The sequence below is a fragment of the Hylobates moloch genome, unplaced genomic scaffold, assembly GCF_009828535.3.
Source record: "Hylobates moloch isolate HMO894 unplaced genomic scaffold, HMol_V3 SCAFFOLD_4, whole genome shotgun sequence".
NCBI lineage: Eukaryota > Metazoa > Chordata > Mammalia > Primates > Hylobatidae > Hylobates > Hylobates moloch.
The window spans coordinates 83,421,353-83,493,441 of record NW_026652279.1 but is presented as its reverse complement, the minus strand read 5'-3'; the positions used below and the strand labels follow the sequence as shown (position 1 = coordinate 83,493,441).

General features: G+C 34.6%; 1 protein-coding gene across 1 annotated transcript; it reads right to left on the bottom strand.

Annotated features, from left to right (window-relative positions):
• Positions 1–32,641: 32,641 nt before the first annotated feature.
• On the bottom strand, positions 32,642–67,708 carry POSTN (periostin). The gene is made up of 23 exons (XM_032150424.2): positions 67,590–67,708; positions 66,161–66,259; positions 61,070–61,134; positions 59,352–59,509; positions 56,819–56,983; positions 55,777–55,923; positions 55,138–55,279; positions 53,714–53,926; positions 52,963–53,097; positions 51,371–51,519; positions 49,565–49,701; positions 48,861–48,991; positions 48,224–48,354; positions 48,015–48,117; positions 47,840–47,907; positions 46,752–46,797; positions 43,590–43,670; positions 40,374–40,463; positions 39,584–39,673; positions 38,754–38,831; positions 38,296–38,379; positions 33,849–33,890; positions 32,642–32,714 (listed from the first exon to the last, which is right to left on the bottom strand). The coding sequence occupies exons 1-23, from the start codon at positions 67,706–67,708 to the stop codon at positions 32,677–32,679; spliced, it is 2,511 nt and encodes an 836-aa protein (XP_032006315.1). The 3' UTR covers positions 32,642–32,676.
• Positions 67,709–72,089: the final 4,381 nt, after the last annotated feature.

The window sequence follows — 72,089 nt, the reverse complement described above, 5'->3', positions numbered from 1 at the left end:
TGCTTTAACTGAACTATAATAAAAATTTACAAAAGTGCATACATCATAAATGTATAGATCCGTGGCTTTTTAAGAATTAACTATACCAAAGTACTCAACACCCAAATCAAGAAACAGGCTTTATCAGCACCTCAGAAGCAACTCCCTCCTCATCCCTGACCCCTTGCAATTGACTGCCTTGTAATAATTTTATTAAAGTTTTTAACATCTACCTAAGACATCAGTCTTAGGTAGATGTCTTATGTGAACATGTGGTATTATGTTTGTGTGCAAATCACTAAATTCCCTTTGTGGTTATCCTCATACATATGGAGTGCACAAAATTTCAAATATTTAATTGAATAAGTATTTGTGAATGTATTTTGTAAGACCTAAAATACATCATACAAATACAAATGCTACTAATTATTATTTTAAACTTCTGTGACTTGGTACACAAAGCCCATTAACTATCTTTATTTATGATTTCCTTCCTCGCTCCTTTCTCTCTCCCTCCCTCCCTTACTCTCTCTCCCTTTCTCTCTCTTTCTCCCTTTTCTTCTTTCTCTCTCTCTTCTTTCCCTTCCCTCCCTCCCTCCCTCCCTCCCTTCCTTTTTCTCTTTCTCCCTTTTCTTCTTTCTCTCTCTCTTCTTTCCCTTCCCTCCCTCCCTCCCTTCCTTCCTTTCTCTCTTTCTCTTTCTTTTTTCTTTCTTTCTTTGTTTCCTTCCTTTCTCTCTTTCTTTCTTTCTCTTTCTTTCTTCTTTCTTTCTTCTTTCTTTTCTTTCTTCCCTCCTTCCTTCCTTCCTTTTTCTTTCTTTTGTAGATGACTAAAATATATTTCAAATAATCTCAGCTTATTCGTGTAGCTCACAGAACCTACCAGAATGTGTAGCTCAAGGCTCCTCACATGATGGCTTTTCTCTGTTCCAACTCAGTGACCACATTTGGCCATTTTTGTCCAAGTGGTTTACTAGCCTGGAAGGATTACAGTTTAGTTTGGATGCTCTTTTATTAAAGAATCTGTGCCTGTCAGCTTCCCAAACCGGTCAAGTCAGACCAAATCCCCACGAGACTATGCACACATGCAAATGATATTTGTAGAGGCTCTCAGAGTTAGTGGATATGAAATCCACAGCAGTCTCTCAGTTGGGTAACTAGCTTTCTGGATGGATGTCAGTTTTAACCTAGTAATTACTTCTCCATATTTCTCCCCATTTCTCTAAAGGCAGAGCATTTTCAAAACTGGATGACAGCCATACATTATTTGAAATCCTGGTTCTCAAACTTTGAATTAATAAAGGAAACAAAAGTAAATTTTACCAATTTTGAAAAAGTATTAAATTATTATATATGGTAAACATGAAAGGAAGTCAGTTATGGGACTATGGAAGATACTAATCAGTAGCTAAACAAGTTCATTTTTAAATTTCCCTCTTTAATAAAAAAGTTTAATGGACAAACTATGAGACCAGATTGTGAAAAAGAAGAGATCTTCTACAGAACTTAGGAGAATTAAAAAAGAATGAAGTAGCTCTGTATATACTGATATAAAAGATCTTCATAATGTATTACTGTTAAAAAAAGATCGGCATGAAAAATAGGTTTGATATCCTACCTTTTATGTATAGGATGAATTAATCAATTGATTGATAAATAGGCCCACATATGCATTGTATATTTGTTGAAAACAATACCGAAACTTAGAAAGAATGGGTAGGGATAGAGAGCAGATTTATGTTTTAACCATATGTTAATCTGTTCTCTGTATTCTATACCATGTTTATTCATTACCTCTACAAAATCGTATTAAAAAAAAAAAAGGAGAGTGCTCTGTACTATACAACTTAGGACTTTAAGCTCAAAACCGAATTGATAACCCCTTAGTTGCCAGAAAAGAGAGTCCCGAAACAGACTCCCAAGAGCGGGTTCTTGGATCTCGTGCAGGAAAGAATCTGAGGCGAGTCACAGAGCACAGTGAAAGAAGCAAGTTTATTAGCAACTACTCCGTTAAGGGTAGAATGTCCTCAGAAAGCAGGAGGAGGGATGTGCCGTTCTTTGTTACAAGTGTCCCTACTGATAAGAAACTATAAGGAGCTATAAGCAAACTTAAATGTGTGAATGTGCTCATTAAAGGTAGTGGCTATTAGTGTTATTGATGACCATTAATTCTTCAACCTCAGCTTGCTCATTAACATTAGTTTCAAGAAAAGTGGGCAGTAGTTTTAGGACATCTGGACATTCTGCATGGTTGTGGGAGATGTCCTGTATGGCCATGTATATTCTGTAATTATAATTGGTGGTTAGCTTGGGATATGGCTATTTTCAGACTATAAGTATTAACCTTACAGATGCCTCATGAGTACCTAGTTCCTCACTTCAGGATGGAGTCACTCTGGTCAAGTTTTATTAAAACAGAGATCTGATAAGGGGGGATTCCTTAACACCTTGATTCAAATATTTAAACCTTGTTTCCTGATGAAATTATCATCTTTCCATTTCATCACACTGTCACTCTGGGCCACAGGGCTTTCAGAAACCATTTTTACTTGTTTCTTCCCAGGTGTTTTTCTAATACATGTTAATTATTGTCTGTGACCAATCACCCATGATAGAATCAGGCATATGGAAAGGCAGTGGACCCAATTAATGAAAGAGCTTTGGACTGACAATAGTTTTTTATTTTATCCCAATTGATGTCAGAGGCTGCATACAAAAGTCAATAACCAATTACTTAACCACTTTATAATCTTTTCCATTCATATTATATTGCGCAAAGAAATGGTCAGTATTTCCATGTCCTATAGGCTTTGTTCTGCATTATTCCATGGTAAAAACTTCAGTATTGTTTGGTGTTTAGTATTCTGCTTTTTAGTCCCTATTTCAAACAATCAAACTTATTTCCACCAAACATTTTCTTTACTATTTCTAGATTGTTTGTGTATCATCTAAAAAAGATTTAATAAAATATAAACTACCTAATCCAAACAAAATAATTAAAATCAAGGTTTCTGTCTTTCCACTTGCTTACTCTTGTGAATCTTATTTTTCTATGCCAGTAAGACCTCTTTATCTGGTTTCTCATTTAGCTCTTAGCTTTTTATCAATTCCACAGAGGCTTTAATCTGCTTTTCTAGCACTATTAACTCTCAAACTCTGACATTTTCTCTTGTTTCTGCTGTCTTAATCACTCAAATTATACAATAAACCTTCGTCCCTCCTCCGGGCTGTTACGAGCTAATGAGAACATCCCAAAAGCTTTGAAACTGTTTCCAGGATAAATACATGTTCTAAACTGGAAAGGGATTACCAACAGCAGAGGGCATGTGGAGGCACCCTTAAAAGGAGGGTGGATACGGATCTTGAAGGCTGATGTGGCATATTTGATAAAATGTAATTAAATATTCAGAACACTAAAAAGTATAAATTTTTATTAGCTTGGTTTGATAATACAAATCACAGAGTCAGGCTCAAAAAATTTCAAAGCTTAAAAAATTTGGAAAGATAATTTCTACTTCTTGGTAAGATGAAACAGCTGATGTCAGAGCAATATTTCTATTAAAACACACACATCCAAAAAACCCTAAATGAATTACATAAATAATTTTCCACAGAGAACTTTATAAATAATGATCACAGGATGAACTAGTGTTTCAGAGAGTGAAGAACTATCTGTGCTCTAATGGATTTTGAACCCCACCCACCCCACCCCCACCCCAGGGGTTATTTGCTGATTTAGTGGGTAAGCTAATGGTTGAGCTTAGTCCTGACAGACAGCTTCTGTTGGGAGGGGAGGAAGCTAAAGTAGCAATTTTAGTGGTCATGTTAAACTAGAATAATAATTTGGAAACTTGAGGCTGATATTACCCAAGGGTCATTTGCTGAATCTGGGTCTCTGTGGAAGGGGAGGGAGTTGGGATTAGCCTTCTAAAAACGCAGAGTGAAATCTCTGGCAATTTTACATAGTTTAGAAAGCCAACCTTACAGGAGAGGAGGACTGCCTGAATCTCACTGCCAATTTCCCCCTCAAAATATTTGCCAGATTCTGAAGCCATATTGGTAAGAAGTTGGAAAGCTGAGCTGGAAATCTGATATTCAGAGCTTAATCTTCTGCAGAATTTGGAGACTGATGAGATAGCTACTTGCTAATTTCTTTTTCTAAAACAAAGGAGGTATATGCTAGAACAACAGTGTTGACTTGGAAGTAGATACATCCAAACTAAATCTCTAAGCCAATCTGGAGATAGTTTATCCTTGGATTTAATTGATGTAATCAGCAACTCAAATTATTGCCTAACAAAGAAAAAGAGAAATCCTCTGGTGGAATATAACATCCTGTGGAGTCTCTGAGGTTTTCTTTTTATATACAGTGTTTGTCTTGTGAAAAAATATCTATAATAATCAGATAGTTACAAAAATGTGATTACGAGTGGGAAAAAAAAAACAACAAATAAAAAAATTACAACAGTAAAGACACAGGTAATAGAGATGTTATAGTTAGCAGTCAATGACTTTGAAATAAATGTTTAAATATATTTAAGAAATATGTTTGAAATTTATTCAAGAAAACGGAGAAGTTGTATAAAATAAATGAGAGTATAAAATATCATTAGATGTTTATTGACGGAATGAATCAAATTGATACTCCCCAAGTAAAAAAATCTAAAATTATCAAGTAAATAGATGAGTTTATCAGTAGATTGTGAAATTGCCCCTGTAAACTTTATAAACTTAGGGAGGAAGGGAGGGAGATAAATGAAGATCAGCCAAGCTTATAGTACACTCACCATTAATTATTAGGTCAGCTTGCTCTTGGACCCACTTCCTCATAGTTGTTTTCCTACTGTCCCAGAAGCACGAAAACCTTGTCACAAGGTCATAGATCACCTTAACTGCCCTATAGACAACAACTTGAATATTGTGAAATGTAAAGTTTTCCATTTCAGATATTCTTTCAGGTCCTGCATACCAGTGAAACTATTGAGATAAGCTGGTCTGAAGGATGCCGTGAGAAGCTGACTCACCAAAGAATGTAGTTTCCACGTGCTGAAGATTTTATCCCCCTTTCTCTGACAGATCAATGACACTGATTTTCCAGCCCCTCACTCTACACAATCCCCTTAAAAATCTGAGCCCAGAACTCCTCAGGGACATGGAGTTGAGGATCTCCTCCCATTTCCTTGCTTAGTTGCCCTTGGATACCTAAACTCTTTCTTTGCGGTAAACTCTGCTGTCTCAGTGTATTAGTCTGTTACTACACAGCAGACATAGGAAATTGTTGGTCCTGTAACAACTGGGTGCATGAGAAGACAAGATTAGTAAAGTGGAAAAGTGAACAATAAAACATAACCAAATATAAGCACAGAGAGTTAAAAGCATGGAAACCACAGAGCAGAGCTAAAGTATCAGACATTACATTATTCTAGTATTAGAATACTGTAACATACATCTTACTGATGTGCCAGAAAAAAAAGAGAGAATAAATCATAAATAATATTGAGGAGTTAACATCCAAGAATTTCTCCAAACCATTGAAAGATATCAACCTTTATATCCAAAGCTCAGGCAACCCAGAATATTTAAAAAAGATAACCACACCTGGATATAAAGTGATTAAATCAATGAAAACCAAAGGCAGAGAAAAATCTTAAAAGCAGTCTGAAGACAAGCTGTATTTCTATTAAAGAAACAAAAATTATTAATTTCTCAAGAGAAACATTGAAAACCAGAAGATAATATACTGACATGCTAGGTTTTGAAAGAAAATAATTACCAAATTATAATTTAACATACTGTCAAGTTATCTTTCAAAACTGTAGGTGAAATAAAGCATTTTCAGACAAACAAAAATGAAGAGAGTTTATCAGCATTGAGCTTGAACTAAAGAAAATAAATGAAGGGATATTTTTAGGCAAAAAAAAAAAAAAAAAGTTCAAAACACAGAAGAGCAGGAGAGAATAAAGAACAGAATGAGAGTAAATTCCTGTAATCCCAGCACTTTGGGAGGCTGAGGCAGGCAGATCCCCTGAGGTCAGGAGTTCGAGGTCAGCCTGGCCAACATGGTGAAACCCCATCTCTACTAAAAATACAAAAATTAGTTGGGCATGGTGGCACATACCTGTAGTCCCAGCTATTTGGGAAGCTGAGAGAGGAGAATGACTTGAACCTGGGAGGCAGAGGTTGCAGTGAGCAGAGATCACACCACTGCGCTCCTGCCTGGGTGACAGAGCAAGACTCCATCTCAAAAAAAAATAAATAAATAAATAAAAAAGTAAATATGTTGGTTGATATAAATGAATATTAACTACAAAATATTACTGTTATGCCTAAATTATATGTAGAATTTAAATGGCTGACAACTATAGTGCAAGAGATCAAAGTTTGGGAAAATAAGGCTTACAGCTTCTAAGTTTTTAGCTGTATCAAAAAATTGGCAGCTTTCTTTGCCATTATCTCTGTGATTCTTCTAAATATCAATTACTGTTTTCTGACAGTCTGCCCAATGCCTTTGAAGTGACAATAGATGACCCTTAACCCCATTCCAATAGATGAATTTGCTTTCTATTAATAAAGATTATTTTGCTGCTTCCACTTGTATAGCTACAATTAAATTACAGACTATGTATAGTTTGAATATGTCCCCAAAAAGCATGCATTGGAAACTTAATCCCTAATGCAACAGTGTTAAGAGGTAGGGCCTAATGAGAAACAATTATGTCATGAGGCCAGAATGGATGGATTAAGGCCATTATTGCAAAAGGGGGAGTTCAATCTCTTTTGGCTTTCTCTCTGGCCCTAACTTTGCCCTTGCACCATGAGATGATACAGCAAGAAAGTCTTTACAAAATGCCAACACCTTTTTATTGAACTTCCCAGCTTCCAGAACTGTGAAGCAATACATTTTTTTCATTATAAATTACTCAGCCTGTGGTCTTCTGTTATAGTTGCAAAAAACAGACTAAGACAGATTACTACCAAAAAAATCTGTTTTTCTTCAGAAATGGAATATGGTAGAGATGCATTATTTATACTGCAGTAACTTATGATGTGCCATTGCATTGTAAACTCTTAGCAGGTTCTTTTTCTTTATTCTTTGTTAAAGCCAGACACTTCCTCAACTGGTATTGGCTTTCTTGATGTAGTTTCTAGACTTTTCACTTTTTGTCTTTCTTATCTGTGTATTATGAAAACATCAATGGCTATTGATACGGTCTTTCACATCTTCTCAAGGTTTGGCTTAAGTATACTACTTCATATCCTCTGAAACTTGAAAGTGGTTAATCTATAACCCTGTACAGATGGTATCAACTAATGTTTGGATTGTCTTGATCCCAAAGCAGAGATCTCAGAATGGAATGGCTTTTTTCATGATGGTTCATTTAATTTGTGGATGTTCGAAAGCAATATGGTTATTTTTTCAGATAACTGAAAAAGGGATTCAAATCTGTCTACACATGTTGTCTTTGCATACTGAAAAAAAAACAAAACACGGTTAGAAAACACTTTACAGAACTCACCCAATAGTTAGTTATAGGGAGACCAATGTGCTATTTTCTAATGCATTTTCTTCTGCTTTTTGTTTTTCACTCTTTTTTTTGCTCTTTTAGTACCAATGAAACAGAAAACTGGATTTAGTCTTGATTTTTTAATACAATTATTCCAACTGTCCATTTTGCTTCATTGTCACAGATAAAGATCAGAAAAATAGGATTTAAAAAATCCAGAGTGTTTGAATAACTTAGTTTAAAAGTGCTTGTGTTTGCCTAAATATTCCAGATGAAGATCTTACATGCCTCAAATAAGCCTGACCATAAATAATGTTAAAAAATAAATATCAAACATATAAAAGGAGAAATAAAAGCAAATCACAATCCAAAACAAGTATTTCAAAAATACACATCCAGCCAGAGGAAATTGTTTTAGGAAAATTATTTTATGAATTTAATTTTAATAATTTCAATTTTCCTTAATTTCCTTCCAGCAATGAGAAAACTATTTTCCATATGGTTACTATATTTTTTATATTCAATTACATTCTTGGAGGAAAGCTTCATTTGTTGTCATTTGTGGAATAATGCAATCTCATCATGGCGGCAGTTTAGAGTTCTGTGATTTGGATCTGACTCATTATGACACAGCTGTTTTAAAGAGTATCAAATATGATATCCCTCAATTCATTTCTCATTTATGTCTGAGCTTGGCTTAGGAATAGGCTCAGATCTGAGTATGTGATGTGAGTGTGGGCTGAGATTCAGGAAGGCTTAGATATGGAAGGGGACTGAGACAAGGGCAGAGTTGGGTAAATAAATGAGGTGGCGTCAAGATGAGATGTGGATTACAGATGAATTCATTGACACATTTCAAAAGTGGAAAGGCAGGAGAAAATGAAATTCAATTTGCTTCATTTTAAAAATTGTAGCTCTAGAATTGTATTATCCAAAAGGCATTAAAAATTCTAAATATTTTACTGTGGTTTTATTCCGTTTTTCTATAAAAAGATGGTATGTTCTCTCAAAAACCAACTATTTAGTAAGCACAGCATTATGACAAATAATTCTGAAAATGACAATCAAGTAATCAAGTTCTGTAAGTTCATGACGTATAAAGAAATCAGAATGAGAAGTTTAAATATATTCCTTGTTTTCCCTTGCCCTTACATGGTAATCTGAGTTCGAGGAATAACTTCTGAATTTATGTATAGCAGGCAGATGGTACTGTTAGTTTGGAAAGAATAGAAGAAGGTATAGATAGGTGACTGGAGAAGGAAAACACTTTACTAAGCCTACATGAATAGAATGCAGATTTTTTTAAGCCAAATCAGTTTTGAAAATGTATATATAAAACTGTGCAAAAGAATTTCTCTATTTTTTTCCTGTATTATTTAATGGTTGAAGGCTGTAGACTTTTTTTTTTTTGAGATGGAGTCTTTGTCGCCCAGGCTGGAGTGCAGTGGCGCGATCTCGGCTCACGGCAAGTTCCGCCCCCCCGGGTTCATGCCATTCTCCTGCCTCAACTTCCCAAGTAGCTGGGACTACAGGCGCCGCCACCACGCCCGGCTAATTGTTTTGTATTTTAGTAGAGGCGGGGTTTCACCGCGTTAGCCAGGATGGTCTCAATCTCGCGACCGCATGATCTGCCCGCCTCAGCCTCCCAAAGTGCTGGAATTACAGGTGTGAGCCACCGCGCCCGGCCGTAGACTTTTTTTTTCTTTAACAGTAAAAATATACCACTTCAAAACTTGCAGTGACAATTTCAGCTGGATTAGCCAAACCATATGGAATGACGTTTTTTGTTTTTAAAAAAACATGCAGTTTATTTTGAAGAAAATATGGTTATCATTAATGTTACTTTTTATTTTCTTCCAATCTCCTATCTGATTCAAGTAATGAATTTTAAATTTCTGTTTAGAAAATTTATTGAAAATGTGCCAAAATTTGACATCTGCAATTCTTAGCAGATGCTATGTTAAGAAAAACAAAGTATTATTTTAATTAGGTATGATTTCAGGCTCACAAACAAAATAATGAAGTATTTTCTTCCTTTTGCTTCCCAGGAATAGATGTTCACCCAGACCAGTAGTTCTCAAATAGGTGAGCATATTAGAATTGAAGTTCACTTGAGAAACTTCTATAAATTGTAAATCCTTCCTTTCTCTCTCCAATACTCTTTCCAAGTTTCTTCCAGGTATTTCGCTATATCTCATGTTAAGCACAATTGCCAGCCATTGCAGTATGTTCTGAAGCTACAAGGTCCATGGACTATTACACTTGCCTTCAAAGACTTCTAGTTTCTTTCAATTCTGATAAGAAAATAAATGACATGATACAATGGGATAAGTGCTATTATGTTAAAATGAACTTTATGAAGACAGCCTCTAAAACAAATTTGTGGGATAAGACAACTTATCAGAGGAAGTGAAATCTAAGTTGAGGGTTGAAAGATGACTGTAAGTTAACTAGTTATAAAAGGGGATTTTATGTGTGAGGGTGTATGTATTTAGGAGTGTGGTTTGAGTTTGAATATTGTTGCAAAGAACATTTTAAGCAAATGTGTATTCTAAGAATATGCAAAAGTATGAAGGAAAGAGTCAGGATATATTGAATACATTATTGTAGTTTGGAAAAATGGTGCATGATTAATGAAGTGAGAGAAGATATTTAGGAGATTGAGGCTGATTATAAAGAGCTGGAGGAAGGAGTTCACCCTTTATCCTGAAAAGATAAAGTGAAAACTTTAAATAACAGACATCATATTTGTGATTTTGAAAAATTATTGATAACAAAGAAGCAAGAGGCTGGAGGCAATTAGACACTAACGTAGTGTCTTAGAAAATACCTGAAAGTGAGTAGTTCATAAAGAGCAGAAAACTGTTTTCTCACCATGTTGGTCTGCAAAGTTCAAGATCAAGGTGCCAACAAATTCAGTTGTCTGGTGAGAGCTGCTCTCTGCTTCCAAGGTGCCTTGTTGCTGTGTCCTCACATGGTGGAAGGTGGAAGGGCAAGCTAGCTGAACATTGTATAAAGTCTCTTTCTTTTATAAGATCTTTAATCTCATTCCTGAGGAAGGAGCCCTCGAGGCCTAATCAACCCTTACAGTCCCCACTTCTTAATACTTTCACATTGGCAACACCTGAATTTTGGAGAAGGCACATTCAAACCATAGCATGTAGTAATCCAGGTGAGAAATTATGGTAAAAAAATATCATGCGAGTGTTAATGAAGAAAAGATTATGGAAACAAAATATTCAGTCCGTATTTGCCTCATCTGGATGTGTGGAAGATTTTAATAAGATATTTTAGATATATTTTTACTCTGTCTACCACCCAGAAAATTTTCCTGAACAGTTTATAACATGAAGTATCTTGCTTCATGTAATACTTATAATTTATATATTTTAATGAATTATTTCAATAAAAATATTCATATGTTTTTCTTTAAGAAAACACCTCTCATGATTCCTTAGCCCTCTCTAAGTACTTCCCATTTTCTGTTCCCTTCAAAGGCAAATTTCTCAAAATTTACACTGCTGTAATTGTCTTGCTTTTCCTTTACTTGTTAATCCACTCTTGGATTCTGCTCCCAATACTTCCCTTGCCAAGGCCCATAATGACATCTACATTGGAATAATCAGTGCATGTACTTCTGCCATCATTTGCTCACTCTGTTCTGGAAACATTTGCTTCCCTTGAAACCATGACCTTGGTTTTTTACCCATCTCTTTTGCTTCTCTGTCTCAATCTCTTGTCCCAGATGTTCCTCTTCTTACTAATCTCCAGCTACTGAAGTTCTTCAGGGCATGCATATCTCTTCTTTCTTCTCTCTAATTTGTCTCCTAATCTAATTTCTTTTTTTTTGAGATGGAGTCTTGCTCTGTCGCCCAGGCTGGAGTGCAGTGGCGCGATCTCAGTTCACTGCAAGCTCTGCCTCCCGGGTTCAAGCGATTCTCCTTCCTCAGCCTCCCGAGTAGCTGGGACTACAAGTGCCCGCCACCACGCCCGGCTAATTTTTTTTTTTTTTTTTTAGTAGAGATGGGGTTTCACCGTGTTAGCCAGGATGGTCTCTATCTCCTGACCTCATGATCTGCCCGCCTCGGCCTCCAAAAGTCCTGGGATTACAGGCGTGAGCCACCATGCCCAGCCTAATCTAATTAATTTTATAATTCCAAAAAACATCAGTGTGGCAATACATGAACAGATTATAGCTATTCTAGTTAAATTTTCTTATTTGAATTGTAAATTCTTGTGTTCAAAAACTTATTTGATATATCCGTTTGATTGGTTATAAAGATCTCAAGAGTTTACAGAGGCACTAATCCTATTTACAAGGGCCCCATCCCTATGATCTACTCACCGTCCAAATGTCCCACCACTTAATACTATCACATTGGGGATTGGATTTCCATATATGAATTTTAGAAGGACACGAACATTCGGATTATAGCAAGAAACAATAGTAATCTACTAAGCAGATAATAGCTTGTATACACCTCAGTTTGTGACTTAATATAGATGTAGTAGTTCTTCAGAAATTTGTCTTTGGATAAGAAGTTAAATCTTATGTTTTGGGTGACTATTGCTAAAAATAAATTCCAAGAACTTTCTAAATTAGGAGGGATAATTCCCCTTTGAATTATATACTCCATTAAAACACTTTAGAGCTGAAAAAAATAAAAGATATAGATAACGATGAGCTTTTTAGATCACCCAGGCATAAATAAAGGATACTCAGCTATAAAAATGACTAAACAAGGACTTGATGATTTTTCATAATTGATGTATGCTACTTGTATTTTCATTACTTCCTATGCTACTTGTATTTTCAGGAGTGCTCTGTTCAAAGAGAATAAATTTTGCTTTAAAAGATTTGAGAATATGACTGGGTGCAGTAGCTCACTCCTGTAATCTCAGCACTGGGAGGCCTAGGTGGGAGAATAATTCGAGCCCAGGAGTTCAAGACTAGACTGGGAAACATGGTGAAACTCTGTCTCTACAAAAATACTTGGTGACATGTGCCTTTAGTCCCAGCCACTCAGGAGGCTGAGGTGAGAGAATCACTTGAACCCTGGGAGGTTGAAGTTGCAGTGAGCTGAGATTGTGCCACAGTACTCCAGCCTGGGTAATAGAGTAAGACTCTGTCCCAGCCAAAAAAAGAAAAAAAAGATAAGAGAGTAAGAAATTAGAATAAAAGCTTTTATGACTTACATTTCCTTCCCTGGATCAAGGAAAACTATTTAAAAAAGCAGGGAAGGCAGATACAAGGGGCATTAGGTAAAGAAGCTATTGCTGCATAGGAGGGGGACACATCTACAGTGACAGATGAGAAGGCAGCTACATTTCACCTCTTGAGAGAATATCTGAACTATTATTAACCCACTTGATACCTAAGAACTGACTTTTACCTAACTGTATATGTTAAAATAGTATCACACTATTAAGCTTCCCTGTTGCCCATCCGAACCTGACTATCTCCATGAAACAATGGACTCTTCTAATTAATTCCCTATATTATCATGCACCGCCTCTGATGACATTAACGCAGAAGTCCTCAACATGTTATAGATTGTTGTGCACTGCAGTAGCTGTTTTATGTGAGACATCTGGGTCTTGGTGAGTTATGTGCATTCTTGTCACCACATTCTCTTGTCCAGAATAAATGGTCCAAAGAGTGAACACGTAACGGGTGGAAGAGCAATTGCTCTCCCTTTTTATGGCATTGACATATAAAACAATGTTTTCATCGAGGGTTTGTGAACTGAGATTATCAGTAGCCATGTTCCACACCCTAGGAACACACAGACACAAAACAAAACAAAATAAAAAAACAAAAATCTAACTAGAAAGAGATAGAGTCCCCAGTCCCACTTCCTAAATTTCTGGTGTGCAGCTCTTCCTTGACATCTGTCAGCTATTTGAGGATATTTACTTGTATATAAACTAATACTTTTTTGTCTTGCTCAATATATTATGGGTTGATTTTCTGTTGTTTGCAAGCTAATGGATCCTAATAAATACATTAACATAAAAGCTGAGAAATGCAGCTAAAAATAGTAATGTGTCATATCCAATTAGATGATGTGAGAACATAACTTTTAAATTAACTTTTTCTATCTCCTATATGTCATGACTCATAAAATTGAGAGAAATAACATACCACAATAAATTTGGAATAATTCTGAATTCTGTGTCCAAGCATTTTGGTGTACTCTGTGCATATATGTGACAAGAATCTATTATTATGCTTAAGAATAGGTATTAATTGCAGTATTGGAAGAGCAAAACTCTACAAGTTTATGAGTTATCAGTAACTTGTATTTATAGTTGGATCTGCACTAGGGAGATCAGTTTCATAATGGGGCTATCATTTTGCCAAATGCAATAACAGTTAATTAACAACACATTATTAAGAGCCAAATAATCCTTAACAAAACAAAAAAAAATCTGGTGTGAATTTAAAGCAATATGTCCATGTGAAGGGAAAACACAGTTCTGGAGTTCTCAGAGTGTGTTCAACCTAGGATTGATTATAGTTTCTCACTTTACTGGTGTAAAGAATGATCAGGAAGATTTGAAGTAGGAAGCAACGTGTGTGTACATGGAGCGGGCTGGTACAGTCAGGGACTAATAATGGTTGGCTAACATGGAGAGACTTTGAAGGAGAACTGACTAAAATATAACTTGTAAACTCTTAGGCATTTTCCTGTGACTAATAACCACCACCAGATGTGTACAGAAGACAACAGCTTGAAAAGATTCTGAGACCACTTTTTTTTTCCCTCTAAATGTGTTGTTTACAGCTTTCTTGTCTAGGAATGTTTATTACAAATGGAGAGAAATTGGATGGAGTCACAATTGGAAACACTACAACTCTGATTCAGGAGAAATATTTGAAAGGCCTTTAATAAAATTTTTAAATAAATTTATTTCAGTCATTCATTAAATGTAATCCATATGAAACGTTAGGAGCCATGGGGATACAAGGATGAGACAAAAATGTGGCATTTTATCTAAAGTCTAAAATTTTGTAGGAAAGATGACATGATAATACAGTTTCATGTTTGCTGAACAAACTAATTCTGGAGAGACAAGATTGGCTAAGATATGTGACAAAAGACAGGTTTCACCAAAGCACTCTGTGAGATCAGAAGAGGATGGGGTGGTTTGTCTGGGCACATCCACATGGGTGCCTGGGACTATGTGGGACTTGAGCAGAGTCTTCAACATAAAGAGGAAAGAAACATCGGAAATATTATACTAAGCTCATCTAGGAAATGGGGAGTAATACAATTTATGTCAGCATATACAGTATTTGTCAACTCTTAGAATTAGATTAAGTTAATATTAATTTTCCAAGGGCATTTTAAATGTCTAAATAGAAGTGTAGACATTCTTCTATAGTTAAGTGAAAGTGTTCAAAGTCACTGAGCCACGGAGTGACATTATCAGAACTGAGCTTTAGAAATAAAAGTGAATTGAATTTTTACAAATGAAGTAAGACCAAGAGACACTCTAAGTAGGAAGTCCAACTGGGAAACTTGCCATAGTCTGAAAAACAAATCATAAGGATCCAAAGGATAGTAATGGGAGCAAAGGCCAGATTCAGGGAAAACGGAAAAATAAAAGCAATACAGCAAACAGGAGGACAGGACTAGAAGGCAGGCTCTTCACTAAGACACTCTTAAAGTCTTCATGTGTATGCCCATGTGTTCCTGATACCACTGGACTTTTCATCCTTGTCTTGTGCCCATTTTCAAGGGAATTCTTCCAGCTTTTTCCCATTCAGTTTGATATTGGCTGTGGGTTTTTCATAGGTAGCTCTTATAATCTTAAAATATGTTCCTGTAATGCCTAGTTTTCTGAGGAGTTTTAACATGAAGGAATGTTGAATTTTATTGAAAGTCTTTTCTGCATCTATTGAAATAATTATGTGGTTTTTGTTTTTGTTTATGTGACAAATCACATTTAATGATTTGCATATGTTGAAGCAACCTAGTATCCCAGGAAGAAAGCCTACTTGATCATGATGCATTAGCTTTTGATGTGATGCTGGATTAGGTTTGCTAGCATTTTGTTGAAGATTTATGCATCAATGTTCATCAAGGATATTGGTCTGAAGTTTTTTTTTAATTGATGTGTATCAGGATGATGCTGGCCTCATAGAATGAGCTGGTGAAGAATTAATCCTCCTCAGTTTTTGGTATAGTTTCAGTAAGAATGGTACCAGTTATTTATTATTTTACATCTGGTAGAATTTGGCTGTGAATCTGTCTGGGCCTGGGCTTTTTTGGTTTGTAGACTTTTTTTTTTTTATACTTTAGGTTTTAGGGTACATGTGCACAATGTGCAGATTTGTTACATATGTATCCATGTGCCATGTTGTTTTGCTGCACCCATTAACTCGTCATTTAGCATTAGGTATATCTCCTAATGCTGTCCCTCCCCCTTCCCCCGACCCCACAACAGTCCCCAGAGTGTGATGTTCCCCTTCCTGTGTCCATGAGTTCTCATTGTTCAATTCCCACCTATGAGTGAGAATATGCGGTGTTTGGCTTTTTGTCCTTGCGATAGTTTACTGAGAATGATGTTTTCCAGTTTCATCCATGTCCCTACAAAGGACATGAACTCATCATTTTTTATGGCTGCATAGTATTCCATGGTGTATATGTGCCACATTTTCTTAATCCAGTCTATCGTTGTTGGACATGTGGGTTGGTTCCAAGTCTTTGCTATTGTGACTAGTGCCACAATAAACATACGTGTGCATGTGTCTTTATAGCAGCATGATTTATAGTCCTTTGGGTATATACCCAGTAATGGGATGGCTGGGTCAAATGGTATTTCTAGTTCTAGATCCCCGAGGAATTGCCACACTGACTTCCACAATGGTTGAACTAGTTTACAGTCCTACCAACTGTGTAAAAGTGTTCCTATTTCTCCACATCCTCTCCAGCACCTGTTGTTTCCTGACTTTTTAATGATGGCCATTCTAACTGGTGTGAGATGGTATCTCACCGTGGTTTTGATTTGCATTTCTCTGATGGCCAGTGATGATGAGCATTTTTTCATGTGTTTTTTGGCTGCATAAATGTCTTCTTTTGAGAAGTGTCTGTTCATGTCCTATGCCCACTTTTTGATGGGGTTGTTTGTTTTTTTCTTGTAAATTTGTTTGAGTTCATTGTAGATTCTGGATATTAGCCCTTTGTCAGATGAGTAGGTTGCAAAAATTTTCTCCCATTCTGTAGGTTGCCTGTTCACTCTGATGGTAGTTTCTTTTGCTGTGCAGAAGCTCTTTAGTTTAATTAGATCCCATTTGTCAATTTTGGCTTTTGTTGCCATTGCTTTTGGTGTTTTAGACATGAAGTCCTTGCCCATGCCTATGTCTTGAATGGTAATACCTAGGTTTTCTTGTAGGATTTTAATGGTTTTAGGTCTAACATTTAAGTCTTTAATCCATCTTGAATTAATTTTTGTATAAGGTGTAAGGAAGGGATCCAGTTTCAGCTTTCTACATATGGCTAGCCAGTTTTCCCAGCAACATTTATTAAATAGGGAATCCTTTCCCTATTTCTTGTTTTTGTCAGGTTTGTCAAAGATCAGATAGTTGTAGATAAGCGGCATCATTTCTGAGGGCTCTGTTCTGTTCCATTGATCTATGTCTCTGTTGTGGTACCAGTACCATGCTGTTTTGGTTACTGTAGCCTTGTAGTATAGTTTGAAGTCAGGTAGCATGATGCCTCCAGCTTTGTTCTTTTGGCTTAGGATTGACTTGGCGATGCGGGCTCTTTTTTGGTTCCATATGAACTTTAAAATAGTTTTTACCAATTCTATGAAGAAAGTCATTGGTAGCTTGATGGGGATGGCATTGAATCTATAAATTACCTTGGGCAGTATGGCCATTTTCACGATATTGATTCTTCCAACCCATGAGCATGGAATGTTCTTCCATTTGTTTGTATCCTCTTTGATTTCATTGAGCAGTGGTTTGTAGTTCTCCTTGAAGAGGTCCTTCACATCCCTTGTAAGTTGGATTCCTAGGTATTTTATTCTCTTTGAAGCAATTGTGAATGGGAGCTCACTCATGATTTGGCTCTCTGTTTGTCTGTGATTGGTGTACAAGAATGCTTGTGATTTTTGTACACTGATTTTGTATCCTGAGACTTTGCTGAAGTTGCTAATCAGCTTAAGGAGATTTTGGGCTGAGACGATGGGGTTTTCTAGATATACAATCATGTCATCTGCAAACAGGGAAAATTTGACTTCCTCTTTTCCTAACTGAATACCCTTTATTTCCTTCTCCTGCCTGATTGCTCTGGCCAGAACTTCCAGCACTATGTTGAATAGGAGTGGTGAGAGAGGGCATCCCTGTCTTGTGCCAGTTTTCAAAGGGAATGCTTCCAGTTTTTGCCCGTTCAGTATGATATTGGCTGTGGGTTTGTCATAGATAGCTGTTATTATTTTGAGATATGTCCAATGAATACCTAATTTATTGAGAGTTTTTAGCATGAATGGTTGTTGAATTTTGTCAAAGGCCTTTTCTGCATCTATTGAGGTAATCATGTGGTTTTTGTCTTTGGTTCTGTTTATATGCTGGATTACATTTATTGATTTGCGTATGTTGAACCATCCTTGCATCCCAGGGATGAAGCCCACTTGATCATGGTGGATAAGCTTTTTGATGTGCTGCTGGATTCGGTTTGCCAGTATTTTATTGAGGATTTTTGCATCAATGTTCATCAAGGATATTGGTCTGAAATTCTCTTTTTTGGTTATGTCTCTGCCAGGCTTTGGTATCAGGATGATGCTGGCTTCATAAAATGTGTTAGGGAGGATTCCCTCTTTTTCTATCGATTGGAATAGTTTCAGAAGGAATGGTACCAGTTCCTCCTTGTACCTCTGGTAGAATTCAGCTGTGAATCCATCAGGTCCTGGACTCTTTTTGGTTGGTAAGCTATTGATTATTGCCACAATTTCAGAACCTGTTATTGGTTTATTCAGAGATTCAACTTCTTCCTGGTTTAGTCTTGGGAGGGTGTATTTGTCAAGGAATTTATCCATTTCTTCTAGATTTTCTAGTTTATTTGCATAGAGGTGTTTGTAGTATTCTCTGATGGTAGATTGTATTTCTGTGGGATCGGTGGTGATATCCCCTTTTTCATTTTTTATTGCATCTATTTGATTCTTCTCTCTTTTCTTCTTTATTAGTCTTGCTAGCGGTCTATCAATTTTGTTGATCTTTTCAAAAAACCAGCTCCTGGATTCATTAATTTTTTGAAGGGTTTTTTGTGTCTCTATTTCCTTGAGTTCTGCTCTGATTTTAGTTATTTCTAGCCTTCTGCTAGCTTTTGAATGTGTTTGCTCTTGCTTTTCTAGTTCTTTTAGTTGTGATGTTAGGGTGTCAATTTTGGATCTTTCCTGCTTTCTCTTGTGGGCATTTAGTGCTATAAATTTCCCTCTACACGCTGCTTTAAATGTGTCCCAGAGATTCTGGTATGTTGTGTCTTTGTTTTATTACTGATTCAACTTTAGAACTCATTATTAGTCTGTTCAAGGATTCAATTTCTTCCTGATTCAGCTTTGGAAAGTTGTATGTGTCCAGGAATTTACCCATTTCTTCTAGATTTTCTAGTGTGTCTGCAAAGAGGTGTTCAAAGTAATCTCTGATAATTTTTTTTTTGTATTTCTGTGGGGTCAGTGGTAATGTCCCCCTTTTGATTTCTGATTGTGTTATTTGGATCTTCTGTCTTTTTTATTAGTCTAGCTAGCAGTCTGTATATCTTACTAATTTTTTAAAGAACCAATTCCTGCATTCATTGATCTTTTGTATGGTTTTTCACATCTCACTTTCCTTCACTTCAGCTCTAATTTTGGTTAGTTCTTGTCCTTTGCTAGTTTTGGGGTTGGTTTATTCTTGCTGCTACAGTTCTTCTAGTTGTGATGTTAGGTTGTTAACTTGGAATCTGTCCAACTTTTTGACGGGGGCATTTAGTGCTGTAAATTATCCTGTTAGTACTGCCTTACCTGTGTCCCAGAGATTCTGGTGTATTGTATCTTTGTTCTCATTAGTTTCAAATAATTTCTTGATTTCTGCCTTAATTTCATTATTTATCAAAAAACCATTCCATAGCAGGTTAATTTCCATACAATTGTATGGTTTTGAGTGATTTTCTTTGTAGTGATTTCTATTTTTATTGTGCTGTGGTCCAAGAACATGGTTGGTATGATTTTGATTCTTTGGCATTTGCAAAAGATTGTTTTATGTCCTGTTGTGTGGTCTATATTACAGTATGTGCCATGTAGCCATGAGAAGAATGTATATTCTGTTGTTTTGGGATAGAGAGTTTTGTAGATGTCTATTAGGTCTATTTGGTCAAGTGTTCAGTTCAGGTACTGGATGTTTGTTCATTTTCTGCTTCTATTATGTGTCTAATACTGTCAGTAGCATGTTGAAATCTCTCACTATTATTGTGTGGGAATGTAAGTCGCTTCATAAATCTCTAAGAATTTGCTTTATGAATCCAGGTGGTGCTATGTTTGGTGTGTATATACTCAGGATAGTTAGGTATTCTTGTTGAATTGAATCCTTTACCATTATTGGTGCAATGGTCATTGTGGTTTCAGACCATGAATTTTAAATCAGTATAACTAGGCTCAAACACATCTTTATTAATCAAAACAGGAACCATTATAATAAACACATTTTTGCCAATGAGAAATAAGTTTGTTTATTCCTATAGTGTAAAAATCTGTGCTTTGGGATTTGACAAACTTTTGCAAAGCGTTTTCTGCATCTTGCTTGTTGTGGAAGCATTTTCCCTGCAAAAAGTTTTTGGGATGCTTGAAGAAGTGGTGGTTGGTTGGTGAGAAGCAAATTTCATAGCCCAATTTGTTCAACTTTCAAAGCATTGGTTGGGCAACGTGCATTCAGATGTTATCATGGAAAAGAATCGGCTCCTTTCTGTTGACCAATGCTGGCTGCATGCAATAGAGTTTTCAGTGCACCTCATCAATTTACTGAGCATACTTCTCAGATGTAATGGTTTCAATGGGATTCATGAAAGCTGTAGAAGATCAGACTGGCAGCAGACCACCAAACAGTGACCATGACCTCTTTTTGGTGCAAGCTTGGCTTTGGGAAGTTCTTTGGAGCTTCTTATCAGTCCAACCACTGAGCTGGTCCTTGACGGTTATTGTACAAAATCCACTTTTTGTCACACATCACAATCCAATTGAGAAATGGCTCATTGTCACTGTGAAGAATAAGAGAATATGACATTTCAAAAGGACAAGTTTTTTTTTTTTTGTTCAGCTCATGAGGCATCAATAAGCAGGTACTTATGGAGCTTTTTCACCTTTCCAATTTGCTTCAAATACCAAATGACCATAGGATGGTCAATATTGAGTTCTTCAGCAACTTCTTGTGTAGTTGTAAGAGGATCAGCTTTGATGATCACTCTCAGTTCGTCATTGTCAACTTCCATATCCTTTGACAAACTTCTTGAACCATCACTGCACTGTATATTTGTTAGTTCCTGGGCCAAATGTGTTGTTGATGTTGCAAGTTTTCTCCATTGCTTTATGACCCATCTTGAACTTGAATAAGAAAATCGCTCAAATTTTCTTTTAGTCTAACATCATTTCCATAGCCTAAAATAAACATAACATAAAGAGCAAGTAACAAGTCGTTAGCAAAAAACCATAAAGCAAGAAATGCCCATTAAAATGATGTATAACATAGCCACATTTATTTAGGAATCTATCCCAGTATTAAATGGCAAATTCCAACAATGCAAAAACTGCAATTACTTCTGCACTCACCTAATATAATGCTCTTCTTTATCTTTTTAAAAAATCTTTGTTGGTTTAAAGTCCATTTTATCTAAAATGAGGATACCAGTCCCTACTTTTTCTGTTTTCTGTTTGCTTGGTAGATTTTTCTCCATCCCTTTATTCTGAGGCTATGCTGTCACTGCATGTAAGATTGGTCTCTTGGTGATATCATACCATTGGGTTTTGCTTCTTTATCCAGCATGCCACTCTGTGTCTTTTAATTGGGGGCATTTAGCCTGTTTACATACAAGGTTAATATTGATATGTGCAGATTTGATCCCATCATTGTATTGTTATCAGGTTGACTGGTTTGTGTGGTTGCTTTATGGTGTCATTGGTCTGTGTACTTATGTGTGTTTTTTTAGTGACTGGTAATCATCCTTTCTTTTCATATTTAGTGCACTTTTCAGGACCTCTTGTAAGGCAGGTTTGGTGAGCATTTGCTCAGCATTTGCTTGTCTGTAAAGGATCTTATTTCTCCTTCACTTATGGAGCTCAGTTTGGCAGGATACAAAATTCCTGGTTGGAAATTATTTTCTTAAAGAATGCTGAATATAAGCTCTGAATCTCTTTCTGGCTTGTAGTGTTTCTCCTGAAAGGCCAGCTGTTAGCCCGATGGGCTTCCCTTTGTAGGTGACCTGCCCCTTCTCTCTAGCTTCTTTTAACATTTTGTTCTCTCATTTTGACCTTGTAAAATCTGATTATTGTGTCTTGGAGATGGTTCTCGCAGGGGTTCTCTGCATTTTCTGAATTTGAATATTGGTCTGTCTAGCAAGGGTGGGGAAGTTTTCATGGACGATATCCTGAAAAATGTTTTCCAAGTTGCTTGCTTTCTCCCCATCTCTTTCAGGAATGCCAGTGAGTCACAGGTTTGCTCTCTTTATGTAATCCCATATTTCTCAGAGGTTTTGTTCATTCTTTTTTATCCTTTTTTCTTCATTTTTTTCTGACTATTTTGGACAGTCAGCCATGCCACTGCGTACTCACCACATACTCCCCAGAACTCACAGGGTATAGTGGCAAGGGCTGTGAGACAACAAGAGTGGCATCTGGCCTCTCACTCTCAGAGCTCTGTCCCAGGAAAGTGCAGAGCTGCTACTGGCCCAAGATCCTTGGTGGGATGTGGCTGGAGTCCCAGTTTAGTGGGTCTTCCCCCATGAGGAGAAGCAGGAGCCATCTGGGAGCCACATAAAAAATAGCCTGACTGCTTTTCCATGGGATGGCTAACACTGCAATGGAGATCTGCACCTCTCCCTAATCACTTCTCGAGCCTGAAAGCTATAGAAGCGGGGGCTGCAAGACAGCAGAAATGCTGGCCAGCCTCTCTTTCTGGGGGCTTCATCCCAGAGAAGTACAGAGCTGTTACCTGCTTAGAGTCCAGAGGGTTGGTGGCTGGAGACCCAGGCAGGTGGTCCTTAGCCTGTGAGATGCAGTGGAGGTGAGGCTTGCAGTCCAATGCTGCTCAGGACCCTGGATTTAGTTCCTTTCCTGGGGGCATGTGAGAGAACCTGTCCTCCTCCACAGCCAGAGCTGCTGCCGCTAATTCTGGGATGTCCAGGGAATCAAGGCTCCAGGGACTCTGCATGTACCTGAGTTGTAGCTCTGCCCAGACTCCCCATAGCTCTCTGTGTTGGTCTGGAGCCCCTGGTTGGGGGCTCACTGGGCATCTCCTGAGTTCAGTGTTGCAAAGGTCCATGGAAGAATTGTGGGTCTCCAGGGACTCTTACTTATTCATCATTTTCCCATGGTGAGGAAGCCTCCCCTGACTTTGTGATACTCTCAGGTGGGTGGTCATCCTGTCTTGCTCCTCTCCATTATTCTTAGGTCGAGTTGTTTCCTTGATGAATCTCAATGTGTCTACTGAGATGTTCCAGTTGAAGATCTAGTAATTAAAGGTATTCTTTATTCAATGAATATTGTAGTATAAACTATTAATTTCTGCCTCAGCCTTTCAAGACTCTATAAATTAATTGTTCTAATGCTTCTCCTATGCTTGGCAAGAAAATTGGTTAGAGAAATATAGTTAGAGAAATAGTAGAAGAAAATCCATTGATTTTAATTTTCTCTTTATGTTAAGTTTTTGAAGGTCTCTTTACACCAGAGCTAAGATCACGAATAAAGGAGCAACTTTGGGTCTGCAGAGATTACATAGGAATGTATGTTTCTGGCAGGTCATTTGCCATCTTTGCAAGGAGTGTACATGGATGTCATCATTACAAAGGATGTGAGAGGTAATTGCTTTATTGTATTAAGAGAAGCAAACAGAAATCATAGTTCAAATGATTGCAACTCAAGTTTTGGCAATATTAATGAACTTCAGGAAAAATTTAATTGAACTCTGTTAGAGCAAAATAAGTTAGTGACTTAATATTTTAATCAAATGATGTATTTTTCTGCCATATTAAGAAAATAGGTTTTTTTTTGTAACAAAAATGGCCTAATGAACAGTTTCTAAAGTTAACCAAATTAAGTTTAAATTACTTTTCAGGAAAAATCTATTCAAGAAGCACTTATTAAAATTTCATCCACTGAGCTGGATCCTTAATTTACATACTTGTTTGTAGATTTTGTTTCTCTTTAAGTATTTTTTAAAAATTCATATGGAATATTTCTTATCATCCCAAGTTTATTGTTGTTATGGTCAACCACTAATTACTTGAAAAATGTAATATAAAATTGTTTATCTTTTATGAAGTCTCTTAGTTACCTTTTGATACAGTTTGGTTGTGTACTCACCCAAGTCTCATCTTGAATTATAGCTCTCATAATCCCCACGTGTTGTGGGAGGGACCTGATGGGAGGTAATTGAATTATATGGGTGGGTTTTCCTATGTTGTTCTTGTGATAGTGAATAAGTCTCATGAGATCTGATGGTTTTATAAAGGGCAGTTTCCCTGCACAAGTTCTCTTGCTTGCTGCCATGTAAATGTGCCTTTGCTCCTCCTTCATCTTCTGGGATGATTGTGAGGCCTCCTTAGCCATGGGGACTGTGCCATTAAACCTCTTTTTCTTTATCAATTACCCAGCCTTGGGTATTTCTTCATAGCAGTATAAAAATGGACTAATACAGTAAATTGGTACTGGTAGAGTGGGGTACTGCTATTAAGATATCTGAAAATGTGGAAGCAACATTGGAACTGGGTAACAGGCAGAGGTTGGAACAATTTGGAGGGCTCAGAAGAAGACAGGAAGATGTGGGAAAGTTTGGAACTTCCTAGAGACTTGTTGAATGGCTTTCACTATAATGCTGATAGTAATATGGACAATAAAATCCTAGCTAAGGTGGTCTCAGATTGAGATGAGGAGTTTGTTGGAAATTGGAGTAAAGGTCACTCTTGCTATGCAAAGAGATGTGCTGCATTTTACCCCCATCCTGGAGATCTGTGGAACTTTGAACTTGAGAGAGATGATTTAGGGTATCTGGTAGAAGAAATTTCTAAGCAGCAAAGTGTTCAAGAAGTAACAGTGCATAAAAGTTTGGAAAATTTGCAGCTTGATGATGTGATAGAACAAAAAGCCCATTTTCTGGGGAGAAATTCAAGCCACTGCAGAAATTTGCATAAGTAATGAGGAACCAAAGGGTAATCCCCAAGACAATGGGAAAAATGTCTCCAGGGCATATGAGAGACCTTCACAGCAGACCTTCCCATCACAGGCTCAGGGACCTGGGAGGAAAAAATGGTTTTATGGGCCTGGTTCGGGGCTTCCTTCCTGTGTGCAGCCTAGGGACTTTGTGCCCTGTGTCCCAGATACTGCAGTCATGGCTAAAAGTGGCCAAAGTACAGCTCAGGTCATTGCTTCAGAAAGTGCAAGTCCCAAAGTCTTGACAGCTTCCACATGGTGTTGGTCCTGTGAGTGCACAGAAGTTGAGAATTGAGTTTTTGGGAACCTCTGCCTAGTTTTCAGAGGATGTATGGAAATACCTGGATGTCAAGGCAGAGGTGTGCTGCAGGGGTGGAGTCCTCATGGAGAACCTTGCTAGGGCAGTGCAGAAGGGAAATATAGGGTGGGAGCCTCCACACAGTGTCCCTATTGGGGTACTTCCTTGTGGAGCTGTGAGAAGAAGGCCACCATCCTCCAGATCCCAGAATGGTAGATCCACTGAAAGCTTGAACTGTGCACCTAAAAGAGCCACAGACACTCAATGCCAGCCCAGGAAAGTGGCCAGGAGGGAGGCTGTACCCTGCAAAGCCACAGGGGCAGAGCTGTCCAAGGCTGTGGGAGCCCACTTCTTGTATCAGCATGACCTGGATGTGAAACATGGAGTCAAAGGAGCTCATTTTGGAGCTTTAAGATTTGACTGCCCCACTGGATTTTGGACTTGCATGGGGCCTGCAGCCCCTTCGTTTTAATCAATTTCTCCCATTTGGAATGGCTGTATTTACCAATGCCTATACCCCTATTTTATCTAGGAAGTAACTAACTTGCTTTTGATTTAACAGGCTCATAGGCAGAAGGAACTTGCCTTGTCTCAGATGAGACTTTGGATATAGACTTTTGAGTAAATGCTGAAATGAGGTAACACTTTGGGGGACTGTTGGGAAGGCATGGTTGGTTTTGAAATGTGAGGACATGAGATGTGGGAGGAGCTGGGGGTGGAATGATTGGTTTGACTGTGTCCCAACCCAAATCTCATCTTGAATTGTAGTTCCCACAATTCCCATGTATCCTAGGAGGGACCCGATGGGAGGTAATTGAATCATAGGGGTGGGTTTTCGCCTCCTATTCTCATGATACTGAATAAGTCTCATGAGACCTGATGGTTTTATAAAGAGCAGTTCCTCTAAACATGTTCTCTTGCCTGCCACCATGTAAGATGTGCCTTTGATACTCCTTCGCCTTCAGTGATAATTTTGAGGCCTCCCTAGCCATGGGGACTGTGAGTCCATTAAACCTCTTTTTCTCTATTAATTACCCAGTCTTGGGTATTTCTTCACAGCAGTAAAAAAATAGACTAATACCCTTTATCTTTCAGACTTTTCTATATTTTTATAACTTTTTTGAGACTTCATAAAAGTTTAGAAAATGCATTAGTTAATTGCATTATTGCTAAAAGTGAAGGTCATCTAGCAGTCTTATTCACATATGGCCTAGTTTTTCAAGAGTTTTTCAGAACTTAGGTTGGCTAGAAAATCACCAGTCTTTTCTCAATATAGTGTAGAAATTTCATCAATGAGTATTATCAGATGTTGTGTAAGACCTTACAAAGACCCCAAAGGCAATAATCCTATATGTAAAAAAACAAATTAATAACAAAAACAAAAAACAAAACAAAACAAACTAAAAAGTACTGAAACTTCAAGAAACGTTTTTCCAATAATTGAAAATAAATAGCTGTTCGGATGAATATAAACATCTCAATAAATTAAACTCAGCTGCCATTTTTGAATAATTAATTGGTATATGTTTGATTATGTGTGCATATTGTGTAACAATGATACTGGCTGTAAGATAGCTCATATTGGGTTCTTTTTCTGCTACTTATAATAGATTTGTGAGTGTCTTATCAACATTTTCCAGTCTGGTTCCTCTTATATTCAGCATTTTCTAGTTGGCTGCTCCTATGTAAAGGTGAAGTTTATGATTATAAAGTGGAGTTAATATAACTAAATGCTATGGCAGAGGATGTTGCACTTTTGAAAAATGGAATAACGGGGACCATATTTTCTCTCCTGAGTAAAACAATTTTTAAAAAACAAAAATAAATTTAAAAAACAGGGCTGGGAGCAGTGGCTCACACCTATAATTCCAGCACTTTTGGATGCTGAGGTGGGCAGATGACTTGAGGTCAGGGGTTTGAGATCAGCCTAGCCAACATGGCAAAACCTCATCTCTACTAAAAATACAATAATTAGCCAGGCATGGTGGCATATGCCTGAATTCCCAGCTGCTCAGGTGGCTGAGACACAAGAATTGCTTGAACCCGGAAAAAAGATAAAGAACAGTTTTCAAAATGCTAGGCATCAGACAATGAATCACAGTGATTCTTTGGATATAAAAAGAAATGTGAGATGAGCCCTGTGATTGCCCCCAGCTTTCTGTCTTTTCCTAGGCTGCAGTGCAGGAAGGGGAAATCCAGGTGAATCTTGGCAGACAAGATGGAGCTGAGCATTGAAGGAGGCCAAGAAAATAGAGTTCATAGTACTGAGGACCAGAGAGGACAGAGCTGTAGAAAGACAGAGAACTCTGGAGATCCGTAGAGGGTTCACCTAAGTATTCAGCAGAATACTGATCAACACATGCGTATGAGAAAACTAATAAAGGTCAGAGAAAGAACCATCTGAAAAATTAGAGAAAACAATTTCTCACATAAAGCCTTAAATAGCACCTATTCCCACCATCTAGATTTTGAAGCTTCGTAATTCACTGGACATTGGGAATAGTTCTAAGAAAAGTCATGCCTAAACTGGAGGTAATAATTAACTCCAGATTATACACAGATCTGACTCTGCTTAATAAATCTTAAACACAAGACCCCAGTGAATTAAACCGTTTCCATAACCAAACCACATCTTAGACCAAAGTGCAGGAATATTTATAGAAGTACAAAAATATCCAGCAGCCAGCAAGGCAAAATTTACAATGTTTAGCAACCAGAGATTACCAGGCTTGAAAAGAAACAGGAAAATACAGTGCAAAATGAGGAAAAAAAAAATTACCAACTAAACTTACCCAGATCTGGGACAATTGTTAGAATTAGCAGAAGACATTAAACAGTTACTATAATTATAGTCCATATGTTCAAAAAGTTATGTAGAGACATGAGACACAAACACACACAGTTTAGAAACTGAAAAACAAAGATCAAATTGAAGTCAAATTAAGTAGACAAAAGGCAATGACACACATTAGGGTGGAAATCAGCAAAACAGAAAACAGCAACATGACACAGAAAATTAATGAAACCAAAGGATTGTTTTTTGAACAAAATCAACGAATTGATTGAAGGCTTAATAGATTGGTTAGGGAAATAAGAGAGGACACAAATTACCAGTTTCAGGAATGAGAGAGATAACATCACTAAGATATTTGAAGGATTATAATGGAATATTTTGAACAATACAATAAATTTGACAGTTGTGTGAAATAGAAAAGTTTCATTCCTTGAAAGACACAAACTACAAAATATCACTCAAGAAAAAATGGGTAATCAGCATAACCCTTTATTTATTAAATAAAGAGAATTTGTAGTTAGAAACCTTCCCTCAAAGACAATTGCAGGCCTAGATAACTTTACTGTTGAATTCTACCAAACGTTTAAGGAAGAAAACAACATACTTAAAGTTGAAAGACTGAATGCTTTTTTCTAAGATCACAGAGATTAAACATGTCTACTCTTACCACTTCTACTCGATATTGTTCCACTATTCAACATCAACCTGTGACATAAGAAAAGAAAATACAAACAGCATCCAGATCACAGAGACAGAGGTAAAATTATCTTTATTTGCAAACAGCATAATTATCTATGTATAAAATACTATATAATCTTAAAAATACTAGAATTAATCTAATACTAGAATTAAACCTTGAATTTAACAAGGTTACAGAATACAAGTTGAAAATACAGAAAGTAAACAATCAGAAATTTAAATAAAAACAATGCCATTCATAATTCCATCAAAAATTGAAATCTTTATAATATTTTCTCACCAGTGCTTTATCATTTTAAGTTTATGGATTTTCCACATCTTTTGTCAAGTTCTTCCTAAGTATTTAAAGACGTGGAAGACCTGTAAACTTTAAATGATAAAGCGTTGGTGAGAAAATAAGGAAGACCCTAAGTAAACTAACAGATATGTTTTGTTCATGGTTTGGAGACTAAATATTATAAAGATTTCAATTAACCGCAAATTGATCTGTAGATTCAACACAGTCCCAATTATTAACCCAGCAGATATTTTTATTTTTTTAAATAGAAAATTGCCAAGCTGATGTAAAAATTCTATGGAAATGCAAATAACTTAAAATAGCCAAAACAACTTTGAAAAGGATGAACGAAATTGGGGATTTACCCTTTTTGAGACTTACTTTAAACCTACAGTAATCAAGTCAGTGTGGTATTTGCAATAAGAAACACAAATAGATGAATTGAACAAAAAGAAAGAATAGAAATAAAGTAACAGAAATAGGCCCACAAAATGTGGCCCTTTTTACAAATATGCAAAGGCAAATCAGTAGAGAAAGAATTGCTTTTTCAGAAAGTGGAATTGGAATAATTGGTAACCTATAGAAAAAAAAGAACCTTTCCTTTAACCATGAACACTTTTTTTTAACATTACACTTAATGTAAAAAAAAAAACTAATAAATCTTATAAGAGAAAATGTATTAGAACATTTTTGCGACTTTCAGTGAACATAATATTTCTTTGATGACATGAAAAACACAACCCATGAAAAGAAAAAAAGAGATAAATTTGACTTCAGTGTTTTGAAAATACTGTTAAGAGAATGAAAGGAAAGTTCACATGCTTGGAGAAAACATTTCACCTTATATATCTGATAAAAAATTTATATTCAAAATGTATAAGAAACTCAAAATTCAATAATATCAATTTTAAAAAAATGAATCTAATTAATATTTGGCAAAAGATTTGAACAGATCACCAAAGATGCAGAGGAAAGGAGACTCTAATACACTATTGGTGGGAATGTTAATTATTACAACCTCTATGGGAAACAATATGGAAATTTCTCAAAGAACTAAAAATAAAGTTATCATTCAATCCAGCCATCCCTCTATGGTATATCTACCTAAAGGAAAATAAATCAATATATTAAAAAGGTACCTGCACTTGTATGCTTATTGCAACCCTATCAACAATATCAAAGATATGGAATCAACTGAGTGTCCATCCACAGATAATTGGATAAAGAAAAGACAATACTTCTACACAATAGAATACTATTTATTCCATAAAAATTAAATCATGTCTTTTGCAGCAACATGGATGAAACAGAAGGCCATTATCTTAAGTGAAACAAGTCAGATGCATAAAGGCAAATATTGCTGTTCTCATTCATGTGGGAGCTAAATAATTTGTACACATGGACCTGGAGAGCGTAATGATAGATAATGGACACTTGGAAGGGTGAAGATGGGAGGAGGATGATGAGAAATTACTTAATGGATATGATCTGTGTTATTGGGGTGATGAATGCCCTAAAAGCCCTAACTTGACTCCTATGCAATCTATGCATGTCACAAAATTGCACTTGTACAATAAATTTATATAAATAAAAGATACACAAATGTCAAATAAGCACATGGAAAACATGCATTAGTGAAATGCAAATTAAAACCACAATGAGATTCTATTACATACCTATTAGAATAGTTAAATTAGAAAGACAGACCATGTTAAGTGTTGGTAAAAGGAACTGGAACTCTCACATATTTCTGGTGGGAATGCAAAATAGTGTAATTACTTTGGAGTATCACCTAGTAGTTTCCAAAAATGTTTGTGCTATACATTTTATATGATCCAGTCATTCCACTATTACATGTTAACTCAAGAGAAAGTAGGATCAGACAAAAAAGAAACTATGCATACTGTGTGATTCAATTTGTATAGAAGTTGGAAAATGTAATTATCTGTAGTGATAGAAGGTAGATCTGTGGTTGCCTGGAGCTGGGGCAAGAAGAGGTAGGAAGGTAGGAATTAAAAAGGGCATAAGCAAACTTTTGGTGATAATGAATATATTTACAAGCCTGAGTGTAGTGATGGTTTTCACAGGTGTATAGTATGCCCAAACTTATCAAATTGCACACAAATATTTTCAATTCATTGTAATGTAATTATACTTTAAAATAGCTATTCAAACAGACAATAAAACAAAAGCCTTAGTGTTTATAAGAATCACAGGGGCTTTGTTGAAGATCAGATGGTCATAGGTGTGTGATCTTATTTCTGGACTCCTTATTCTGTTCCATTGATCTACATGCCTGTTTCTATATCAGTACCACGTTGTTTTGGTTACTGTAACCCCTAGTGTAGTTTGATGTTAGTAATGTGGTTCTCCCAGCATTGGTTATTTATTTATTTATTTATTTATTTATTTATTTATTTATTTATTTATTTGCTTAGGATGCCCTTGGCTATTCAGGTGCTCTTTTGGTTTCATCTAAATTTTAAAATAGTTTTTTTTCTAGTTCAGTGAAGCGTGCCATTGGGAGTTTAATAGAAATAGTATTGAATCTGTAAATTGCTTTGGGCCGTAAGCCTTTTTTTTTTTTTTTTTAAATAAGGAGTCTCATTCTGTTACCTAGGCTTGAGTGCAATGGCACGATCTTGGCTCACCATACCCTCCACCTCCTGTGTTCAAGCAATTCTCCTGCCTCAGCCTTAATGGGACTCCGGTGACCCCACCACCCGGCTAATTTTTTGTATTTAATAGAGAGGTTTCTCCACATTAGCCAAGATGGTCTCGACCTGCCTCAGCCTCCCAAAGTGCTGGGATTACAGGCATGAGCCACTGAGCCCGGCTGTCTAATGATTCTTTATATAACTTAATCTGTACAAAAACCCCCATGACAGATGTTCACCTATATAACAAACCTGCACGTCCTGCACATGGCTGCACACCCCTGAGCTTAAAAGTTAAAAAAAGAAAAACTCAAGAAACACTAATTTCATTCAATTTCCTTTAATGAGTACTTGTTACAGTAAAAGAGGTATAAAGTTCTGTTCCCAAGTCCAAACCACTTTTTAACTTAAATCTTGAGTTTTTCTGAATTACTCAATTTGAAGTAATTCTCTTTATACCTGAAAAATGGTTTTATTGAAACGTTTGAGATTAAAAAATATCATTGCAAGAAGCATATGACGAACATTCTGAGAGTACAAAATTAGTTGTAAAAAATAACATAATTTACCAGTAAACCCACTCATATAGAAATGTGCAAAGCCTTTTGATGTAAAAAGTTTTGTACACCGAGCACCTATTTTTATAACTTAGCTTCCCATGGAGAGATAACGGCTTGCGTGCATTTTATGTATCCATAACATACATACAAGGCTCCATCTTTTCAATGGGATAACAGTTCACAACTGTTCGATTTGAATTGTAATGAATCTGGTGACAAGGATTTTTCTCTAATGGATTCCAAAGTTAGCCATAACTTTTAATGTGAAGATGAAAAAGTGTGTAAGGTGTTATATTTTCTTCAATTCCTTTACCACAGGAGGCTAACTACACAATTTCCTTCATGTTTCTCATTCAGAAAAAAAATATTAAATTTGTGTTCAGAATTATTTGATGATTGCTTCTTTGTGCTGATGTTTCAGTTCCTGAAGTCAACTTGGCTCTCACAATTTTCTAATGTCAGGTTATTGACTTAGGGTTGTATAAACATTTTTGTCTGGTTTTTGGATTTTCACTGAGAACGACCTTCCCTTAATCGTCTTCTAGATCCTAATTAGAAAGAAAGAAGAATGTATAGACTGTAAATGTTAGGAAATTTTAAAATTTAAGAATATATTATTCTCTGTATATCTATCAGAGGCCATTATTTTTTGTAATAAACCTTAGATTATATTTTCTTAATATCTTCAACTTATGGTGAAGCAAATATTATATTTTGATCAAAAGCATATAAAAATACTAATTTGAAATTTAATAATTTTAACTCTTTAGAAAATTTGTGTGAATTTGGATATTTACATAGATTTACTGATACCTTCTTTAGTTAAAAAAAAAATCTGTGCAGTTGATCTTTTACTTTCAAAGGTCTGTATATTGGATTGGTTTAAAGTAAGATGTTCCTATAGCGCATTGATAAGCCTTGTGTCTTATTTTGACTACTAGGATGTAATTAACCCAGAAATTCCAAACTTGTAATTCCAAGCTTGCAATTTACTGTAGGTTCCTCAAGGGAAATTCTTGCTCTCTCAATGTATCGGAATGTAAGATAACTTAAGTGGAGGAATTAGCAAATTCACATAGTGTAATTATGAAATAAATTGTAATGCACATGTGATATATAAATATATAATCTACACATTTAAATGAACATTTTGTAAAAAGCTATATTAATGGTTTTTTGCATATATACATTTCTTATTTACTTATATCTGAAACTGTAGCATTGTCTCACATAATAACATTTTTAAGGATTCAGGTCCACCTGCAATCTACATTTGTTTATCTCTGATATTCAACAATTTCTTTTTGACTTAACTCTTATATACACAAAATTATGTGTATACTTAACTTGTATATACAAAACATTACACATATATATATATATATGTATATATGATGGAGATTATACACTTGAGTCTATCTCAAGGGTTCAATATGCCTAGCAGTTTACATGAGTATGTTGACTTTTCCCTTAATATTTGTTATTAGATTCTGATAGTATAGAACATGAGAAATTTATTTTCTGATTATTATCAAAATGCTTTTCATCAAAACTGGCTAGCTTTTCTCTCTGATCGATAACAAGTTTCAATAAAATACTTTAAAATACTTTCCTATTGTTTGATTTCTCTTCACGTAACAACAGAGGCCATATACCCACATTACTATAGCCAATACACTTACCTTGAACTTTTTTGTTGGCTTGCAACTTCCTCACAGGTGTGTCTAAAATTAAATTGTTGTAGTTAGAAATACTTTGCAATTATGGCTAAAATCAGACAGGAGACCATGGTTAAGCGAAACAGTGTAAAGTCTTAAATAAGTATCACTTAAACATGAAGATTATATTTAATAGTAAATTTTATGATCCTCAGAGTTGCACATTTTTTGACAAAAGACAAGTAGACAGACTGTTTTCCATATATCTTAATGAATGTTTCTTAGTTGCAAAACACATTGTTTCATTATGGATTTTGGAGCCCCACGTAATGTGCCATTTTTGCAAAATGACTTACATGATTTCTTCAACTTTCTGTAAAAAACATTGCCTTACGATGAAGGGTTATTAAATGTCATATAAAGATTAACACAAGTATCTTCCCAGAGTTAGCCACCCATTTTTGCAGTCATACCTATGTGCAATGTATGTCTCTGTAAAATTATCACTAAGATCAATTTGCGATTCCTTTATTGTACATGAGGACAACAAAGTAGCATTGACCTAATGATTCTAGAAATGTTATAATAAGTAATTCAGGAAGAATATGCCATCACCCTTATTCCACCCCCCAACCTGATTCAGTGTCAATCCTATGAGATCCTTTTAAAAAATTAACTAATAAAAGCTTTCGTATTTAAGAACTGCAAGTGTTTCAAAACTGCTGTTTTGTGTTGTTATAGTTGTAACATATTTCTCAATTCTCCTGTTTTTCTTTTAGTTTATTGACAAGACTACCTGGTAGGCCTAAATTCACATTTTCACTCAGTTTTTGGGCATTTGAGATCAAAGAGTAAATATGGTTTCTACAGTTACTTCATTTTTCTACTTATCTTTTTAAATTTTTTCTCCAAATTTTGACTTCTTTTATATGTATCATCTATACTCAGCATGAAGTCCAATTTTTTCTATTATATACATGTTTTCAATTTGCTGAAATCATATAAAAAGTAAGCAATGAAACTGTCACCGTGAATAGTTTTGGCTATGTGACACCAAGCAAATTTTTTAAAAGAGAAATAACATTCAAAAAAACTTACATATTCTGTTTCTGTCTACTTAGCACATTTTCACATGTCTTTCCCCCCAGAATATAAGGCATATAATCATTTATAAAACCACGTTAATACTAGAGTAAAATACAGAACTATAGAAAACTCTCATTATGTTGGATAATGGGGAGAAGTCTGTGTAAAACAGCGAAGTCTGAATTATGAAATATTCTCCAATAGATACAAATAGATGTAAGTATAAATATTTCTTAACTTCAGGTTCATTTGGTAACAAAATAATGGCTTCTAAAAAATTGTCAAGAAGAGACAGATCCAACCTTTAATTGGTGCGCAGGCACATTGCTTATAGTGGACTTATTAAATTCCAAATAGCAGTTAATTGTATAACTTAAAACTGCATCATAGAAGTATTTACCAATTTCTTTTCAAAACAAGTGTGCTCACTCAGATTTCCTTTCATAATTTTGATAGAACCCAATTAATGAGGTTTTGCTATGATAATATTCCAGAATAAAAAACGTTCAATGTGTCAAGCAAATACTTTGAAAGAACAGCTTGATTAATGTGTAGAAAACAGGTTTGCTCCTAGCAGCTTTCTGTTCTGTCAACATGAATGAGAGTTATATTAGATCATGTTTAGAGCAGCAAAACATGGGAAGATAAACCAATTACTTGAATATGTTGGCACAAGGAACCACCCTACATCTTATTTCCTAAAGCATGCAAAGTACTCAGTTCAATTATTTTGACATTTTATTTGCATGTTTGTTTTTTGTATGTTTCCATGGCTATGACTGTGGAAACTTAAAGTTGGGTGTGAAACATTACTTAATTGACCATGTTAATGTCAACTGATGATTGACAGTAACATTTGATGACAGCTTACTTTGTGCTGAACATTGTTCTAAGAGCTTGTCATATGTTAACTCATTTAGACTGTAGGTATCATTACTATCCTCACTTTCAGATGAAGGAAACAAGCAAGAAAAGAGTCAACTAATTTGGGATTGAGTTGGGGCTCAGATTGAATGCAGACCTACAACTCGATCTACTATTCTCTATAGAGGTTGCAAATCTTAACCTCTTATATTGGCAGATTTGCGAAAACCTTCAAAAATGACTTTTTGTTGTTCCTTTCGACATAGTCTGTTATTCTCCTTTAATTGCTTGCGTCATTTCAGAATGCATAGTTCTAAGGTAAGCACAAAAATTTTATGCATTTAATGAGAAATTTTTTCAGTTAAGATCTCGGAAGTATATCAGTGACAAATCACAACATCAGTACTCAAAGTACCACTTAGCCATGTTAATAGTCATGACTTAAATGATTGAGAAATACACTCAAATGATCAAAAGTACAAAAATGTACTACATGTATCACAATGTATACACTATGAACTGTTTAGATAGAAAATTCAGTTTTAGGTAGAACTTATTGAGTTGAAGAGCATGGTTCAGATATGTATTAATTGGCCAGACCTTGAAAAAAAAAAAAGTCTTACATAATGTAATCTTTACTAGCTTCTTTTATCAATGCCTTTTAGGATCTAGACAAGGGGATACTTGCGACTCAGTAATGACCTGATGGTGTTAGATAGCTGGAAAATAGAAAACAAGCATGTCCAATTAATGCTGGTCTTAGTAATTCTACCGCATATAGTGTCTTTCCTACAAAAGGCAAAACCTTGGAGAAATGATTTGATAAAAACTTTATATGTTTTTTTGTTTTTTCACAATTCTACAATAGTTGATGTGGCATTGTGAAAACTGATGCCTTACAGATATGTAGAGAGATCATATGCTGGGAACTAAAGGAATAAACTTCTGGGATGAACAGAGACAAGAGCTAAGAAAAGAGTTCATTAACTAAAAATGGAATGTCATATACTTAACTTGTAGCAGTTATATATTTTCTTGGCTGAAGCAATTCTTTAGTATTTAACTGGATTTTTCATAGTGGCCTCAATAACAGGGGCTTATCAAAGGGGAAGAAAATATACTTACCTGAAATTTAAGCCTAAATGAATTAAAGCGATATAAACTGATGCAGCTACTAATTTATTGATTCCCTGAAAAGCACTAACATTCTACAAAGCTGCTTACTATGGCAAGGACTAAAAGAAAAAAAAAAGAATTCAATTTAATCTTCATAATGTGCTTGTCTCTTCCCTCAAACCCTTAGATTTTTTTCCCAGCAGACAGTTGAGCATTTAGGGGTAGATAGTGAATTCTTTGTTAGATCCTACAGGAATCTTTGGTTCCGTTATGGCTCTGTTGTGCTATGTACTCTTAGAATTCTGGGAGGAAACTTGTATTTTTCAGATATATATATTTCTATTGAGGGAAAATTCAATCATTGGTTGAATTAAAAATGTTTTAACTATGACTGACAAGTTTCTAAATACTATTTAAGAAATTTTACATTTATTCAACTACAGAATATAGAAATAATAATTGCTAAAAATATAGAAAGTCCCAAGATAATTTACATTTTCTTGGACATAGTGATACAGTTTTAAAAAGTATAAGCTGAAAAGCTGTGTTTTGGATAAACATCAAACTTCAGTTATGTTTCTCAATTAATAGTATATTTCAAAGTGCCTATTTGATTTTTCTAAAGAATTTAAATACATATTTCACAAAAATAATTTTTCAGCTTAATACTTTCCTTGTTCAAAAATGAAGTATAAATTTATTTATTCAAATGCCAATGATACAAATTATATATCTATATAAACACAACATCTTTGAATAATTACTATGCAGGGTTCATGTAAGATTTTGAATTCTTTTTTTTTTGTTCTTAAGGTTCATTTAATGCCACAGACAGAGAACATTCCATAAAAGATTAAGATTAATTTTAAATGCAAAATAATTTATATCTGCAGGTATAGATTATCACTCAAACTGTTAGAAGAAACAGATATTCATTCCCAAGAATATAGTTTTGGAAAAGGATGTTACTAAATGCACTATTTTTGGCTATATGTATGCATAGAATTTAAAGACATGCCTTGATTGCTCTTATGGGGGCAGTGAATATAATTTTTTAAATGTAAAAAGTATATCAAATTTGGGCTTGTTTAACAACTAGCAATTTAACAATTATTTCCCTTTCACATACTTAAAAGGTCCTTAAAATTATCTGAATCAAAGCAAAAAAAATATTCATTGCTCCCCAAACTTTATACCATAGAACTTTTTAAAGACTCTTTAAACTAGTAATCATTTCTTCATAACTATTAACTACCATTGAACCAATCCATCTATTAAGACAACAGGGGATGTTGTCTTTTTTTTAAACCTAATTAAAAGAAAAAATCTGCTTGCTCAGTCTTTAAAAAGTTGAACTCAGTCACTAGAACCTGTTAAGGGGGTTAGTCGTCGTCCTTTTACTAACCTCCCTGAAGCAGTCTTTTAATTTCTTCATCTTCAAATAAATGATCATCACCACCTTCAATGAATTTGGTGACCTTGGTGACCTCTGAGAGGATACATATTTATAGCATAAATTGGTTTATATAACAAAATAAAGACAGCGGACTTAATGTCATAAATAATGGCATCTGCCCAATAATGAATTCCAGTCCAACACTCGATTCTTTCACAACTTTTAGTGCTGTTTTCTGACATACTAATATTCTTACAAAGTTGTTGAACAAAATACTGTATAAAAAAACAAATATGACTGCCATTTATGCTTAATTCCTTATTCTTGTGCTTTTTTCTTGTTGGTATGGAAATGAACAATAGAATGAGATAGAGTAGAAAACCTGTAGAATGCCTCACAGATTATTTTAGACTTGTATATGGATAGCTTAGGTAAAGTTACGTTCTTATTTTCCTAGAAATGCTGACCTTCTTGGAACAATTTCTTCAGCGTTTCTTCTGTTTCTCCACCTCCAGTAGAAATCCTAGTGTATTTTATTTCAGGACCTATGAGAAGGACAATGAAAATGTCTAAAACAGAAGCAGGCAAACTTCTTCTGTGAAGTGACAGAGAGTAAGTATTTTACACTTGTGGGCCATGTAGTCTGTGTTACAATTGTCCAACTCTGATACTTCAGTGTGAAAGCAGCCTTAGGTACTATATAAACGGTTGGGAAAGACTGTGTTCCAATAAAATTTTATTTCCTAAATAGGTGGCACAAGCCATACTTGCTCACTAATTGTTTAAACAAATACTTAAAGAATAGCTGAATTAAGAATTTTAGGCTAATTTTAGGCTAATTTAGACCAATTGGATTCTAGTTTGGAAGTCTGATATGAGGTTTACTAAAATTGTTGATCAATTGCTTTGTATAAACTTGCTTCTATTTTGGCATGCAGATGTACAGACTTTAAGATTAATGGAAACTCAAATGAGGAAATGGCTTTTCTTCTAGGGTCCTCTAACATATTAACAAACAGTAAAGTGAAAATGGTATATCATATCAATGGTATATCATATTACATGTATGTATGCATACATGTAATGAAAACAAATGCTTTTAGATTTGTCTACAAATTTTCAATTCAGAGTAAAACATAGATTACATATTTAGAATAGTATTATATCTGCAAAAATATGAAGTAACTTTAGTAATCACCATGAAAATGACTTGTTTCTTTAATGATTCTTATATTTGGAGATTATAATTTTATCTTTATAATCTAGGCATAGATCCATGTATGGAATTAATGGCTACCTGTAATGATTCGTTCTTCTCGTGTCTCTTTTTCAGTTATTTCCACAGGCACTCCATCAATGATTTTGGTGTATTTTTTAATAATTGGCTCTAAAAGCAGGGGAATACAAATGCATTTGATTTACCCTCATATTGTGACTATACATCCATAAGCTAGACATTGTAATGAGTAACTATATTTCTACAAATATTACCATTTAAGATTCAATCATGAACATTTTTAGAACATATCCCCAAAAAATCATATCAATAGGGATCTAAAATGTAATAGCTATGTCCTAAATCTTGGTTGCGAGACAGAGTCATTTGACATTGCTAACTCTCCATGTCATACTTGTTTTCTGGATGTGGAATAAATACTTAGTGAGAATCCAGGGAGTTCTAGATCATTGGAATGGGAGCCCTATCGTAAATCCTAGTAGTGGAGTGGCTTATTAGACAGAGACTTATACAATGGTAATTTTTTCCTACTGTTTCTAATATTTCCTTTTATACTGACATTAGTGTTACAATTGTATTCCACAATCCTCACTTGTATATGCAAAAATCACGACATTTTGTTGGGCCTGGTGACTTAATAGATAAATTAATTCCAACTAGATCCATTAAAAGCTAACTATGTTTTATTTCTGACCAGCTAATAAGAACTCATAGCTGAGAAAATAATTCCCACAATTTTTATAAACTAAGAACAAAGAGAAAATATCAGATGTTCAATATTTCTAAACCAACACTATTTCAAAATAATCACAGCGAAGGTAGTCGGCCCCAGGTAACATACGGAACGCACCTCCATGGATCACTTCAGTTATTGTTTCACCTTCTTTAATCAGTCTGAATTCAGGTTCACCTTCAATTTTGACTTTTGTTAGTGTGGGTCCTGGGACGTTATTTTAGGAGACAAATTATCATGTTAAAACAGTCCTTTAAATTTACCGGAATAGGACATTTATTTCAACATTCGGTGTTACTCAACTCAAATGTCAAAGTGGTTTCAGGCTCTATGAAATAAATCACTTTTAAATATTTCTCATTGTCTTCAAATTAGATAAGAGTTATGAGAACAAATGATTTAGTCTGTTGATGTGCTACTAAAGTTACTTTCATCTGCTTAAGCTTTTAAACAGATGGATAAATCCATCTGTTGATTGGTAGTTATAAAGTATGATTATGCAAAATATTATATGTGGCTACACTTTCCAGGTCATGCAGTATGTACACGTTTGTGTTTCTCTGATAACTGGTTCAGATCCCACTTTATCATACCGATATTGTCTATTACTTTTTCCTTATTAAAATTTTTCATTTAAGTTTTAAAATCACTCAGTACCTTATATTTTTGATCTAGTGGGTATAGGAGTGAATATGAGAAAGTACCAAATGTATACCTACCTTTAAGATGCTGAATGTCAGGTTTTATGAGGAAAAGAATTTGAGTACTTACCTTCTGTATGGGAATGATACAAAATTAACCAATTAATAGTTAAACAGTCCTTCAAATGCAAAAGTTAAACTAGTGTTGCATTTGACTTGCAAAATGATTTTGCTACCACAGAAAATCATTTTGAAGGTTAGAAAGCTGCTTACTACATTAGTTAATTAAGACCGTTTCACAGAGGAGTAAGAAAAATAAGTTCAGTACATTTAACTCATACTGTAATAGCCTTCAATAGTGGAATGCAACTGTTGCTTGCTTATCTTTGAGAGCATTTTTTTTTTTTGCTTGTTCAGAAATTGTCAATGTACATAATTACCAAACTAAACCAGCCTAGAATAATCCAAAATAATGAAAATAGAAGTAAATTTTTTTGAAACCGTAAGTATTTCATGCCATAATATTTGATATATAAGGCCAAGGGATATTGAGCACAAAACATAAAGCCAGGTTTTTAAGGTGTGGTAACTTCAAATGAAAGGACGCCTAAGGAATTTAAGAACCAAAAATGAGTTAATAAAATATCTAAATCAATATTTCTTTAGAAAAGACAAACTGAAATTTTGGAAACATCCTTTATAGTTAAGCTCTATGAAAGAAGAGATTTTCTCAAAATTGTTTTCCTATTTACTCCCAACACCTCAGAAAGTACCCAGCACAACAGCTGCTCAATAACTATTTGTTGAGTTGAATTTTAGCTGATTTATTCTTAATTCCAAAATGCTGTTATGTATCTTTTATAAGAGACACCTTAAAATTGTGTCCTGGAGTTTAATTTATTTAGTAAGAATTTAGCAGTCATCAATAAATCTGTAATCGTTCAAACAATAAGAAGGAAATGCCAGTAGCAATCTTGGAAGCTGGACCATTGTAAATTACTACTAAGATAAATATTTGTTTCCTTCATTATGCTACACAGGAGTGTAATTTCTGAACTCAAGTTATTAATGAGTAGGCGACACAACTCCATTTTTCATCCATGTTCCCTTTATAAGAAGAAGCCATGTAGAGATGACACTCCAGTGTGATCTTAACTGAGTAAAGATTAGTAGGATAGAATCCTACTGACAAAGATTAGGAGATAAATGAGTGGAATAAAGAAGCTTCAAAGGAGAAGAATCTTTGAAAATAAGAACATTGGCACATATAAATAATTTCAGGTAAAGAAGCTGTGCACAATTATAGTGCAAAATTTTAGAGAATCTGATTTTTAAAAACAGGACAAGATTTGATTTTAAAATCAATTGTATTATCAAAGATCATTGTGTCATATTTCATTACAATGATCAAGGAACATTTTTCAACAAAAATTTCTGATTTAATTTCTTCTTAAAATACCACATTCTCTTCATCACTATAGAAAGTCGATTTAATAACTATAATGATAGTTTTGTTTTTTCAAAAAAAAACAAGGATAGATTTCAAGGAATAACTCAATTTTAAGTCTCAAGAATGAATACTAATATAGATAACTAATTAGCTAGGAAATAAGTTTTTACCTATGTGTTTTCAATGTATAAATTTAAATTGATGGCTTACTTTAAAAAATATAGATAAAAGTATTCAAGAAGTTACCTTCTCTAACCACCAAAAGAAATAGCAAAACCAAACATAATTAAAATTATAGTTTCCCAAAGATTCGATCAAAGATATAACCTGTTCTCTTTTTGGAAGACTGTTTCTAGCTTTCTTATCGCACAAAGAAGATAACTAGTTCTTTTCTCTGGGTAAGTTGCTACATTAAGATGCTTATACATGGAAATTTTAAAAAATTTAAGTTGTGATCCTTGGACATAATTAAAATACATGAAATGAAAGTAGTATCAAAGATGTTGAAGTTGGCTAACATACGTAGTAGGAGAAGAGAGAAAAGTAAATGCTTATTTAATGTTCTAGTCTGAAACACCAGGAGAGAATGTGTGTGTGTGTATGTGTGTGTGTATTATATATATTTCATATATAATATGCATGTCTGTATGTAAGAATATGTTCAGGACTGGAATTAGGTATTTTAAAAATCAATTTACTGCATAAACTACTCATTTTGTTTTATAATTCTGATGGTCTAATTAAAAAATATCTCATGTGTGGTTGTAATTTTAAAAGCTTTCGGTAAACATAGCTTCTATGCTATCATAGGTTACAGAATGAAAAATGCCTATACTTTTTTTTTCGGAAGAGCTTCTTGTACTGTTATAAAAAAGAGCATGTGGGAGATTGGAAACAAAGCAATATAAAGAGTATACAGACTGAAGGAGTCTGACTAAGGTAAAAAAAAACTCATGATGTATTTGTTTAGTGAGTATCTGTGTACTAAGTTAATGCAATGCCAATTAGATTCAAATTAAATCAAGCACAAGCAAATGTACTGAAAGTATTAGGAATGCATCATCTACTTTGCTAAATAATTTGCACTCCGCATTCTGCAATTACATGAGCATGCCATTGGTATATTGGTTATATAACATTTAACATGTTAGTTTTTAAAAGAATGTAGATACATTCATAGAAATCAGTATTTTTACGGATGTTTTTACAATAAAAGGAACCATGTATAACATTGATTTTTACCTTCAGTTTTGATAATAGGCTGAAGACTGCCTTCAATCACTTTAATTTTTGGTTCCACAACTTTGGTTATAATTTTAGTTGCTGAAAGTATAGAAAGTGGAACATGAAAGATATTTACATAAAGACCTGAACAAAGGTTTTTTTTTTTTTTTTTTTCCTTTTCTTTTTTGTCTCTGTAGGATACTAAGGTACAGGATGTGGTAATACGTTCAGGCAGTCAGATACAGGAGATATTTATGGTATGTAATATAATATCTTCTGATGTCCAGGTGTTGAACTCTGAAGTCTAGTGACTTGAATTTGATCTAGTGAAATATATACTCACAAAGTGAGGAATTATATCTAGAAATCTGTAATTTTTAATTGTACCACTAAAGCGCTTTACCTTCTTTTGTACTTCTTGAAAATACTGGCTGCATTGCAACAGAAGACAAATATGATTAATGTCATGCAATTCATAATATCTTAAATTGCATTGCTGGATTATTTCTCAATTAAAAGAAAAAATGAAAGAAAAAGCCTTTTAAAATGTTTTTCATGCATCTGATAACAGTGACATAGAAAGGAAAAAATGAAACATAGTTCAGAATATTTAAAAGTAAGAATAAAGTTCGGCCAGCCAGACATGAGCTCTATTCAACAAACATGATATGATCAGTATTTAAGTTATAGGCTAAAATGTCTTTAATTTTCAACTTTGTTATCACTATTCTTTTTTTTTAATTTAAAGGTATATATTTTAAACATGTGTCATCTACCTAAGTAAGATAATAGTCTTTGAACTAAGTACTGTGTTTGCTATTTGGGTGATGGGCTCAGTAGAAGCCCAAACCCCAGCATTACTCAATATATCCATCCATCAAACCTACATGTGTACTCACCTGGATCTATAATAAAAGTAAATTAAATTAAATACCAGTCAACTATTCGGTTGACTTTGGTTTTACTGATTAACTGGAAATGTGCCTCTGAAGCCACACAGCCAGAGCAACTGGCTTTTTGTCATTTCTAATGAAAAGCCTTGAAAGATGGTTCAGTTAGATAACAGGCCACACTGAAGCTAACTGTGCACCCAGATCACATCAAAGCAGCAGAGGTGAGAGGTTAGCACAGCTTCGGTTTCTGCAGTTCTCACCTCATGCTTGTAAGATGTTTAGCTGTGTCAACTTTTTGAATTAATGTGGGTTCTTAGCCTTCATCGAGACTGTGTTTTAGCCTTATTAAGTTTTGTATTTTGAGATCTCAAATTGTGAAGCTCTAAAATCAAACAAATCTGTGTGTTCAAGTAGGTGGTCTTGCCCCAGAAGAACCTTTCCATGAAGGTCGAATACGAATACACAGGGCTCTCTATTGCTACTATCAAAATGGACTAATTACTTTTAGCTTACATTTTTTACATCATGTTAAGGAATTTGACGTTTTGGATGTTCAGTTGGTTGGTAGTTTTCATTTCAATCTTGATTTTCTGCAGACTTAGTTTTGACAGGTGAAGGTCTGAGGATTAAATATTGATTTTGGCCCTCTCCAGGTCAAATGTTTCACATTTGACAACTTATACCAAAAACAGCATCCTTCCCCTCAACTATACACTTTAAAATGGATGTTATTTTGGGGATGAGGATAATATGCAGCAAAAAATTAAGGAACTTTAGAAACAAGTCAACAACGAAATATAAAAATAGAAAATTTGGTTTAATTTATCTTTGCTTCTATTGTAAAATACTTCTTAATAACAGCATACCATCTAAGGAGGAGTAAAAGAAACATCTTACATTGAAATGTAAATGTTAGAGCTGTTTCAAGGCCTCTAGGTAGGTAGGGAAGGATGATTGAACTTGTGTGTCTTAATAAAATGCAGCTTATGCTCTGTGAGTGAGGGTGCAATTTAGTAGCAGAAAATAATTATAATATTTTTGCTCATTGTAATCAAGATATTGCATTCACATATATAGAAAGTAGTGAAACTAACATGGATACAGAAGGAAAGCTAAAGAAATGTAGTGGAAATGTGTATATATATATATGTATATGTATATATTTATACCTTTGATAAAGAAAGATGACATAACATGTCTGATGAATAGAGCCCATAAGGATTGCTTAATTTTCAGAAAACATATTTTTTACAAGATTGTATTCCCATGATGAATCATAACTACTCCAATTAAATCTTTAATACAGTGCTGAGCTGGCCTGATCCTGGAATTGCATGTAATTATTATATAATTGAAATCAACAAGAGCAGCAGACATTTTGTTTTGCTCCTTACATTGGTTTTACTCTTTTTCCGTATCTAGTATAAATCTTAAGGGAAATTTTCTTAATTAAATAACTGGATGCTCATGGTATAAAATGGAATGATTTTCTAGCCAGAATAAATGTGGTTATTGAATTAATGTTTTAGCTACTGATACATGTTGAGTGTTTAATTACAGAGCCAAAACAAAATGAAAAGAATTTCTGCTTGAAAGCTATAGTGAAAGAAAGAGAGAGAGAAAAGATAAACAAAGAAAAAGCCATGATGGAAAAGATATCCTACTAACTACACTTATGAGAATGAAGTACCCTTTATCATTGTTAAGTAGTAGAGGTTTAATTTTGATAATCTGGTAGTGTCAGAGATCAAAGAGCCCTGGAATTTGGAAACTTTAGATTTGTCACGTGGCAGATTTTTTTGTTCCTTTGTCCAGTTTTGGATGGAGAGTTTTTGAACTGCCACCTTATAAACATTGGTATTCTTCAACACGTGCTTCTCAGCCTGCCCTTAGATAGCTCAGGGCTTGAGGGTGGCGTGAACAACAAGTCTTTGCTAAGGTCATTTCTGTGTCCACACATCTGAATTTTTAGGTATTTCTAGAGGGTCTTTTCGCCATTCCTTCCCTTTGTATGTCTTCTTTTTCCTGGCTCTTTGCCATGCTAATATTATATTTTGCTGTCTTTCTCATATCATATCATTTCTGTTTTTCCAATGAGTGGGGAAGAAATTCATTGGAGTTGACGGTTATCTGAGACCTCAAGCCTTTTTTCAAGTGAAATGAGATTGGCCATAGTTTGGAATTCTAAATACCAGATTATCAATACTCTCTGTAAATACAAAGAAATGTATTGTTTTCTTTTTTCATACCTTGCCACACATATGGCCAATATTTATTATATACTTACTATAGACAGTCACGGGGATTTCTTTGAAGGTGCTACCATGAACAAACTGAAAATAAATGTTTATATTTAGTAACATGAAATGTGATAGTTGTGTTAACAAAACCATGACACCACTTTAATTCTTATTAAAGTAAAAATAGTGAAGCTATTATTACACTTAATAGAAGTGAAGTCCTCATATAAATCGTCTTCCAATTCAATGCTATCAGGTCAGAGGGCATAAAAATCATTGGATTCATTACTCAGAGATTTAAAAAGTATAGAATAATTAATCCAAAATTAAATATATTTATTAAACACAATTTTATGTTTCCCGCTACTTTTACCCTACATTGAAAAAGAAGAAAAATATTCCATTCCCTTTAATCTGTGATGAGTGACAATTTTTTATAAGTGAATGTTCTTTCCTTTATATTCTGCAGTGAAAGTATTGAATGATACAAAGATTTTAGTTATTTGTGTACCATCTTATTTTTCAAAATTGGACCATAAACTTTTTGAATAAAGACATGTCCAATTTAAATACATATTTTTCATAACACTTTATACAATACTTGATCCTGAGTAGCTTTTAATAGATATTTGTTGAACAAAACCACGAAGAAATGATGTCATTTCTTTACAGGTGGGCCAGTGGTACATAAACAACAAAGAGCAATCCAAGCCCAGCATATATTTACTTATTAATGCTTACATTTCTAGACTGTTACGTTAAACCTGTAATATGTGTTCTACATATTAGAAATAAATCAAGTAACTTTTAGGCTGGGCGTGGTGGCTCACGCCTGTAATCTCAGCACTTTAGGAGGCAGAGGCGGGTGGATCACGAGGTCAGGAGATTGAGAACATCCTGGAGAACACAGTGAAACCCCATCTCTACTAAAAATACAAAAAAAATTAGCTGGGCGTGGTGGTGGGCACCTGTAGTCCCAGCTACTCGGGAGGCTGAGGTAGGAGAATGGTGTGAACCCAGGAGACAGAGCTTGCAGTGAGCTGAGATCGTGCCACTGCACTGCAGCCTGGGTGACAAAGCGAGACTCCATCTCAAAATCAATCAATCAATCAATCAATCAAGTAACTTTTAGTACCTTAATTTGGATGTATTTGATTAATTTATTAAGTATTTCCAGCAGTTGATCATTTCCAACAGGTGTGTCTATGAAGAGAAATATTAAATGAATCTTGGTAAGAAAGCATAAAATAAAAATCGAGGCTCATATTAAAAAAAGACTTAGCCTATCAATGAGTTCAATAATTACAAACCTGCTGGATAGAGGAGTTTATCTACAACATGAATTACACCATTTGTTGTCATGATGTCAGATTCTTTTGATTTCAATTCATTCACCAGAAGTGTATCATTTACCTATCAAAATAGGAAGCAATTTCAATGAGGAAATTTCATTAAGGATGAATATTTAGATAAATAATGATGAATGAACACTATCATAAATTCATTCGAGACAACTTACTTCTTTCACAAAGATTTTGCTTCCTTGTGTGGTCTTTAAAATGTTAGTAACGCCAGGTTCAAATCCTTTTCCAATGAAAACTCCTGGTGTCAGGTGATAAAGAATGATGTTTTGAAGAGCATTTTTGTCCCCTAGGGGAAAATATGTGTTTATTTTTATTGAATAATATGACTTTTTGATAGACAAGGACTAAGAAACAAAACACTTATTAGTCTTTATCTTTTTCCATATTGTACTTTCTCATAATGTCATTATTCTCTCAAGTAGATATCGACGCTATGTCAAAACATAGAGTCATTTCAATTAACCTAATCAAAATAGAACCCAACTTACTGGGAGAAAAAATCTAATTATTTTCTACATTATAACTGTTTTCTTCTTTGTCCCCTAATTACATGGTCTTTAATATAAACCACATAAGTGAACATCTAGCCCAACAACATGACAGTAAGCAGTTTAAGAACATTACTGAGTGACCCTCCACACATCCCAAGTGGATGAAATAAAAGGAAACTAAAGCTAGCCATGAATACCAGAGAGGGGGCATTTTTAAGGCAGACATCTGGACAGGAAAGCTTGAGAAAGAAGTGAGATCCTGAAATGAAAGGAAAAATATCTGGAATTCACTTCTACTTACGTATCAGAATTTCTTTTTCTTCACTAGTCATTCCCTTAAAAGCATCATTGGTTGGCACAAATAATGTCCAGTCTCCAGGTTGTGTCAGGAGCTCTTTCAAGTCTGCAGCTTCGAGTAGGCTGAGGAAGGTGCTAAGTGGGAAGAATGTATATGTATTTTGTCAGATTTAGATTTAGGTATGTTCACCTACGGTGCATATAATAGAATAGAATCCATGTATTGTGGAAAGCATGAGAGAACTGCTCATACATTTTCAAATGTTTCAAATACAATTTACCTGTTAAAAATTTTATCATGAAAAATGATTGAAATATGCAATATAATTTTTAATTTTTTTCATCTGATTTCATCCTATAAAACTTGACAAGGTCACACATAACAAAAAAGAAGCATTGTTGTCTTGTAATACTCTACAAAATAGTCTTTGCTATATATACCATCAATTTCTAAAAACTAATTAAAAGAAAAATGTCAAGAAGTAGTTTAGCCTGTTAGATTTGTTTTCACACGTGAAATCATATCATGGTGTACCAGAAAGTAGCAGTGAAAACATGTATCGATTTTGAAAACACTTGCATGAACATTTTATTCTAAATTCCATTTTCAACCATATAGGAGACGGAATGCCTTTTGGGATACTGCCTATGAAACGAAAATATGCCAATAGCTCTCATTCTTTGTGGAGGTGCCACTAATAGGCTTACCTAAAGCGCTTATCTTGTTTTAACTTTTCATGGAGGGATTTCTCTGCTGGCTTGATGATCTCGCGGAATATGTGAATAGCGCCGTTTCTCCCTTGCTTACTCCCTCTCTCCATGCATGAATTTTCAATGCAGACAGCCTAGGAAAGGAAAGAAAGGTATGGGGTGTCACTTTCCTTGCTTGAAATTTCCCATATAGATGTAACTATATAATTAAGTTTCCAGATCGGCCCTTTTGAGAGGCTGCCTGGTGTCTGAGGCCACAGGTACAGCTTCTTTCCTCTGTTTTCAATCACTCACACAAACTCACAAGGCACTTCTTATCTAGCCAGGTTTTTTATTAAAAGTCAAGCTACCCTATGGATCAGGCAGGTAATTTTGCCAGTAAATTACAAAAGTTCCATGGAATCCCACTTCTACATTTTTTATAATTTCTATTCAGATTTGAACTATTTCTCCAGACCCTCTTTTGGTCAACACTATCTGTAAGGTTTCCTCACTTTAGTGCTTTTAGTGATCTTCACAAATATTTACTTTATTTTCTTGACCGCAAGACCCTATTCATCACTGTAAGTCAAATCATTGACGTATTCATAGCTTTTTGAACAAATGTGATATATATATACATATATATACACACAAGTATATTTGTATATACAAAATTTAAAGTGCAGCACATTTAATGCATACTTTAAAATGTTTGGAATTTTGTAGCTGCAGGGAGCTGCTGACATGTGCCAGATTCAGTTCTAGGTAATGCCTGACTTCCCGTGAAGTCTTTTAGCTGTAGCTGTACTTGTTATCTGGACAAATACTGAACATACCATTAGTTTCACTGTAATTTTGATAAGCAATATTTCTATAAATTTTCCTGCAGCAAAATGTACGTTAGGGCTGGGTGCAGTGGCTCATGCCTATAATCCCAGCACACTGGGAGGCCAAAGTAGGAGGTTCACTGGAGGCTGAAAGTTTGAGACCAGCTTGGGAAATATAGAAAAACCCTGTCTCAAGAAAAATAAAATTAAAAAATTAGCTAGGGTGGTGTTGTGCACCTATAGTCCTAGCTACTCAGAAGACCGAGGTGGGAGGGTCCCCTGGAGCCAAGGAGTTTAAGGTTACAGTGAGCTATGATTGTGCCACTGCACTCCAGCCTGGGTGACAGAGTGAAACTCTGTCTCTTAAAAAAAACTATATTAAGACCCTTTTATAGAGTCCAGAAATCTCTATGTGTCAATAAAAGTTTATCTTGAAAGCCATTCAAAAAAGATTCAGATGCTGACTGGTTATTTTACAGTATAAGATCACCTGCATATTTGATTCATTATAATGAAATGTTTTGAAATGAAGAACATTTTAGTAGAGACAACATAGTGCTAACACACTGTATGTGTAGCCAACGCAGAGACTAGTCAACACCTTGTAAAACATTTATTATTTCTTATTGCAAACAATCATGAAGAAAAATGGTGTGTAGGCAGAGAACAGAATTACCTTGTAAATTTTAAAGTACTCTGCAAAGGAAAAGTTTATTTTAAAAAATTTACTGCTTTCTGGAATTTAAAATAGTTGATGCTCTAGAACAGAAAGTTACTCATAATGAAACACATGCAGATTATCTGAGTTTTGAATACATAGCACTTGTTGTGGACTTTGCTCACAGTCTTTTCACCCAAGCTACCCAGTTCCCTGATGCTTCTATGAATATTTACTGTTAGAACCACACTAGTAAAATTCTGTGAAATATTCATTGAAGCAGCATTATTTGACATGTCATTTGACAGACTTTTTATTTTGTTGTGATTCACTTACTGTACGATATACGAAGACTCTGAGCTGTTTGCCTCCAATGGTTTCCAGTATTTGCCCATTGTAAAGCTCATTAAGGCCAACTTTTACTTTCAATATGTGATTCTGCAGAATTAATTTAAGGAGGCGCTGATCCATGCTGAGAGTATCATCTGTAAATAAATTCATTAAGAAAGAGCATTATTTTATTTAGAAAACATTAAAGTTTCTTCTGGTAAGAGAGAATCATATAAACAAATAATCCCTGACATTATTAATATCATGGATTTTGCACTCATATAATACATGAGTCAACCAAATGCTAAAAACTAACAATTCAATTCACCAAGTAGAAACTCTGTGACCTATTGTATTAAATGACAATAACACAGTTCCAACCAGTTCAATCAATGAGTTTCACCTCTGTAAGGGCTGCATAGTTTTATAGTAGTCACTGGCAAATGCTAAACCTTAATGGTGGCCAAGGCTTTGTCTGATAATTAGATATCCATTAGTCACATGAAAGAACTATTGATGAATCCGTTGTAAATTAATCTTGATTACTGGAAAGAGAATCAAAGCAAACAACCTCTTAAATATGGGTTATTGTCAAAACACATGGGCAGGATTATTACAAAGAAGAAAGTCAGGATATCTAGGAATTCAATTTTTTTGATCAATAGTTTTTATATCATAATTTAGCATTTGGAAAAACATAAAAAATTGTGTTACCTGTTTTTAATTAATAAATGTTGCCTAACAATTTAAATATGTCTGTGAAATCATTTTCCTGAGAAAGGTCGAAGGTTGCATGAATCTGAACATGGTCTATGAATAGCAACTACTAGGTGAAATATTTATATATGCTATTTTCCATCATGATATGGAAGTGTATAATAGTCTCTTCATTTTATTTATTTGTAATTTGATACCCTTACTGTCCAAATTTTGAGATGCAAAATACCTATTTATTTCTAAATATTATTATGTTGGTATCAAATAAACAAATCAGTTTTATTTTTTTAAAGATCTATCAATGCATCCTTATTGTGCTGGAAATATTAGATTCACAGAGAAACGGAATATGCTTTTTTTTTAATTTTGTTTTTTTTTTTTGAGACAGAGTCTCACTCTGTCGCCAGGCTGGAGTGTGTGGCCCCATTTGCTTCCTGGGTTCAAGCAATTCTCCTTCCTCAGCCTCCCGAGTAGCTGGGATTACAGGAGTGCACCACCACACCTGGCTAATTTTTGTATTTTTAGTAGAGATGGGTTCTCACCATGCTGGCCAGGCTGGTCTCAAACTCCTGATCTCAAGTGATCTGCCTGTCTTGGCCTCCCAAAGTGCTGGGATTACAGGTGTGAGCCACCACGCCTGGCCTGAATAGTCTTAACTACAAACTTTCACTCTCTGTAGGTTATTATCCATTATAATGAAATGTTTTGAAATGAAGAACATTTTAGTAGAGACCATGTAGTGTTAACACATTGTATGTGTAGCCAATGCAGAAACTAATCAACACCTCATAAAACATTTATTATTTCTTATTGCAAACAATCATCATAAAGAAAAAAAGGTGTGTAGGCAGACAGCGGGAACAACAGTGTCCAGCACATACCAGAAAATGCATTATTCACAGGTGCCAGCAAAGTGTATTCTCCATCTGGCCTCAGAGCAGATGCCAAGCCTAATTGGGCCACAAGATCCGTGAAAGTGGTTTGCTGTTTTCCAGCCAGCTCAATAACTTGTTTGGCTGAAAAATAAACCATCACCATCCCAACAATGTCATCATTGCTATTATCTCCATCATGAAACTAGTAAATCAATTCCTGACTCTTTTCTAATATTGTAAGCCATTTACTGCAATGTCAATGTGATAAGACATCCTCCTCCTCCCTAATAAGAGAGTTCCACTTCCATTTTTTTGGTGGGAGTTGATAATCACAATGAATTTCAGAAGGAAAATATTTTTTCTATCTTCCTACTACATGTTTCTTTAATTCTCTATTGTTCATCTCTCATCTCTCTCTCTACACTGTGAGTTCCATAGCTTTTTCATTTATCCAAAGCTGACCATTTGGTTAGATCTTCCCTTCTGTTTCCAAGAAAAACTCTGGCACTGTGAAAACGTTTATAAATATTAGATGTCAGAAACCCTAGAAGGCCCAAGATTCACACATGGGGTGCCCATCACTACACTGCCTATCCATGGAGTGCTCAAGTAGCTCACTATTTATTGTGTTAGTGCTTTGCATGCCATTCTTTATACTGCACATTCATTTTTCGTGGACTTACTCTTTGAGACAGCATAATTAGTAAATTATAGTAAGTAAAAAGACAAAAACAAAAACAAAAAAAACTTTGCTTACCAGAATCAGGAATTAGGACCTGATCAATCAAATGGATCACACCATTGTTTGTCACAATATCCTTTTTGTTCACCATTTTGATTCCGTTTACTGTTATACTGTCACCGTCACATCCTATCTCAATTGTATTTCCTTCCAGCGTCTCAAAGACTGCTCCTCCCATAATAGACTCAGAACACTGGAGAGTATTTAAGATGTGGTACTTCATAAGAGCTGGAGAATACAATAACAATAGCTAGCTTTCAGATCAAGGGAAATAACATTTAACCCTGAAAAGATGTGTTTCATTGTGGAACTAAGTATTCCTTAAAAGGTAGTAAGACCTAAGGATTCACAAACAGCTTTAAAATCCTGTTTATGTTCTAGAAGTTTTTTCCTATCAACTATAAAATAGAAACAGCTCAGCTTCGTAGGAATAATAAGAGGAGATCAGCTTCAAGAAATGATTGGTGCAGTATTAGAAAACGTGGTAGGTTAAGTTCTAGCTATCATAAAAAAGTAACTCCTGATCTGAAAGCAAGAATTGTTCCTTTCAGAAGACCTTTGACTGGCACAATGGCTCACACCTGTAATCCCAACACTTTGGGAGGCCTAGGTGAGAGGATTGTTTGAGGCCAGGAGTTCAAGACCATAATGGGAAACACAGCAAGATCCCTCTCTACCAAAAGAGAAAAAAAGGGAAGCCTGTTAAATTCCAAAATACCCAAGAGCAGAATCTTGTAATAGCTGCTCATGGCAGAATATTTGTACATAACATGTAATGAGGTTGATAGAGGTTGAGGATAAGACAAATTATTTCTGGAAGGCAACTTCTAGAAAGTAACCAAATAAAGATGATTTATTGAAGGACCTCTGGAGGGATCTACGCCTCAACTACATTATATCTATCCTGCATCCTAAAATTTTCTCATCTTAAATTGGTTCAATGTATTTTGGGATAGGCTGAGTAAGTGAAGTATGCAAGCACAATGTAAAACCTATCTGACAACAGAAAGGAAGCTTGGAAAGCCACCAAATTCTTCTGTGTATCAGTAATTAGAGGCCCAAGAGAACCACACAGTTCTCACAGCTCAATATCTTTTGGCATAAATACAGAATTAAAAGCATTGCATAACATGCATACAATATTAAAATTTGATGATCTAATATTTCTTTCCAACACCTGCTAATCCTTCTGAATATCTACTACTTATTTACTTGAAAGCAATATGAAAGAATGTGATCTTAAGAGTATTCTTATTATTTAAGAATTATACTCTGCCTACTCTTTTAAGGACTTTTCGAAGACTTATAATACATCTCAGAATAAAAATTTTTCCTTGCCTTTGCTTATTAAAACTAATATTATTGGCAAGGACTAGCCTCTTTTTTATTCCCTTCTCAGAATGCTGGGAGACTCCTTAGAGAGGAAGACATTTAACTACCTTCGGAAGCCACTTTGTCTCCCATGATCCTTTCTAGGACACCTCGTGGGAGTTTCTCAAAAGCCGCATTGGTGGGAGCAAAGAGTGTGAAGTGACCGTCTCTTCCAAGGGCCTCCAATATGTCCGATGTGATGGCAGCTGCCTGAAACACAAATGTGCTTTTCAGAGACTTTCACATTGTAAATCCAAAAGAAAATTACAACACAGTTAGCCTAGGCTGATATGAAGGAGCTGATTCCTACACTATAGAGGTTTGTTGTTGTTAGATCTTCAAGATATTACTTTTTGACACAACCACGTCTTTTCCAACTTTCTTCAAATTGTGTTTGCAAGAATGAGAATTCTGCCCATGTTTGTGGGACTGTAGCAATATCCAGCAGTATGTATAATAACAGATGAACACGTTCTAAATGTGCTAAATACACGCCAGTCACATGACTAACCATTACTCTATCACGTCCACAGAAATATTATTATTTCATATGAGATAGTTTCTCCTGTGTAAAATGAAAATAGTAGTCCTTTCAAAAAATATGTTTGTTACCTTTTTGCCAGATTTAATAGCATTTTTTTTGTTTTTAGATTTTGACAAAAGAGGAGGGATTTCAATGACTCAAGACAATCTGCTCTTGGACTTACTCTAAAAGATGAAAGGTCATCTTCTGCTTCAATGAAGTCTTGAATTGAGGTACCAATTTGTGTAAGCACACGGTCAATGACATGGACAACACCATTTGTTGCAATCTGGTTCCCATGGATGATTCGAGCACAATTAACAGTGACAACCTATAATTATTTGGAAAAATCAAAGTGCTGAAACCAGAGGTATCCATTGACCACTGAGACTGCAAGCCCATATTGCCAGTTTTTCATTTATACTAGTAAATGTAACATACAGGAAACTACATTCTAAATGTAAACGCTGTGGATGAAGATTTACATGTTGTTATATCTAAAAAAGAAACTGTAAAAGGGAACCAGCTGAGAAGCCAAGTCTAGTCATATTTAACATATCTAACAACATAAGGCAAAGGTGTTTTTTCATTTAAATTATTGCTTTTCTCCCTCTCTTTTATGCAAATAGTCATAAACTTTTTAATGTGGGTCAATGAATTATGTAAAGAAGTCTAATCAGTCCTAAAATTTAAGTTTCGAGAGGGAGAAATAAATAATTATTGTATAGACATAACTAGTTCTATTACAAGAACTTCCTAAATATTGTTTCATCATTGACCTCTTTTGTCCCTGATAATTTGGCTGGCTGTGGAAAAAGTCCTATGACCCCGTTGGCAGTTTCCCACAAAATCTGATCCAAACATACAAGTACTTCAGTTAATGCAGTAGCTAGAGGGGGAGTAAAAGAACACTCATTCTTTGATTATTCTTTTTGCTACTACAATAAATTATTTCAAACACATCAGCTACTAAAATTTCCTTCTTTAGAATACCTGTCTACTGTCAATGAACTGTTCATGTAATTTGTCCTTTACAATCACTCTTTAGTAGAAATTAATAACCAGATTGGAAATTTACATGCCCTAGATTTGGGGGTAAAGTCATAATAGAGCACTTACCTTATTCTCACTAGCATTTTATTGTTTTTGTAAGCATTATATAAAAAGTATAGGCAAAATTAAAGAAGGTATTTTTCGTAAGTGTAATTTTTACTGATAAAACTTACCCCATTAGGATAATGGTTAATGAAAAGCCCCAGATTGTTATACATTGAAGGAATAATCATGCCATTTTTTAAGTCCTTGGTCAACATTCTCTTATTAATCATGTGACTATGTAAAGCATTCAGTAATTCAACATTCACGTTGCTCTCCAAACCTCTACGGATATCCTAGGAAAAATTGCAATGATAGAAATTCAATTTATTGTGGAACATTAGTAAAAGTCTTATGATCACCCTATTTCTAGTCTCTTGCTATTTTCTCATTGCATTATCAGATGGTCATACAAAATTGACATAAATAACTTAAAATTATATTATTCTAATTGGTTAAGGAATTTTGTAAGTTCAGATACTTTGTTAAGGATCCTGAATGTGATACAGTACTTAGACAGAACACAATTTTTAAAGTGAATATGTTGAAGAAGAGACAATCTTGATATAAATAATAAAATGATAAGAAAGGGAGATATGAAATTATCACATATTTAAAATATTTTAAATGGCAAACAAAACAAAACAAAAATGACATTATATTTGTATGCAACACTTAAGTTTTAACAAGGGTTTCGTGTTTATTCCATAACAAATTCAAGAATTCAACCATCCTGTACCTTTTTATCTATCCAACACCATGTATTATATTATGCTTTACTCAATGCTATGGGAAATATAATGATAAGTAAAGCAAAAAGTCACAACCGTTTATCATATAGCAGTAGGTAAAAGGTAAAAGTAGACAGAGTAAGATATAGGACAGAGGGGAAAAATGCTTTCAGAGCTCAAATAAGAAAGAACAGCTATTCAGAAGTAGTTTGGAGATAGACCATGAGATTTAAATGAATAGGAATGTGTGGTGGTCTTCTAAGTCCAGTGCTGACACAGCGTGAACGCCAAGAGAGCAAAAGTTGTCCAGTTTGGTTAATACATACTTTTATGTTTCTCAGATAATACTAAGAAATTTAGAAGGGTATGTGGGACAATAACATGGATGACTTTAATGCCCTAAGAAGGAATGAAATAAACTGGCAATGAGGAACCACTGAAGATTTTGTGGCATTGGAATGTAATGATTAGAACCAGGCTTCAGGAAGGTTGAGTGGTAATGTACAGCAGAAATTAGAATATTAGGGGGATCACTTTAGATGAAACATGAGATAAGGCTAACAGCAGTTTTTAAGAATTGGAGAAAGGGGAGGTAAGGATGGCTTACAAATTTCAAGTCTGAACATTGAGACTGGTACTGCCAATTGTGGGGAAAAGACACCAAAAAAACAATTATTTATGGGGGGAAAGAAAATTGCATATGTTTTAGATAACTTTTGTTTAAAGATGCAGATGGTATATCCGAGGATGAATACTAAGATAAACAGTAGAAATATTCTACTGGGGTTCCAAGAAGAAACAAATCCAAACAACAAGCATAGGTTTAATGTCTGTATGCACTAAAGTGATAGTTGAAACCATGATAAGTGCATTAAAGAGCAGAGTCAAGTTGCTGGAAGAAATTCTTATAAGTTCTATTCTTTTTTTTATTTTTATTTTTTATTATTATACTTTAAGTTTTAGGGTACGTGTGCACATCATGCAGGTTTGTTACATATGTATCCATATGCCATGTTGGTGTGCTGCACCCATTAACTCGTCATTTAGCATTAGGTATATCTCCCAATGCTGTCCCTCCCCCCTCCCCCCACCCCACAACAGTCCCCGGTGTGTGATGTTCCCCTTCCTGTGTCCACGTGTTCTCATTGCTCAATTCTTTAAGCAAGGAAGAAGATGAGTCAGCAAAACGAACTGGAGAGGTGGTTAGAGATGCGGTGAAAGACAACCAGAGGAGCGATTTCTATAATCAAGCAATTAACCACACAGCTAATGTAGCAAGATAATGCCTACATTTTATTATGTATATTTGACTCTAGTAATAATTATCAATTCATCTCCATATCTAGTAGAAAGTAGGAATGTATTTTTATATCAGTTTTATAGATTGTGAAATTGAGTAATAATTTAAGGCATTGTAAATTAGACTGTGCACAAAAGTCTGAAAATCAAATGTATTTTCACATTTCATTTAACTATCCACATACATGTATACAAATTTGACAACCTGAACATCCATATATATACATATAATTAAACATATGTAATAAAATAATGCTGTATAATACAGCTTATGATAGTTTTAAATTTCAGTAGGCTTCTTACCTTTCTGTTAGACATGTTATCTGAAATTACATACATATCCTCACAAACAAACAGGAAAGAGGAAAGGAGCAAAATAGAATAGTAAGTGCCCTTTTAGATGATTCTTGATTCCCCTTCTTAAAAAATTAACGTATAAGTCTCCTGGAGGGTTATTCTATTTGTGGATGTATTAAGATATTTTACTTCCCTCAATAAATCATCCCTTTAGGTATTCTCATATGTGTACAATAGAAAGATGAAGATTTCTACTAATATCCAAGTTAATACATCAGTTAAAATGAAATAACAATAACAGCAAAAAATAAATATATTGATAAAAATAATGAATTACAGAATCCAAGTTGTCCCAAGCCTCATTACTCGGTGCAAAGTAAGTGAAGGATCCCTTTCCCTCGATCTCCTCCCTCAGTTTTGAGGCGTCAGAATAGTGCTGCGTTGTGGTGGCTCCCACGATGCCCAGAGTGCCATAAACATGGTCAATGGGCAAAACTGAAATAATCAAGAAATGAATCAGTACTGAGGATAATATTCTCAGGATATTATTCATAATCATTTAAACTTTATGCTATGTTTCCCAAGACATTTAATAATTTTAGCAATACAATTATATGAATAATCATATTTATATAAAAGTTATCTTTTGAGTGCTAAATAATAAAATGCTACTGAAAAACAATATTTTACATATCCTTTGTGTTGAGGAAAAGAAATTTAAACACTCATCCTGGTTGAACATTTAACCTATTTAGATCTCAATCCTGCTATGTCAATAATAATTCAGTTATAATTCAATATTATCTGTTATTTAAATCTATCATTTTTATAGATTTGGGTCCCTAAAAGTATGTAGGCCTGCTTGTTTTCATTATAATTTCTGGGAGCAAATAATTTAAAATATTTAATCCTTCCAGATTATTTCTCCCGAACGTCAGAAGATTCACGCGTGAATGTCAGCCTGAAGGGATTTATCTAGTAATGTGCCGTCAACTTATTTTTTCCGACTCTATTTATTTGAAAATTAGTATAATTTGATTAATAGCATAGAATCAATGGTTATTAAAATTTGTGAATATCCTTAGATTTGGTGACACAACTATTTAGTATAAAACCAGGATTTTAAAAGACCCTAAAAAGATGGAGAAATTGAGTCAAAATGAACAAGGTTAAATTTAACAAGGTTTCATGTAATTCCTATGCCTAAATTGAGAAAAACAAATCCTAGAGACGTGACTTAATAGTGTATGTAAAAAAACCTGTAATCAATTTTAATTGATTCCAAATTCAATATAAGCTAATGATGTAACATGGTTACCAATGACATTATCCAAAGTACAAGGTGTCCCAAAATCAGGTACTTATCTTGGTATTGTCTTAAATGCTCAGACCCACATGGATGGACTTTAAATATCAGTCTAGGTTTATATTCAGAAAAAAGATTACTGGACTAGAGACTTTCTGGGGTTGGTGTTATAATGGGGAGGGCTTCAAAGTCTATGTCATATTAAAAGAATTGGGGATGGTTAGCCAGAGAACAGAAGACTTTAATCAAGAAGAGAAGGTAGCTGGAGGAAAGGCATGGTGATTGGCATGAACTATCTGAATGGCTGCCATTTCAAAGAGGAAATAGATGAGCTATTTTTTTTTCTCTAGTTGGCAGAGGTAGAGGAAACCAAATTTCAATATAAAGAATATTATAAAATCAGAGCTGTTCAACTAGAGAAGATGAAGTTTTGCCAAGTAGTTAAGTTCCATGTTCCTAGACAAGTTCAAAGAACAGGATTTTGTAAAGAGTTTTGTTCCTGAAGGGAAGCTGAACTAATTTAAATTTATGACTAAGTTTCTGTTGTATTGCCCAGCATCCAGTGCATGAGAAATGTGCTCTTATATTTTATCATTGATAAATTCATGATTAACACAAAAATAGGAGGGATATATCTTGGATTTAGGATGGTGCTGAATACACACATACACAATTGGCTTCTCCACAAGCCACCTCAATCCTTTCTTTGCGTATAATTCCTTATTTAATTCAAGAAATTGAGATTTTACCTGCTGGGCAGCCTTTCATTCCTTCCATTCTCATATAACCAGGGCAACATTCATATAACACAGTCCTGTACATTGGAAGAAAATTAATATTAAAATGAGAAACTAAATAGGATACATTTTGACATAAATTTGACAAAATATTTCATTTATTGACTAGATTTGTTGAGATTCTAAGAATCAGGTTTTTTCTTCCCCCTGATTTTTTCTTTTTTCTTTTGAGACGGAGTCTCGCTCTGTCGCCCAGGCTGGAGTGCAGTGGCGCGATCTCGGCTCACTGCAAGCTCCGCCTCCCGGGTTCACGCCATTCTCCTGCCTCAGCCTCTCCGAGTAGCTGGGACTACAGGCCCCCGCCAGCACGCCCGGCTAATTTTTTGTATTTTTAGTAGAGATGGGGTTTCACTGTGCTAGCCAGGATGGTCTCGATCTCCTGACCTCGTGATCTGCCCACCTCGGCCTCCCAAAGTGCTGGGATTACAGGCGTGAGCCACCGCGCCCGGCCGATTTTTTCTATATTTATATGAGTTTGATTTCTCACTACAGTCTCATGTTACTACAGAAAAGTTCCATAATGTTGATCCAGAAGAATGACATTTGGGTCCCAGTTCTAGTACTTGGTTGACATGTGAACCTTGAGCAAGTCATTTAATCAACAGGAGTCCCTGTTTCCCCAAGCATTTAACATGAATATAGTAGCTATAATATTTACTCACAGAGTAATTGTGAATCTCAAATGAAATAATGCTTTTGACATCATTTTGTAAACTAACAATGGCTAGAAATGTGCTTTAATATAATTGGGAACATAAGAAAACACATTGACCCATTGGAGTCCATAACATGCTATCTCATTGCTAGATAAAATAATGCTATATTTGGTTTGAATTGTTGGTAGAATTATTAATTGTATTATATTATATATAAACTTTAAAATCTTTTTATTTTTGTAAAATTTGATAAAAATAATCCAAGTAAGTTTATTTTAACGTTAGAGTTTAGTATTCAAGAAAATGGCATCCTTTTTAAAGTTAACAAAATGTGTTAAGTTCTATAGGCAATAAGGTAAGAGACCAGAAAATTCAAGATATCACGATATACAAAAATAAGTTTATCTAATTTACTATATTTTGAGAGAAAATAGTAATTTAAAATGATATATATAATTGCTTACAAAATAAAAACTGATTATATTAGTATATAATTATATTATTAATATTATAATATAATCCTGTTTTATTTTTTCACATTTCATAGAATATTTTCTGGATTTCATCATCTAACATACATAGCCTATCTTAACTCAAATTTTACATAGTTACTTATGTTTCCTTTCAATAGAAATATAAAGGTACATGTATCAAACAAACAATTAGAAATAGGGGGATTATAACAAGCAAAAAATAAATGCACATCATTTTGTAATTTTTAATTGATATATATCATGTCAAACAGATTATGACAATTATAGATTTATTATTTTGTAATTCACTAATTAAACATAAATCAGCTAATTCAGATGCTATTTCTTTTCTGGCTTTTTATCTAGTTGTCTTAATTGTATTCAAGAAGTATGAATGAATAAAATAATTTAGACATGAAAGAGATTGCCAAGTATAAGAATAAAATTTTTTTTAGTATGATAAAAATGATAAAAGCAAACTATCAAGAAGCAAAAATTTTAATGATGTAAGAGATGATTTTATAGAGTCGAATAAAAGTAAATAAATGTTTTCAAATTGAACCCTGCTACACTAAGTAATTATCTAGGATTTGTAGTCCTGTTTATAACCTTGGATCCTCATTCTCTATTTGTTAATAAAAAATTCCTGGCATGAAATATTGGCTTAAGAATAATAGATAGCTAAAAATACAGACAAAATTAAATGGGAAATACACACTTCAAGTTATTCTCTAATTTTAATATAGTTTGAAGAATAGTTGGTATTGGAAACATATACAAGGTATATAGGAGTCTTATGCAAATCATAATAGAGCCTCTAAATAATTTTATTTACATGAGCTCTTGTGAATAAATCTAATTATTGGATGTCAAAAGATTGATTAATAATTGCTTATATATTAGCTTTAGCATATGTTGTAAACAATTTAAAAAATGAGATACAAATGTGCTTAGTCTATAGATTGATAATACTTGAAGTAAAATAGTGACTAGAAAAGGAAATTTAACAAAAAATTATTATTAGCAAATGCTAATATAACAAGGGTCAGTCATAATGTAGAGAATTAATGCAGTAGATGAGATGAAATTCCAACAGTTCATTGTAATATCAGCGGATAATTGAACAATGTGGTTATCTCTGAGCAGAGATTTTGAAAAAGAAAAAAAAAAGCCGTTTTTTTCAGAAGAACATTTATGCTACCCAAAACTCAATGTTCCCATATGGTCAGTAGGGCAAAACAAGAGTAAAAAAAGATTGCTGTACATAGCTCTAAACATGAGAAATTTATTTTTGTTTTCAGAATAGTATCTAACATTTCATGAGATGCCAGCTAAAAATATCATGTACATTCTCTAGAGGAAATTTCCAGAATACTATATCATTAGACCAATATATATTTTGGACAATATCTTGACCCTAGGAAGCTTCACGTTTTTCATTAGGCCTGCTCAGTTGACTTTTCTCAAATCCCCAGAGCAACTGTTCAGCTGAAAGGCAAACATTTCTGTCATCTGATCATAAAGTCCTGATGATATCTCTGGAAATTTCAGCAGAAGCAAGCAGATGGCAGACCAGTCAGTCTTCCTGTCAATAGTATTGATTTCTTTGGTTATTTGAAATTAGCATTTACATTTATTTCAGTGCCCAGGTGTAACTATGTTTTTGAAAATGAAGCCACTTCAGAAAAAAAAACTAATACAATTGAACAAAGGAGACACTGTTACATTTCTGGTTAAAAAAAAAAAAAAAAGAAAGCCAGGCTTCAAAGTAGTGATTTTTTTTTAGTGGGAAGCAAAAAAGAATTTTGGCATAGCCTCTGTACAAGCCTTGACATCTCTCATATATTTAGATGGTTAAAGTAAATTGATGGCATTCTTCTGTCTTCTAGGAAGGATTTAATAAGCATTCTCCCTAACATTTCAGGGTGAAGGTCCTTTCTTATCTAGCTAGTGTGCATTTCAAATATGCTTCATGGTATCCAAGAATATAAATAACAAAGAGGAAAACTCAGAGCCTTAGAGTCCCTACTGGGGCCTAGCTTGTAGCATGGCAGAGATCATTGTTAACAACTGATTGCATTATAATTGTGTGAATGACTCACAAGTCTAGCAGAAGTCTGCACGGTAATAGGAATAATGTTCAGGTCAAAAGATAACATCAAGTTGAAACTCTATTAAGCCAATGAGCAGGGGATGGTCAGCAAAGTCCTCTGGTGCCCTAGACTTGTTTACCATGTGGAGATGCAACCCAGCTAAGCTTAAATGTCTTGTATACATGGTTCTTACTTAGAAAATAAAGACAATCTTGTGCATTCCAAATAGGCATCTGGTCACAACTTCCTTTCCTGTCTACATCTATGCATTTGTTTAAAAGAGTTTAATTTTAAGAACAATTGATATTATGCATTATGGTTACTTAGTAATTTCACATTTATCAATTCATTTTATCTTCTCAGAAACTCTATAATATAGCTATTAAATCCATGTTTTACAGGTAAGTCTACAAGAGGTTAAGTGATTCCATATTTAGTATTTTTTTTTTTTTTTTTTTTTTTTTTCTGAGACGGAGTCTCACTCTGTTGCCCATTCGGGAGTAGAGTGGTGCTATCTCGGCTCACTGCAACCTCCACCTCCTAGGTTCAAGCAATTCTCCTGCCTTAGTCTCCCAAATAGGTGCCTACCACCACATCCGGCTAATTTTTGTATTTTTTGTACTAGAGGCGGGCTTCACCATGTTGGCCAGGCTGGTCTCAAACTTCTGGCCTCAAGTGATCCACCTGCCTTGGCCCCCCAAAGTGCTGGGATTACAGGTGTGAGCCACCACTCCTGGCCCATGTTTAGTATTTATACCAATATTGTTAACTTAAAAATAAGTTTCTGATCAATTCTTCCACCCGAACTTAGGGTAACTGAGTTTTAATGCTGATGTATTAAGCAAGTTCTTCCTGGGGTCTTTTGATTCTCAAGGCAGCCTTCACTGAGGGTGGACTTCAAATTAATAGGAAGTAGGAAGGAGCCACTTGCACTGTTTTCTTGACTGCAGATGGCACCTAAACCTTTCTGATTGCATTGCTTGCCCTGTTTATGACTGGTCTCCCTCATTGTAAAATAAAGATTTTGGATCACAGGAGTGGTTCTTGACCTTAACAAGTCCAGAGTGTTTATTACTTTTTTCCACCAATATTTATTGGTAAAATAAACCAGAAGGCATGTCTATTAAGTAATAAATAATACTTTCAAATTTTAAACTAATCAGTGAAACATATGTTAAAACAATCATCCTTTGGGCTATTGAGATATTAACTATAATGATGAGCTTCCATTATCACCTTGTGGACCTCTGGGGATGGAGCATCTTGAACTGAGAATCACTGGATTAAATAAAGAGATAAAACTCAAGTATTTTTTAACTTTAAACTTTGATGAAAACTCTGAGGTAAACTGGAATACTTTAGACAATTTCCAAATGACTAGAGGCAAACATTAACTTTTTGCCTCAGAAACTCTGATATTTTAAATCAGTTTGTTCTTCTGGCCCACTTTTTTATAAAATGAGGAAACTAAGTCACAGAGGTTAAGTGACTTGCCTAAGATAAAAGAGGGCCAAACCAGGAGTAGAAACAACATCATTCACTCACAAGGATTCTATACCCAATCCTGAGCCATGTGATCTGCTTCCTTCTGGCCTCCACGTCACATGTATTCAGGAAGAAATCTGAGTTCTAATAGTAATACTGGAGATGCAGGGAGAACTTCTTTATTCAAGTATGTATTCCTTTGTTTTCTTTAAATAACTCCCACAATTTTGGTCAGTATTTTCAAGAAGAATGATGTGTACACCCAGGGGAAGGCTAATATATATCATGATGTTGTTTTTGGAAGTGACATGTTATAAAAAAAAAAAAGAGACTCACGTTTTCTGTCCACAGATGGACTTTTTATACCAGTTCCTACAAGTGCTGAAGTATTTCTTCTTGGTGCCCAAAATCTGTTGAAGGGCACAGACATTTGGGCTGGAGGATAGAGGGAAAGGAAAAAAGTTAATGTCCTAATAATGACTAGTTTTTCATGTCTAAAGATCAGATGATAGATGAAAATGTTGAGATGTGGATTTGATATTCAAAGACAAGATTCTAGCCTTGCACAAATCTAATTATTGAGATAATCCTACTGAATTGTTGAAAAACCGAAAGTCTATAGGAGGTGGAGGGGGTGGGGGAGAGAAAAATTATTCATTTCTGAGAGTAAAATACAAGCGTTTCAAAAAGTTAAACAAATAGGAGTATTCAAACAGTATTAACATAATTTTATTTCTATGTGCCCTATTACTTTTAATAGTAGATAATCTACTGACGCTTTTTAGACCAAACGTGTTCATTTGGAGGATGGCCATAACTTTAGCGCTCTCTGGAACAATGAGAGGTCAGAGAGCAAAAGAGACAAGATTTATTATGTACACAGACACTATACTCTGTAATTTTCTAGGTAAGTAATCACAGAAGTAAATGAGTGCTCAAATTAACTTTGAAATAATATGGTTGCACAAAGGAGAATTTATCTTTTTGAATGGAAGTAACAGATTAGAACATCCTCTGTCACAATTTTAAGGTTCCCCTTTCCCTCTTAAAGGGATAGAGGTCTTATTTCACTATAAGTCAAAGAAGCTTGTGAACGTTATGAAAATCCCTGTGAGGCATAGGAAGAAGTGCCAAGATCCACTTAAAAAATTATAAATGGTTGGATAAGTTACAAAATTATGTGTAATTTTAAAAATGCTTAGTTGTAATTGCATTAGTTCTATAAAATATAAATTACCTTTGCAAATTTTACAGAATTCAGAGTTTAAAAGTAATTTAAATGCTTCAAAGAATTCAGAGAACTAGTTAAATTACCCAGTATTTAACCTTCATATGTAATTTAAATAAAATTTTCTCCAACATCATGTGAGATATTTCAAAGCTGTTTACATACATATGATAGTTCCTAACAATAGATTTTTTAATTTTGAAAACTCAATTTCAGATTTTTGGAAGAAAATAAAAACATAAATAAATGGAATCATAAAAGAATGCTCAGCTAAATTGTGTTAATTAGATTAAAATTATATATAACATTTCAGAAAAAAGCAGTTATATTCAAGTTATTTAGAGAGTAATTAAGTGTTAAAGCTTAAAAGTGCATAGATAAATCACAGAATACTCACATTTTCCTTTTTTTCCTATTACTTTATAATAATTAGAAAAAAAAACCCTGAGGCATATATGAGAAACTTTATGCATACTTGACCATATAACAAGTTAAGGAAAAAGAAAAACGGTTTATAAAACCAAACCACTCACTTACCCTTGTTCCCGACCCCTGATACGACTATGGGCCAAGATCTTGTCATAATGATTGTTGGCATTTACAGGGTTAACAACAAGCAGCAATAGTAGAGAAAACACGGGTAAGAAGGGAATCATCTTGAGTCTCTCCTTTGCAGTTAGTCCCCGAAGAGAAGTGGCAGTGGACTTTGCAGAGCTCAGAATTTATATACATGTCAGAGTTGTGGGAGGGAACACTGCATCAACCTGAGAATCTGAACTCTTTCCAAGAAACATCAGCAACTTCAAATTGCCAGCTAAGATTTGTTTTGGTTAGTTATATTTAAGGAACAAATTGAGCTACTTTTCCTTTTCATTATAAAGAAGGTACTTATTTTTAATCATATGAACAATTGACTCACTGCATGTTTATGTCTCAGTTTTATTCCTTTGTATCTTAGAGGGTTTTTAAGAAAAATTCTTTTGTTGAGTTTTAAGAGATATTCTGCAATCCTTTTCAGAGTAGAATGTATAATGTCTGTGTGCTCAAGACTATTGTTAGATCTTATTGCAGTTCACATCAGAACTGAAAGATTATCATTATTATTGTTTTTACCAGAAAACAAAGGTAGATGCAAGTCTGACAATCACAAGGGGGTAAAGGCTGTTGATTAAAAACAAACTCTGGATAGATTTAAAACTTGTGTAAGATATGAAATAAGAATTCTAACTTGCTGAAGAATCATGCAGGGGAGTCCACATTTTCCTTGCTATCGTACAAAAAGGAGAGCTACCTCTCATTTCCTTTCTTTTTCAAATATCAAGGAACATATAGAGTTAACATAAATCTACTCTGACAAATTTCTCTAAGGTTTGAAATGAAGCAGAAAGGAAAAGCATTTGTGCTTTATTGTTTTTCATGACACACTTTGTGTGATGTTGAACACGTCTATGCAGAACATCTACTGATAACCACTGGTGAAGAGCAGCCAATATTGGAAGCAAGTGTTACGAATCTAAAGATAACTAGAATAATTAAATACATATTAGGAAACAGGGAAATTGCCAAAATGATTCTTCAGATTTTATCAAGAGTAACTAAACCCTTTCAATGTTACACTATGCAATCTCTAGTCATAGGAATGTGCATTCTTACTACTCCACGCATATGTCAAATGTTCAGAAAACTTTGGGTAAAGGAAATCTGAATGTCAGAGGGAAACAATGAGCTGAAATGGTAACCACAATCAGCTTCCTTGAATAAACAAGCTGCACACCATCCTAAAGTATAATTCCAATCCATTTTACTACAAGGTGCTCCCTCTGTAATGTCATATCCATGTTCTTTTCCCACTGGTGAAATAGAGAAATTTTGTCAGAATTCTCCTTGTTGTTCTATTGGAAGGGCCTTTAGGGGAACTGGATTGAACCAGAGAGGATTCTGAGTATCCTGAGTTATGCTTAAACTTGCTATGGGATATTAAAATGTTCTACAACTTGCTGCTTAGTTTATTAAGAAAGCACACAGTGAAACAACAAACGCTGAAATATGATTGAGAGGCCATTTCAATATGAAAATCTTGGGATTAAGGTATAGAAAATGAAGGGGCAATTCAAAAGAAGAGCTGGAGAGGAGATAGCATAAAAGTTAAATTATATCCTGACCCTGGTGCTTTGTGGAAAGAAGAGTATTAGTCTATCATTTACATTTCTCTGAATGGAATCATTCTGACTTTATGAAGTCATCTTTTGCTTTATATTATAGCTTTCTATTACTCTTATGTTATGCAAATGGCAGGTAGTCAGTAACTGCTTATTGATTAGGATGGATAAACTATAATATTATCAAATTAGCTATTACGACGTTCCTGGTTAAATGGATATATAAAAGTCTTCAACTCTAGACCAGTTAGACATTATAATATAGATTACACTACTACTAATGCCACACTTTTCATCTTTAGACTGATGTAACTACTTACAGACCTTTCTGTAATGAAGCTGATATCTGCTCAAATCCAATAGGGTTTGACTGGAGGTGAAGGATGAGGTACTCAGAGAAAGAGATATAGACTTGCATAATAAGTATCAAGGGTAAAAACATATATGTATTTGAATACAGTCCAGAATGATAACTGATAGACCTGATTGTGAATATAAGGAGTGAAGGAAGAATCAAAATTTCCTGCCACATTGCCTGCTTTCTTAACATTGCCTGGAACTAATTAAAATTTTATTGATTATTTTCAAGAACAATTTTAACCTAGTTGTTCCTTGCAACCAGTTTTATGTACTAGTATTAATGGCTTCCATTCATGGTGGCTCTTGCAGTTCTCTAAATTGACAAATAATTACATGAGATGAGTAGTGAAGATGGAAATGCAGTCATATTTCAAAAGATTACTTCTCCCTTCTGACAAGTGAGATAAATTAATACTTTTTTGTGGAAAGCAAGATATATGCTCATACAATTAAAAGACAGATCTTAAATCTTTTTTTCACACTTCCAATAATAGAGACCGTAAGTCTATCCATCCCGAGCATCATTTCTGGAACTTGTGTAACTCCCATGAAAATCAACAAATAGCAGCCCTCAGTATTTAAAGTTAGGATTAGTAATGACATCATGAAAGATCTTGAAAATGCGAGCCAGGTGTGCACACAAACTACCTGTAAATTTAGAGGTTGGGAAATATCCCAAGGGAAGGAAAAAATTAGAGTAAACATAAAAAGATTATAGCACTGGAACTTAAAAAGCTAAGGCCAGGCCAGAAGTGTGATATTATATACCTAATAGTGGGAGGAAGTCTCAGCAAGTTTTCGGTAAGATGAGGGAAGGAAACAGTTGTAAGAAAGATAATGGAAGAAAGAGCAGTCCAAGTTTTAGAGAAGATATTGAGAATCTTGCAAGGAACATAATTCTTCCCTTTCCGAGCACTTATCAAGGGTCAAATTTTCTCCCTCTCTTCCCTGCCCCCCACCGTCTCTCTTCACACAGGACCCTTATTCTTCTGCATCAGAAAAGGACACTGACCCTGGGGTTGTCCATGTAATTTTCCTAGGAGTTGGGAGGAAAATTGAAATGATGATAATTAAGTCTGACTTTCAGGGTTGCAAAATTTGACACAGAAATATAAGTCATTCATGAAAACTAAATGGTTTACTATGTAACTGAAGAAAAATAATGTGACTGAAAGACAGGATCATTTGTTTCTAGCTGTTGGGATGCTAATTTATTGTCAGTTTGCAAATTATCTAGTGGATCTTTGTAACAAGACTTGTAGCCTCTGGAGACTATGAAGTCATTGTAATATCATGCTTACTGTCGCCAGCATGTAACTAACCTTAAACTTGCCCTATACTGTCCAAGATTGGACATAGACTATGGATTCAACAAACCTGGATACTCAAGCCAAGTGCAGATTTTTTAAAAGCAAAAATTTCCTTGGTTTTGCATGATCCAGAGTAGCTATTTGTGCCAAATTATTTCTAAGCCCCTGCTTTGTAACATATAGTTTACAGGATCGTGAAAACGTTTCTTGAGTATCACTTTGCTTTCTTTCTGGCCTATTTGCAAACTACATGTAGTTTGCAACTTACTTGTAAAACATAATAAGGTCTTGAAGTTAGTGCCCCACTTTCCTGGGGGTAGCACTTCCGTGTCCAACTATCTTGTCTAGTGAGGTTCCTAGTCTTCCTGGACAGCTAGGTTAACAGCCCTATAAATTGAAGTTCTGGCAAAGACCCAGTGATCTTTGTTTTGAGCTAGTGAAAATTTTTCTTAAAACGACTAGGTTAGGCTGAACTAAGCCTACAGTAGCAGGAATTCAAATTAAACAAAAGTTAGATTTCAAGATTTTTTTCCCTTTTTAAAATATGCATACAGCCCAAATAAAATTGAACATCAATGAACAACTTGAAGAGGCCAAAGAAGAAATATATAGGCTCAGATATTTGTAGCTGGACACATTGTATAGTCTAAAAGAACTGTAGGCACTCTCACGCCATCCTTTTGACATAATACTTCAATGGATTTCCTCTGTATATTCCATAAATCTTCACGTTCTGGCCAACATTTCTAAAATAATGAAATCATATTCAGAGAAAGAGATGATCAACTGCAGTACAAAGTAGACATGAAGTGATGTTTCTTTAATGTTAACTCATTTAGCAGCAAGACAAAAGGCTTTCTGAAATAAATGCGAGTCGTATGCCATCTTCCCTGTATAACTTTAAGCTGTCACGTCATTTAAAAGCCTATCAAGTGTCAGGTCCACTCTCATATTAAATAGTCAATCCTTGTAATGATTTGATCTTAATTGAACTGGGTACTTCTGCAATTTTAAAACTGGGTGCTTATTAACAGTATCTTTATTAGCTGTATTTACTTGTATTTCTCTGGAGACATCTAGTGGAGAAAGTATAGTATACAATGTTTCTAGAAGCACCGATACCATCTATTATATTTTGATTAAATTAATAATCAATATAAAACATATAAAAATCTTAGGCATTTTACCTGTGTTTCAAAATGCCAATC

Excerpts from the sequence above, each read along its gene's own strand:
- POSTN (XM_032150424.2), bottom strand. The coding sequence starts at position 67,708 with ATGATTCCCTTCTTACCCGTGTTTTCTCTACTATTGCTGCTTGTTGTT. Across the intron at positions 46,798-47,839 it reads TCAAATACATCCAAATTAAG|TTTGTTCATGGTAGCACCTT; the intron begins GTACTAAAAGTT and ends ATTTATTTTCAG. Across the intron at positions 39,674-40,373 it reads AACTGAAGTGATCCATGGAG|AGCCAATTATTAAAAAATAC; the intron begins GTGCGTTCCGTA and ends CCCTGCTTTTAG.